Consider the following 72,089-nt stretch of genomic DNA (forward strand, 5'->3'; position numbering starts at 1 on the left):
ATTCCATATGACCAAAGATCTATATCAGCCACCATCCAAATTAGAACTAGGCTTAGGTACACATTCAACTGGTGGTGACTTGCTTCCTAATTATTTGAGAGATTAAGCAACTCTATGGAAGATTTTCTTTTTAAACAAAAGGTTTAGCAATTAACCTTTAAAATATTTTAATTCATCCAAGTGGTGCAGAAAGGTCAGAAAGAAAATGTGTGTCCATGCTGGGCTGTTTCAATATATTAGAAGATGACATAATTACATACAAAATTATCTCTGACTGATAACTGAGAACCACATACAGCATGAAAGGAAGGACAAGAAAATCCTAAGGTTTCCATGACTAAACCATGTTCATTAGCTAAAGAACTGCCTTAAAAATAAAGGACATTATTTCTAGTGCTAATAACTTTGTCTCCGGGGTAACATTTTTCCAAAAAGGGCAAAACATTTTTCCTGCAAACCTAGTGTTCGTCTGCCCATTAAAAAAACAAAGTTGCTTTTCTTTAATAAGTCTAACCTGCCTTTTAGAAAAAAAAATGTTCAGTTTCTCCAGGGTGCAATATCAAAGGGACTTTTCTACAGTTATAGATAAATAAGAAATGACCTAGGCTGCTCTGAGGTTGAAAAACTCATTTATTGTCTTAAACAATTGCTACAAAGCCCACATATACCTCACCTTTCCATAGAAAGTAGAAATGTACTAATCAAAATTCAAATTAGCATTAGTATAAACTACAGCTTTAACTGATACAATTAGTCTTCTAATTATTTAGGATTTTAACTCTTTAGTTTAGGTAGCTTTCTTTATCCAAGTTGATAGACTTGCCCTTGTGTTGGGGGTTAGGAGGTAAAAATCTTATTTCATGGAGTTCTCCATGCTTTGATAATTAAATTGAAGAAAATATATACACATAATGTATATGTATATATACATGTGTATATATGTGTGTATATAGTCATGTATACATATTTATAACATAACATAAAATGAGACATAATTTTTGAGGCTCGAAAGTGCATACACAAATTGTATCCAGCCCAATGGATTGAACCTTGATTGATTCTAGATTGAACTACACCAGTTCTCTCAATTATATTTAATGACTCCCTTTCAACTGACTGCTTACCTGCTACTTACAAACATGATCATGTTTCTTAATTCTCAAAAATCATTGACTTTATAGAGCAACCCCCACCAATAATCATCCTTGCTTCCATTCTGTGGTTAAACTCCTTAAGAAAGCTATGTTCTTCTACTTCCTCTCCTCTCCTTTCATTCTCTTCTAAACATTTTGCACTATGACTTTCTCATTATTTAGCTGAAACTCCTTTATCTTTGATGAGATGTTACCTCCCTGTTACAAGTTTTTCTAAGAACAAAATTTAAAGTTCAAAGTTGCCCTTTCCCCCCAAGAATCCTGATACTTCAGGCAGCTACAAAGAAAGTCTTTCAATATATTTCATTTGCAGGTGCAAATTTTGTTCATAAACTTTCTTTCCTCATCTCTGATACTAATAGATTTGTCATAGAACCATTCATTTGAAGTGACATTTTCCTGCAACCCTTATTTAACTGGACCTTCTCCATTAACAATAGACCTATATCTACCTCTGCCTTTCATGGCTAAACTTCTTGAAAAAAGCCATGTACAATCAGTGTATCCATTTTATCTCCTTTTCTGCTCTCTTCTAAATCCTCTGCAATATAGCTGTCATCTCATAATTCAATTGAAAATGTTCCCTTCAAAGTCACCATTGATTTTTAAAATGATAAATCTAATGACCTTTTCTCAGTCCTCATCTTTCTTGACCTCTTGGCAGCCTTTGACACTACTGTTAATACATTTTTCCTAGCTATTCTCTCCTCTGTAGGTTTTTATGTTATGTTCTCTATTGGTTCCCTTCCTCTCTAATTTGACTACTCCTTACTACAGCACCCCAGCTGTCTCTCCAAGGTCTGCTGTGACTTTTCTGCTTGACGACCTCTTCAACTTCTATAGATTCAATCATAATTACTATATTTTATAAATATGTAAGCATTTCATGTATATAAATATTTATCTGTATAAATAAATCATTTTCTAGTATTTATTTACATATCTATTTATATACCATGGCCTCTCTCCTAATCTCTTATCTAGCATTGCCAACTGCTTATTGGATATTCAAAGCCTGATATTGCAAGACATAATAAAATAAAAAAGTCCAAAATTAAACATGTTTTCACTCAAATCTACTCCTCCTCCTCCTTACTTTCTTATTACTGCAATATCACCCTCTCAGTTATCCAGATCCTCAACCTAGGGATATCCTTAGTCCTCACTCTCACATGCTAATATGTTTGCTAAGTGCTACTGTTTCTAACTTTGAAGCATCTCTTACATACATCCTTACCTTTTTCCACTAACCCAATTGCCATTATGATACTGATTCCTGTTATGTCATGTTTAAGCTACTGCAATGGCCTGAATCAATTCTCTTCAACTCTAGTTTATTTCCTTTCAGCTTCCAACTCCCTGGTCTGATCTTGTCATTCCCTTCTCAAAAGGCCTTTACATATATGTAAATATGTAAATCTATAACTCAAAGTACCTCTACCCATTACATTTAAGAACAAATATAAAATCTGTTTGACTTTTGAAATTCTTCACAACTTGACTTCTTTTTAGCTTTCCAGTTTTCTTAAACACTTTACTCTTCTGCATATACTCTAAGACCTACAGACATTGATCTTGTTTTTTCTTAGTCAGGGCATTGCATCTCTCAACTTAATATCTTTGATCAGTTGTTCCTCATTACTGGAATACTTTCCCTTCTTGTCTCCACCTCCTGTTTTCCTTGATTTTCTCCAAGACTGGGCTATACTCTATTAATATACATGATTGGATAAAGAATGGTCCCTGCCCACTCTCCTTGCAAGTCCTGATGTGTTGTATAGGAAATGACGATTTTGGTGGGTGGAGGCAGAGAGAGAGTGAGGAAAACAAGTAGGGAGAGATTGGGCTGGGTTCGAGACTCCAAGCTGCTGGTTGTGTGGCTGCTGGTCGAGCTAGCTTCTTGACTCAGCTGCACACATTGCTATCGCCAATTCTCTTCCACCTCCGATCCTTCTTCACTGAGAATAAAGACTGACGATTTTCCCCTAATCTGAATTCTTGTCTCGTGCTGATCTTAAAATACACGATCTTAACACAAGTCCCACTATTTGAAAGTCTTTCTCAGTAGCTCCTTATTTTTTGGTGTATTCCCCTTAAGATTATCTTCAGTTTATGCAGTATGTTTATACATAACTCTTTGCATGAAAAAGAACTAAGGATACTTTAAATCAACACATATTATGTTCACTTCTTTTTTCTATTTTTTTTATCTCTCATGGTTTTTTCCCTTTTACTCTGATTTTTCTCTCCCAACATGTTTCATAAAGCAATGTGTGTTAAAAATAAATAACATTTTGAGTTCCACACTCTTTCCCTCCTTCTTTCCCCCCCTCCCTGAGATGGAAACAAATCTAATATATTTTATACATGTACAATCATGTTAAACATAATTGCACATTAATTATTTAGTGGAAGAAAATTAGAACAAAAAAAAAAAGTGAAAATAGCATACTTAGATCTGCATACAGACTCCATTTGTTCTTTCTCTGAAGGCTGATAGCATTTCTCAGAATGATTTCCTTGAAACTGGCTAGGATCACTGTATTGCTGAAAAAAGTGAAGTCATTCACAATTGTTCAGCCTACAGTACTGCTATAATAATGTTCTCCTGATTCCACTCACTTCACTCATCATCAATTCATATAAGTCTTGTGTAACACTGAGATTTCCTGGTTCCACAAAAACAGAGATAACTCTCCCTATCTCCCAACCCCTTCTTAGACATAAATTTACAATACCAGAAAGTGTTATGGAAAAGATCACTTTGTTTGCCTTCTACCTTTTTTAGCAACATGTGACTAACTTGTCCATTGAAGTTTGTGTTAAAATGGAATGTGTGATGTTCCTATTCCTCACCTGGTACTATGGATCCATTCCGAACCTGAACATTTAAAAACAATCCTTTTTACTAAAACGATATTCCAAAACTCTCAGACAAAAGCACCTCTCATAATTATTTTAAAGCAGTTCAGGATGATAAGAAGCACAAGTCAGAAGATTAAAAGCAATAAGCAAGAAGGTTTTCAAACATTTCATGAGTTCACTGCCTAAATCCAAAGGACTACTTTTATACTTTTTTCTCTCAAAGAATCCACAGCTGATGTCCATATCGTCTATTTTGGAGGCACTGCCTCAGGTTGGCATTACAATTTTCTTTGCTTACAAAAATATAAACTCATATTACTGAGTTGAGGTAAAAGATGTTAACTCAGACTTCCTATTTCCACTAATTTCATAATCTACAAAGAATCTAGTCCTTTGGATAATTTAAAATTGTATTGAATAAGGCCAGCACAACTGGTTATTTCAAATTTTTATTTGAATGTATTTATTTCAAATAAAAAGTCAGGTGGGGGGGGTAAAAATCTATTACATCATATTTGGTAACATATGGCCAAGTTAGAGCATGAATGATATTTCCATTTTGCATATTGTTTTGTTTCCATTATCTAGACACTACTTTTTTTCATTCTCTGATAAAAATCTATTGCTTTAAAATATTTGAGGAAAGCTAGCTTTTCATTTTCTTTAGAGCTAAGTTGTATTGTTTACACTTTTAGCTTCATGAATTACATCCTGGCTCTAACTCAGTCAGGGAACATTAACAGATTGTATGACCTTCAGTGAGAAAAAAAAAAAAAAAAGAATTTTCCAGTGATACAAATCTATTGAATGGCTGATATGCTGCCTTTCTCCACAATATAGTTGTAGTGGAAATCTTGCATCTGCTCCCAAGAAACTTAATGGTCCAATTTTAAATTATTAGAACTACATCCCAGTGAATTGAATGTAAACTTGGGCCCTTCTGAGGCAATCCTTGATAAATGAGAGACTGGAAATTTACCAAATAATTTTTCTTGAATGTTTCTTGTATTTGAAGTAGAGCATTATTAGCCTCCATTAAATTAAAAAGTCAACTGTCAAAAAGTTCCTGACTTTAATTTTAATTGAATAATTATTTGCAAAATTGCCAAGAATAAATATTTAACAAGGAAGATCAATGCTGAATAAGTCTGGGGAGTGGGAGTGGGAGGGGAAAAATCATTCCTAATAGCTACCAAAAAACTAAATATCTTTGTGCAACAATCATGCTTGCTCACTCAAAGATGCTTTCATGTGTAGAAATCTCTTCTTCATAGATAAGAAGGCAAAGAGGCAAAACAAACTGAATTGTACTCTTTTGGAAGTCTTTTTTATAAAAATGTTCTTGAATTGCATTTTTAAATTCAGTCAATATGTCAATTTATTTACAACTTTTCATGGTCCAATATATTGTAACTTATTGTTACATTCTTATTGTAACATTCAGGCTAAATGTAATATTCTGGCTAGCTTTCTGGAAGTTCTCCAAACTGGGCCTTGGTCTCAGCAGAATAATCACCATGAAAATCGTCAGGAAAAAAGTCCAAAGTCTTTATTGTCTCCTTCAGTCTCCCAGTCTGCACCAGCAGTCTCAGTCATTTGTCTACAGTCTCTCATCTCTTCCATTAAGCCAATCAGCAGTCTGCACATCTCAGTCTCTGCTCCCACTTTGATCTGATTCTGACCTCTTAAAAATACTCTATTACAATTAAATCAATTCATCACACTGAGTAATAAGTCAATCATTATATCACCAGGGAACCAATTAACTCATCAATTCTATTGAGGTAATATCTTATTGTAGGATTAAATTAATCATACTGAGTCTTAAGTATACCTTTTCAGAGTTCCTGCGCTCTACAACTTATAATTTCTATAGGAAGTCCATCTGCTTTTACCTAGGGAGTCAAAAATGGCTATACTTTGGAGGTGACTCCTATTTCAGCAAGAACTATCTAAAGTGCTTCTTAAAGAGGTGGAGGTAAACTTTGTTTTCATATTTTGATGCTATGGTCTTAGATCTGTTTCTCTGGCAATTTTGATTCCAATCCATTGCTTTTACTTCATCTGTGGCATTCATCCTTTTGTACTTTTGTTGTCTGGTAGTCTTGGTATGGTAGTAGTTATGTATGCTCCATAATTAGTAATTTATATATTAGAAATAGTTAAAATATTGGATAACAGTCATGTAATGTTGAGAAACCAAATAAATCTTGATAGTCTGGAATGCTGGATCCAATATAATAAAATGAAGTGTGATTGAGATAAAGGTAAAGTATTCCTATCATCCTACTCCTACATTATAGGACTAATCTGATTCCCCATTTTGAATAAAAAGGTGAGTAAGTATTTATAAAAGCTTGTTATGTGCTGGTTATCAGAGATGGGGGATAGAAATAGATTCTTGATGCATATACCAATGGAGTACTTGGGCTTTTCATTGTTTTCTTCTCTTTTTTCAACTGCTAAAAACTCTTTCTTTCTCCAAATCATCAGTAACTTTCCTATGCTCCAGTTTGTCAAAGATTAATACTTATGTTTCAGCAAAGACATCTGCCAGTTTTGTCTTTTCTCCAGGACTATTATGTGGAAAAAAAGATTAGACTTGGTCTGTTTTAACTTCAAGAAGAAAAACATTTCTTGGAGCAAAGAGTAGAAATTGGGGGAGGGGAAAGAAGACTTATTTTTCTTACAATTAGAACAGGAGTTTTTACTTTTATATGTCATGGACCCTTATAGGTAGAGAAGCCTATGGCCCCCTAATCAAATTAATGTTGTTAAATTATTTGAGAGAATGTTAAATTTCAATGAGAAATTTGTGAAAATAAAGATATAGATTTTTTCTTCCAGGTTTATGGACTCTCTTAAATTTATCCAGATATTTGGATGACAGGTTAAGAAAGGTATTATAAATAAAGCCTAGATATAGACACACATACACAAACACTCAATTGGGCATAGAAATCTATATTATATAATGAGAAAATAGAAGGGAAAGGGGAAAAAAATATAGGAAGAGGTGATAAAAGGGAGGTCAGAATAAGTATAGCAATGGGAAGAAGCAAAACAAAATTCTGAGTCAGGACATAATTTTTTTTAAAAGCAGGATAAATAGATTAAAATAGAAGGGAGGGAAATATACAATAATCATAGCTGAATGTGAATGGGGTGAACTCATTCATAGAATGGAAGTAAATAGCAGAATGTATCAGAAATCAGAAGTGAATAATATGTTGTTTACAAGAAGCACACTTAAAATAGAAAGACACACAAAATTAGTGAAGAGCTGTAGCAGAAACTGTTTTGTTTCAGCTTAAGTGGGGAAAAAAGCAAGTATGTAGTCATACTAGAGCTAAAACTATTTTATAAAGCAACAGTCATCCAAACTATTTGTTAACTACTAGGAAATCAAGTGATAGAGGGCAGAACCAAGATGGGAGAGAGTAAATAAGACTTAGCCTGAGACCTTCCTGACTTCCTTCAGAATCAACACTAGATAAAGCATCTGAATGGATTTTGGAGCCACAGAAGCCACAGATATTTGGAATGAGACAATTTGCAGCATAAGGTATCTTGGAGGGACTTCAAGAAATGTCTGGGTAGAGAGGTGGCAGAGAAGAGGGAACACAGCCCAGCACAGGTGCGGCATGGGGAGGCCCCATCAGGAGAGGCCCTATACAGGAAATATAGTGTGAAACTCTTTGCAAAAACACAGCAGCATTGGCTACACTTTCCTGGATCAGCAGAACTCACAGACTAGCTGTGAGATCTCTAGCACAACTATAGACAGGCGAATCGTGAGCCTCTGAATCCCAGAATAGCAAGTGAATTTGGCCAGGCCCACCCAGTGCAGGGGGGAAGCCTGAAGCAGTCACCAGCACCAGTGACAAGCTCCTCTTGCCTTGTAGAGGAAGCTCAGGATAATCTTGCCTGTGCCCAAGGGCAGACCTCAACCTTTAAAAATGAACAAAAAATCAAAAAGAGCTCTGGACAAAGATACCTATTGTGGAGACAGGGAAAAACAGGATTAAAACCCTGAGGACATTAAAAAACAAAGTACCTCTGCATGAAGCCACAAAGGGGGATATGAACTAGTCTTCAATTCAAAAGGCTCTCTTGAAAAATTTTTAAAAAGCATTTTAAAGGAGAGTTAGAAGAAAAATGAGGAAAGGAAATGAAGCTTTGCAGGAGAATTTGTAAAAGGAAACAAAGAAATTGACTGAAGAAAACAACTCCTTAAAAATACATTTAGCGAAATGGAAAAGAAAATACTGAAGAAAACAATTTCTTAAAACGTAGATTTAGCAAAATGGGCAAAGAAAACAACTCCTTGAAAAATAGAATTGGTGAAATGGAAAAAAATGCAATGAACAAAACAATTCCTTTAATGATACAATTGGCCAAATGCAAAAGAAGTTTAAAAAGTTAACTGAAGAAAGTAATTCACTGAAAATTAGAATTGGACAGATGGAAATAAATGACTCAATGAGACATCAAGAATCAGTCAAATAACCCCCTATGGGAAAAAATAAAAGAAAATGTAAGTTACCTCATTGAAAAAAAATCTGAGCTGGAAAATAGATCCAGAAAAAACAAATTAAAAATTACTAAACTATTTGAAAACCATTATCCAAAAAAAAAAATAAATAAATAAAAGATCCTGGACATCTTTCAAGAAATCATCAAGGAAAAATACTCATTTAAAGAATCCATCAGGGAAGTGGATATCTTCGGCAATGAGAAGACCCAATTCAGATCCAATTGGTCAGTGATGAACAGAACCAGCTACACCCAGAGAAAGAACACTGGGAAATGAATGTGGACTGTTTGCATTTTTGTTCTTCTTCCCAAGTTGTTTTTACCTTTCTAAATCCAATTTTTCTTGTGCTAATGGGAATTGTATAAATATGCACACATATATTGTATTTAAGATATACATTAGTCTTATAAATAAAAAGCTTTAATAAAAAAGATATATTTTTAACACGTTTAACATGTATGAGACTGCCTGCCATCTAGGGGAGGGGATGGAGGGAAGAAAAAGAAAAGAAGTGATTGCAAGGGACAATGTTGACAAATTATATATGCATATGTTCTGTCAATAATAAGATATAATAAAAGAAAAGAAAAGAAAGAATCCATTGATCACCCCCTAAAAAAGACTACAAAATGAAAACCCAAGAATATTGTAGCTAAATCAAGAATTATCAGATCAAGATCAAGATCAAGCAGCCAGAAAGAAACAATTCAAATTTGAAAGAGCCACAATCAGGATTACCCAGCACCTAGCAGCTTCCACTTTAATCTTAAAATATGAAATCCCAGAGGGCAAAGGAGCATGGACTGCAGCCAAGAAGCAACTATTTAGCAAAACTAAGCATTATATTTCAGGGGGGGGAAATGGACATTCAATGAAATAGGGGATTTTGAATTATTTCTGATGAAAAATTCAGAGTTGAACAGAAAATTACATCTTCAAATACAGAGCTCAAGAGAAGCATAAGAAGGTTAAAAAAAAAAAGGAAGGAAAAAAACTGTTTTTTAAAAGGTCAAAATGTTTATATCCTATATAGGAAGATGATATATGTAATTCTTGAGAAGTGTATCTTTCTTAGACGTATACTTAGAGGATGTAGGTATAAATTGACTTTAATGATGATTTAAAAAATAAATTAGGGATAGCTAGGTGGTGCAGTGGATAGAGCACCAGCCCTGAAGTCAGGAGGACCTGAGTTCAAATCTGGTCTCAGATACTTAACACTTCCTAGCTGTGTGACCCTGGGCAAGTCACTTAATATTAGAACATTAAATATTATTAGAATAAATAAATAAATATTAGAAATAGAAAAGGAATTGTACTGGAAGAAAAAGAAAGGGGAAATAAAACAGAATAAATTACATTACATGAAGAGGAAAAAAGAGAGCTCTTACAATTGAGGGAAAGAAAGGAGTGCAATGAGAATTGTTTGAACCTTAATTTTATTGTATTCAACTCAAAGAAGGAATATTATATCTATTTAGTTTGGTATAGAAACTTGTCTCACCCTATAGGGAAGCAGGAGGAGAAAAGGGAAAGAAAAGAGGGAGGCTGATTGAAAGGAAATGAGAAATAGCAGGGGAAAGAGATAAAAAAAGGGGCAAGGGCCTGAAAAAGTGAGGGCAGATTGAGGGAGATGGTGGTCAGAAGCAAAATACTTGTGAGGAGGAAAAAGGAGAAAGGAAAGAGAAAGGTATAACTTGGGGAAAATAGGATGGTGGGAAATATAAAGTTAGTAATTTTAAATACTAATGGGAATGGGAATGGGATGACTTCTCCCATAAAACAGAAGTTTTATGGATAGAAAGATACCTGGATAGAAAGCTAGAATCTTACAATATGTCATTTATAAGAAACACTTTTGAAGCAGAAAGATACATAGAGAATAAAAGTAAAAGGCTGGAGTAGAATTTATTATATTTCAACTGAAGTAACAAAAAAAAAAAAAAAAAGCAGGAATAGTGAACTTGATCTCAGATCAAGCAAAAGCAAAAGTAGATCTAATTAAAGAGATTAATTAAAGGAAACTCAGCTTGAAAAAGGAAATATACAATGAAATAATATTAATACTAAACATATATGCACCAAGTCATATAGCATCCAAATTCCTAGAGAAGTTAAGAGAGCTGCAAGAAGAAATGGACATCAAAACTATACTTGTCTTCTCTCTATCAGAACTAGATAAATTGGACCACAAAATAAACAAGAAAGAACTTAAAGAGATAAACAGAAGTTTAGAAAACTTAGGTATGATAGAACTTTGGAAAAAATTGAATGGGAACAGAAAGTAATATACTTTTTTTCTGAGCAATACATGGAACCTATACACACACACACAAAAAAAAAAAAATACCTTGTATTAGAGTATTAAAACCTCACAATTGAATGCAAAAATAGTTTTAAATGCATACCTTTCAGATATTGATGTAATAAAAATTACATGTAATAAAGAACTGTGGAAAAATAGATGAAAAATTAATTGGAAACTAAATGATCAAAGCCTAAAGAATGAGTGGGTGAAACAACAAACCATAGAAATAATCAATGACTTCATCCAAGAGAATAACAAGAATGAGACAACATACCAGAATTTATGGGATATAATCAAGGAAGTGCTTAGGGGGTATTTTCAATCTCAAGATGCTTACATGAATAAACTAGAGAAAGAGAAGATCAATGAATTGGGCATGCAACTAAAAAAGCTAGAAAAAGAACAAATTAAAACCCCCCAATTAAATGTCAAATTTGAAATTCTGAAAATAAAAGGAGAGATTAATATAATTGAAAGTAAGAAAACTAATTGAACTAATAAACAAAATTGAGGCTTGGTTTTATGAGAAAAAAAAACCAAAATAGACAAACTTTTAGTTAATTTGGTTAGAAAAAGGAAAGAAGAAAACCAAGTTACCAGGATCAAAAATGAAAAGATATATTTGCCACCAATGAAGAGGAAATTAAAACAACAGTTAGGAGCTATTTTGCCCAACTTTATGCCAAAAAATCTGACAACCTAAGCAAAAAAAAAAAAACTAAGTAAAAATATAGATTGCCTAGATTAACAGATGAGAAAATAGAAAAAGAAAATGAACAAGCTATTAATAAACTTTCTAAGAAAAAATCTCCAGCGCTAGATGGATTTGTAAATGAATTCTACCAAACATTTAAAGAACAATTAATTCTAATACTGTATAAGCTATTTGAAAAAAATAAAGAAGGAGTCTGACCAAATTCCTTTTGCAACACAGATATGGTGCTGATATAAACCAGGAAAGGCCTAAACAGAAAAAGAAAATTATAGCTCAATTTCCCTAATGCATGCTGATACAGAAATCTTAAATAAAATATCAGCAAGATTACAGTAACATATTCCCAGAATAATACTCTGTGACCAAAAAGGATTTATACTAGGAATGGAGGACTGGTTCAATATCAGGAAAACCATTAGCTTACTTGACCATATTAATAACCAAACTTATAGAAATGCAATAGATTCAGCAAAAACATTTGATAAAATCCACCATCCATTTCGGTGGTGTTCTCTCTCTCTCTTTTTTTTTTTTTTTTTTTTTTTTTAATAATATAAGATCATTCTCTGGAAGCAGGTTTCTTGGGGAGATTTTCTGGAGGCAGCCTTAGTTTCAGTTACAAGTAATAATCACTCCAAATGCAGCCAGGTGCTAAAAGTTCAGATCTTTTATTGCTTCCTCCAAAATAGCCCGGTTAGTTTTCTTGGTGACCTATCTCTTTGCTTGGTTCCAAGAGCTCCCTCCTAATGTCTCCAAATCCAAAGGTTTGTCCTTCAGCTTCCAGCCAGCACAAAGGTGGAAAATGAAATGAATCTCTCATCTCCTTGCCTGGGGCTGGGCAGCTCTCTGGAGAGCCTTTCAGACCAGCCTTGGTCTCAGTGGGGGAAATGCAGGCCAGCCACCACGGTGGTGTGAGATGAAGTGAATGAATCTGACTCCACCTCTGAGAGTGGGCTTGTGGGCTTCCTCCCAGAGTCCTCCTGTGTCTGTCCCAGAGTGCCTCTGTGTCTGTCCCAGAGTGCTCCTCTCTGACTCTTGGCAATGTTCTGAACTAACTAACTTGAAGCTAAGAGCTTCTTTATATAAGATCTCCCAAAAGTTGACTCCTCCTCTGAGGGAGGGATTAAAGGAAGTGTGAATTCACAAAGTTACAAAGTTAACTTTGTGAATCTCCCATACTTGTGAACTCCAATGAGTACTTAAATACATTAGTGAGTTAAAGAATTTGCTAAGTACCATGCTAAATTAGGCAACTGACATCACTTTGTAAGGATTCCAACACATTTCTATTAACAACTTTAAAGAGCCTAGAAATAAATGGAGTATTCCTTAAAATGTTAAATAACATCTAACTAAAACCATCAGCACCAAATGTAATGGAAATAAACTAGCAGCATTCCAAAAGATCAGGGTTGAAACAAGGCTGCCCATTATCACCATTACTATGTAATATTGTATTAGATATGTTCACTTTAGCAATAAGAGAAGAAAAAGAAATTGGAAACAAAATTATTACTCTTTGCAGATGATATAATGGCATACTTAGAGAATCCTAGAGATTCAAGTAAAAAGCTACTAGAAACATTTAACAACTTTATCAAAGTTGCCGGATAGAAAATAAACCCACATAAATCATTAGTATGTTACTAAAAATGTCCAGAAGCAAGATATAAAAAGATAAATCTTATTTAAAATAACTGAAGATAATATGAAACATGGGGGAGTCTACCTATTAAGACCAGGCCAAGAATTATATGAACATGATTATAAAACACTTTTCACACAAATAAATCTAAACAATTGGAAGAATATCAAGTGTTCATTACTAGGCTGAGCTAATATGTTAAAAATGACCATTCTACCTACATTAATCTATTTATTCAGTCATACCCATCAAAATGTTCAGAAATTACTTTATAAATATAGAAAAATATAATAACAAATTTGATCTCAAAGTATAAAAGATCAAGAATATCAAGGGAATTAATGAAAAAAAGTGCAAATGAAGATGGCTAAACTGTACCAGACTAAAACTATATTATAAAGCAGTGATCAACAAAATCATTTGATAATGGCTAAGAAATGGAGTAGTGGATCAGTGAAATAGATTAGGTTTACAAGACAGAATAGTCAATGACTATACTAATCTAATGTTTGAGAAATCCAAACTCTCCCGTTTCTGGGATAAGTTCTTACTATTTGAGAAAAATTGCTGGAAAAATTGGAAAATTGTGTGGCAGAAATTAGGCATTGACCAACATCTAACACCCGATACCAAGATAAGATTGAAATGAATTCATGATAAAGCATTATACTATTAACAAATTAAAAGAACAAGAGATGGTCTAACTCAGATCTGCAAAGGAGGAAAAAATGTTTGACCAAAGAAGAACTATAGGATATTATAAAACGTACGATGGATAATTTTGATTATATTGAATCTAAAAGGTTTTGTACAAACAAATCCAATGCAGCCAGCCTAAGGAAGATTGCAAAAAAATGGAGGAAAATTTAAATCTAAGGTTTCTTACAAAGGCCTCATTTCTATATATAGATAATTGACTCAAATTTATAAGAATATAAGCCATTCTTCAATTGATAACTAGTTAAAGATTATGAACAATTTTCAGATGATGAAGTTAAATTCATTTCTAATCATATGAAAAAATGTTCTAAATTGCTATTGATTAGAGAAATGCAAATTAAGACAATTCTAAGGTACTACTTTCTTTACATCTTTACATCTCTCAGATTGGCTAAGATGCCAGGAAAAAATAAAGACAAATGTTGGAGGGAATGTGGGAAAACTGGGATACTAATACATTGCTGGTGGAGTTGTGAACTGATCCAATGATTCTGAAGAGCAATTTGGAACTATGGCCAAAAAGCTATAAACTGTGCATATCCTTTGATCCAACAGTGTGCCTACTGGATCTATATTCCAAAGAGATCATAAAGGAAAAAGATCCACATGTGAAGAAATGTAGCAGCCCTTTTTGTAGTGGCAAGGAACTGGAAACTGAGTGATGCCTATCAATTGGGGAATGGCTGAATAAATTATGTTATATGGATTTAATAGAATATTATTGTTCTATAAGAAATAATCAATAGGCTGATTTCAGAAAGGCTTGTAAAGACTTATATGAACTGATGTTAAGTGAAGGGACTAGAATCAAGAGAACATTGTACACAGCAACAACAAAATTATGTGATAACCAACTGTGATGGACTTGTCTCTTTTCAGCAATGAAGTGATCCAAGCCTATTTCAATGGAGAGACCCACTTACATTCAGCAAGAGAACTATGGGGATTGAATATGGATCACAACAGAATTTTCAACTTTGTTGTTCTTTTGCCACTTGTTTTTTTCCCCTCATTTTCCCCTTTTGATCTGATTTTTCTTGTGCAGCATGCTAAATGCGGAAATATTTTAGAAGAATTGCACAAATTTAACCTCTATTGGATTGTTTGCTGTCTAAGGGATGAGGGAGAGAGGAAGGGAATGAGAAAAATTTAGAACACAAGATTTTGCCAGAGGGAATGTTAAAAAAATATCTTTGTAGGTATTTTGAAAAATAAAAAGCTATTATTATTTTTAAAAAGAAATCAAGTGGTAGATCAATGGAATATATTGGCTATATAAGATGTAGGAATAAATAACTATAATAATCTACTGTTTGGTAAACCCAAAGGCTTCAGCTTCTGGGATAAGTATCACAAATTTAAAAAAAAATGCTTGAAAAACTAGAAAATAATACAGCAGAAAGTAGGCATGGACAAACATCTCACATCACATACCAAGAAAAAGTCAAAATGTGAATGTGATTTATCCATAAAGAGCAATGCCATAAGCAAATTAAGAGAACAAAGGATAGTTTAACCTATAGGGTCTATAGAAAAGAGAAGAATTTATGACTAAACAAAAGATAGAGACCATTATGAAATAGATAACTTTAATTACATTAAATTAAAATTTTTTACAGAAACAAAACCTATGTGACCAAGATTAGAAAAAAGTAGATAGCTGAAAATCAATTTTTACAGTAAGCATTTCTGATAAAGACCTCATTTTAAATATAAAGAAAATGAGTCAAATGTATAAGAATACAAATCATTCCCCAATAAATAAATGGTCAAAACATATGAACAGCCAGTGTTTAAATGAAGAAATTAAAGCTATCTATAGTCATATGAAAAATTGCTCTAAATTACTTTTGATTAAAGAAATGCAAAAACACCCAGGTATCACCTCACAGAGATCAAAAAATGACAAATGTTGGAGAATATGTGGGATATTTGGAATACTAATGCATTATTAGTGAGGCTGTAAACTAATCCAAATTCTAGAGAGTGATTTAGAGCATACCCAAAGGGCCATAAAGCTGCATATCCTGTGATCCAGCAATACCACTACTAGGTCTATAAATCAGAGATCATATAAAGTGAAAAAAGCACTTACATGTACACAAATATTCATACCAATTCTTTTTGTAGTGGCCATAACTGGAAATTGAAAAGACTAGCAATTGGGAAATATCTGAACAATTTATATCATATGAATGTAATGAAATATTATTGTGCTATAAGAAATGATGAGCAGAATGGTTTAAGAAAGTTCTGGAAAGACTTACATGAACTGGTGCTGAGGGAACTGAATAGACTAAAAAAAAGATTGCATATAGTAATAGCAACATTTTGAGTTGTGATTGATTTAGCTCTTCTGAGCACTACAATAATCCAAGACAATTCCAAAAGGCTCATGATTAAAAATGCTATCAACATCCAGCAAAAGAACTATGGAGTCGGAATGCAGATTGAATGTACCATTTTACTTTTTTTGTTGGTTTTTTTTTAGCTTTTCCCTTTTGTTCTGCTTCTTTTTAACAATATAACTTATGTAGAAATATGTTTAACATGATTGCACGAGTAAAACCTATCTCAGGTTGTTTTCTGTCTTGGGGGATGGAAAGAAGGATGTAAAATTTTTTAAAAATCTTGACTAATGAAAATCGAAAACTATATTTACATGTTTTGGAAAAAATAAAATGCAATTTTATTGCAGGCATAGCAATCAGGATCTTAACCAAAACAAAAGCAAAATAAACCTAATTAAATAAGTTAGTCAGGGAAACTATATTTTGCTTAAAAAATCCCATAGACAATGAAATAATTTCAAATGTTTTTACAATTAGTTTCTCTGATAAAGTCCTCATTTCTCTGATATGTGGGGGACTAAGTCAAATTTGGAAAAATAAGAACCATCTCCCAATTGGTAAATGATAAAATGATATAAACAAACAATTTTCAGAAGAAATCCAAGTTATCTGTAGTCATATGACAAAATAATCAAAATATTTATTGATTAGAGAAATGAAAATTTAAAAAATTCTGAGGTTCTACCAAATCGCTCTTAGAAATGACAAATGCTAGAGAGGATGAAGAGATATGCTACACTAAGAAACTGTTGGAGTTTTGAACTGGTTGGAACTGTGTTCAAAGGACCATAAAGCTATGTATGCCCTTTGACCCAGAAAAACCACTACTAGATCTATGCTCTAGATAAGGAGTGGAAAATATCTGGCCCACAAGTCCATGAATAAGGTCCATGAAATCATTTGGTCTGGCCCTGCCAAGACAATCACAATGAACAACAATCTCCCACTACTTGAATTCTTTAAGTTGATAATTCTTTATGGTCCTCAAATGAGGTTTTAGATACCCAAATGGCCCATGGCAAAAAAAAAAAAAAATGTTTCCTACTTCTGATCTAAAGAGATCAAAGAAAAGGAAAAAGACTTATATGTATAAAAATATTTAAAGTAGCTTTTTTTTGTAGTAGAAAAGAATTGGAAATTGAGAGGATGTTCATCAATTGTGGAGTGGCTGAATGAATTTTGATGTATGACTGTGATAGAGTAGCATTGTGCTATAAGAAATTATGATGGGGACTGGTTCCAGGGGGAAAAAAACCTGGGAAGACATATATGAAGTGATGCAAAATGAAATAAGAATGAATAGACCATTGTGCATAGTCATGGCAACATGATAATAAGGATAAATTCTGAAAGACTTTGTTATTCTTTTCTTTCAATGATACAAGACAATTCCAAGGGATTCATGATAAAACAAAAGATGCCATCTACCTCCAGAGAAAAAATTGATGAACTATTAATGCAAATAGAAATACAATTTTCTTGCTTGCTTGCTTTATTTTTCTTTTTGCAATAAATCTAACATGGAAATAATTTGTATGAATTTACATGCACAATACTGATAGCTTCTCAGTGAACAAGAATCTGTAGAGAGGGAAAGAATTTAAAACTCAAATTTTAGGAAGAAAATATTTAAAATAATTTCTTTTTTAAAAAAAGGGGCAGAGCCAAGATGTCAGAGAGGACACACGCTTCATTCTAAGTTCCTTTTCTACACTCACTACTAATTACCAAAGTCAGCTTCTGAAATAGTGCTTGACTGGTAAAATCCATGAATATTGGGAGTACAACAAATTACCAACTGAAGATAATCCAGAAGATTGCCAGAAAAGGTTTGTCCTGATTGGTGGGAGGAGGCCAGTGCAGGCAGGGAGACAGAACACAGAGGCTAGCACACTGAGTGGACCAGGGGCAGGTGCGATTCTGCATGGAGAATTTGTAGGGAGGACTCTACCACAGCTAACCTGTGTCTTTGGTTGCAAAGCAGAAGATCAGCAGAGAAGTTACACAAATGCCAAAAGTAGAGTGTACTCCAAATAAACACCAGAATTTAACAGGACCTGGCCACACCCACCCAGCACTGGAAGTGATTCAGTAGGGACCACAGCACAGCTGTGCAACCACATTCTGCAGCACGGGGCTTTTGAGGTTCCTGGGGAAGTGGAACTTCCACAACACAGCCTCTCTGCCCAAGGCAGTGACATTTCTCCTGCAGGGCTCTTCACAGGACACTTCCCCAGTTTGGCTGCTCATTGCACCCTAGTTTCAGGACAGCTACTGTCCATCTATCTATCCCTGTTCTGTAGATGAAGTTGGTAACCTCCTTGCCTAAAGGCAAACCCTAAGGACTTTTTAAAAAATGAGTAAAAAAGCCAAGTGAATTCTAACTATTGATAGCTTCTATACAGAAAGAGAGCAGATTTCCAACCCTGAAGAGACTAATAGCAGAAAGTCTCCAGACAAAACCCCAAAGGGGGTTGTAACTTAGTCCCCATCACACAAGGCTCTCCTAGAAGAAATTATAAAATATCTTAAAAGAGAGCTAGAAGAAAAATGAGGAAAGGAAAGAGAAGTTATGCAAGAGAGTACTAAAAAGGCATATAACTCATTAAAAGAAAAATTTGATAAAGTGGAAAAAGCAAACAACTTCTGGAAATGTGAATTGGAAAAGGGGGAAAAAAAACTCCCAAGGAAAGAGAATTTATGAATTGGAAAAAGAAAACAACTCAGTAAAAAAAAAAATTAGTGAAATGGAAAAAAAAATTCCATAGAGCAAAACAATTCATTTAAAAACTCAATTGGACATATACAAAAAGTTTCTAAAAGCCAATAAAGAAAATAACTCATTAAAAATAAGAACTGAGTTACTACTGGGCTTATATCCCAAAGAGAAACTGAAGAAGGGAAAGGGACCTGTATGCACCAAAATGTTTGTGGCAGCCCTGTTTGTAGTGGCTAGAAACTGGAAAATGAATGGATGTCCATCAAATGGAGAATGGTTGGGTAAATTGTGGTATATGAATGTTATGGAATATTATTGTTCTGTAAGAAATGACCAGCAAGATGAATACAGAGAGTCTTGGAGAGACTTACATGAACTGATGCTAAGTGAAATGAGCAGAACCAGGAGATCATTATATACTTCAACAACAATACTGTATGAGTATGTATTCTGATGGAAGTGGATTTCTTTGACAAAGAGATCTGACTCAGTTTCAATTGATCAATGATGGACAGAAGCAGCTACACCCAAAGAAGGAACACTGGGAAATGAATGTAAACAGTTTGCATTTTTGTTTTTCTTCCCAGGTTATTTCTACCTTCTGTATCCAATTCTCCCTGTTCAACAAGAGAACTGTTTGGTTCTGCACACATATATTGTATCTAGGATATGCTGTGACATCTAACATGTATAGGACTGCTTGCTATCTGGGGGAGGGAGTAGAGAGAGGGAGGGGAAAAATAGGAACAGAAGTGAATGTAAGGGATAATGTAAAAAATTACCCTGGCATGGGTTCTGTCAATAAAAAGTTACTTTAAAAAAATCAGAACTGAATAAACAGAAATGAATGATTCTTTGAGACATAAAGAATCAGTCAAGCAAAACCAAAAAAAAAAAAAAGAAAAGAAAAAAGAAAAAGAAAAAGAAAGAAAAGAAAGAAAGAAAGAAACAATGTTAAATATCCATCTAAATATCTATGTTGGAAAAACAACAGACCTGGAAAATAGATCTAGGAGAGAGAATCTGAGGATTATTGTACTTCCTGAAAATTAGGATGAAAAAAGAGTCTAGACACTATTTTACAGGAAATCATCAAAGAGAACTGTCCAGATATAATAAAATCAGAAGGTAAAATAGGCATTGAAAGAATTCATTGAACACCTTCTGAAAGAGACACCAACACAAAAACTCCAAGGAATATTGTGGCTAAATTTTAGAAGTATCAGACTAAGGAAAAAATATTACAAACAGCCAGAAAATAAACAATTCAAATACCAAAGCGCCACAATAAGGATCTCTCAGAATCTAGCTGCTTCCACATTAAAGGATCGAAGGGCCTGGAATCTGATATTTTGAAAAGCAAAAAAACTTGGAATGCAGCCAAGAATAAACTACACAGCTAAGCTAAGCATTTTCTTCCAGGGAAGAAGATGGAAATTCAATGAAACAGGTGAATTCCATTTATTCCTAATGAAAAAACCAGAGCTAAACAACAACAACAAAAAAAAAAAAAAAAAAAAAAACCTGAATGCAAATGTAGGACTCAAGAGAAGCATAAAAGATAAAAAGAACTCTTGAGAACTGTATTTTTATTATGGGCATAAAGAGCATGTGTATAAATTGATTTTACTGTTATAATATAAAAAAGGGAAGTAGAAGTAGAAAGAGGATAGTAGCAGAAAAAAGAAAAGGGGGAGATAAAAAGAGGGAATGTACATTCCTACAAAGAGGCAAAGGAAACCTATCATAGCTGAGGGAATTAATGGAGAGGGAGAAACATTGTATGAATCTTACTCTTACCAGATTTTGCTCAAGGAAAAAATATTAGACATATTTAGGCTTACAGAGAAACTTCTCTCACTTCATTAAAAAATGGGAAAGGAAAAGGGAAAAGGAGAAGACTAATAAGGGAAAGTGATAAGAAAGGGGAAGGGATTCAAAGAGAGTGGGAAGGATTCTAAAGAGGAAGAGCTGCATGAGGCAAGTACTGCCCACAAGTTTAATGCTGGAGAGGAGGGTAAAGAAAAAGAAAAGTATAATCTGGGGATACTAAGATGGCAGGAAATACAGAATTAGTAGTTTTAATCATAAATGTGAATGGGATGAACTCTCCCATAAAGCACAGGTGGATAGCAGAATGGATCAAAAGCCAGAATCTTAAAATATGTTGTTAACAGGAAACACATCTAAAGCAGGGTGATATATACAGAGTTAAGGTAAAAGGCTGGAGCAGAATCTATTATGTTTCAGGTGATGTAAAAAAGGCAGGGGTAGCCATCATCATCTCAGATCAAGCAAAAGCAAAAATTGATCTAATTAAAAGAGCTAAGGAAGGAAACTATATCTTTCTAAAGGGTAGCATAAACAATGAAGCAATATCAATACTAAACATATATTCACCAAGTGCTATGGCATCTAACTTCCTAAAGGAGAAGTTAAGAGAGTTGCAAGAAGAAATAGATAGCAAAACTATAATAGTGGGAGATCTCAACCTTGTACTCTCAGAATTAGATAAATCAAATCACAAAACAAATAAGAAAGAAGTTAAAAAAGGTAAATAAAATATTACAAAAGTTAAGTATGATAGATCTTTGGAGAAAAGTGAATGGAGACAGAAAGGAATACACTTTCTTCTCAGCAGTTCCTGGGACCTATACAAAAAAAATTGACCATATATTAGGACACAAAGACCTCAAAATTAAATTCAGTAATAGTAAAAGCATCCTTTTTTGATCATGATGCAATAAAAACTACATTCAACCAAAAGATAGAGGTAAATAGACCAAAAAGTAATTGGAAACTAAATAATCTCATCTTAAAGAATGAATGGGTGAAACAGCAAATTATAGACACAATTAATAATTTCACCCAAGAGAATGACAACAACGAGACAACATACCAAAATTTGTGGAATGCAGCCAAAGCAGTAATAAGGGGAAATTTATATCTTTAGAGGCTTACTTGAAAAAAATAGAGAAAGAGAAGATCAATAAATTGGGCTTACAACTTTAAAAGCTAGAAAAAGAGCAAATTAAAAACCCCCAATCAAATCCTAAATTTGAAATTCTAAAATTAAAAGGAGAAATTGATAAAATTGCAAGTAAAAAAACTATTGAATTAATAAATAAAACTAAGAGTTGGTTTTACAAAAAAACCAACAAAATACATAAACCTAGGGTAAATGTGATTAGAAAAAGGAAAGCAGAAAATCAAATTGTTAGTCTTAAAAATGAAAAGGGAGAGCTTTCCCCCAAATGAAGAGGAAATTAGAGTAATAATTAGGAGATACTTTGCCCAACTTTATGCCAATAAATTTGATGACCTAAGTCAAATGGATGACTACCTTCAAAATATAGGCTTCCCAGATTAACAGAGGAGGAAATAAATTGCTTAAAGAGTCCCATTTTAGAAAAAGAAATAGAACAAGCTATTAATCAACTCCCTAAGAAAAATCCCCAGGACCAGATGGATTTGCATATGAATTTTACCAAACATTTAAAGAACAATTAACTCCAATGTTACAGAAACTATTTGAAAAAAATAGGGAATTAAGGATGCCTACCAAATTCCTTTTATGACACAGACATGGTACTGATACCTAAACCAGGTAGGTTGAAAATAGAGAAAGAAAATTATAAACCAATTTTCCTAATGAATATTGATGCTAAAATATTACAGAAAATATTAGCAAAAAGACTACAGAGAATCATCCCCAGGATAATACACCATGACCAAGTAGGATTTATACCAGGAATGCAAGGCTCTTTCAATATTAGGAAAACTATTAGTATAATTGACCATATCAATAGCCAAATTAACAAAAACCATATGATCATCTTAATAGATGCAGAAAAAGCATTTGATATGATCCAACATCCATTCCTATTAAAAACACTTGAGAATATAGGAATGAATGGACTTTTCCTAAAAATAATCAGTAACATCAATTTAAAACCATTAAAACATAATCATATGTAATGGGGATAAACTGGAACCATTCCCAATAAGATCAGGAGTGGAACAAGTTGCCCCCATCACCATTACTATATTCAATATTGTATTAGAAATGCTAGCTTCAGCAATAAGAGTTGAGAAAGAGATTAAAGGAATTAGAGTAGGTAATGAGAAACCAAATTATCACTCTTTGCAGGTGATATGATGGTATACTTAGAGAATCCCAGAGATTCTACTAAAAAGCTATTAGAAATGATATACAACTTTAGCCAAGTTGCAGAATACATAATAAACCCATATAAATCATCAGCATTCTTATATATCACTAACAAAATCCAACAGTTAGAGATACAAAGAGAAATTCCATTTAAAGTAACTGCTGATATTATAAAATATTTCGAAATCTATCTGCGAAGGGAAAGTCAGAAACTATATGAACAAAACTATAAAACACTTTCCACACAAATAAAGTCAGATCTAACCAATTGGAAAAATATTAAGTGCTCTTGGATAGGTTGAGCAAATATAATAAAGATGACAACACTACCTAAACTAATCTATTGATTAATGTGTACCAAACACATTCCCAAAAAACTATTTTAATGACCTAAAAAAAATAACAACAAAATTCATCTGGAAGAGCAACAGGTTAAAACTTTTAAGGGAACTAATGAAAGAAAAATCAAATGAAGGTGACCTAGCTGTATGAGATCTAAAACTATATTATAAAGCAGGGGTCAACAAAACCATTCAGTACTGGCTAAGAAATAGACTAGTTGATCAATGGAATAGGTACCCAGACAAAATAGTCAATTAACATTAACAATCTAGTGTTTGACAAACCCCAAAGACCTCAGCTTTGGGGATAACAATTCACTATTTGACAAAAACTGCTGGGGAAATTAGAAACTAATAATTAGGTAGAAACTAGGCATTGACCCACACTTCACACCATATATCAACATAAGGTCAAAATGAGTTCATTATCTAGACATAAAGAATAAGATTATAAATAAATTAGAAGAACATAGGATAGTTTTCCTCTCAGGACTGTGGAAGAGGAAGGAATTTGTAACCAAAGAACTAGAGTGCATTATTGATCACAAAATAGAAAATTTTGATTATATCAAATTAAAAAGCTTTTATACAAATAAACCTAATGCAGACAAGATTAGAAGGGAAACACTAAACTGGGAAAACATTTTTACAGTCAAAGGTTCTGATAAAGGCTTCATTTCCACAATATATAGAGAATTGACTCTAATTTATAAGAAATCAAGCCATTCTCCAATTGATAAATGGTCAAAGGATATGAACAATTTTCAGCTGAAGAAATTGAAACCATTATTAGATATATGAAAAGATGCTCCAAGTCATTATTAATCAGAGAAATGCAAATTAAGAAAACTCTGAGATATACTACACACCTCTCATATTGGCTCAGATGATAGGAAAAGATAATGCTGAATGTTAGAGGGAATGTGGGAAAACTGGGACACTGATACATTTTTGGTGGAATTGTGAATACATCCAGCCATTCTGGGAGCAATTTGGAACTGTGCTCAAAACGTTATCAAACTGTGCGTACTAGCAGTGTTACTACTGGGGTTATATCACAAAGAGATCTTAAATAAGGGAAAGGGACCTGTATGTTCAAAAATGTTTGTGGCAGCCCTTTTTGTAGTGGCTAGAAATTGGAAATTGAATGGATGCCCATCAATTGGAGAATGGCTGAATAAATTGTGATATATGAATATTATGGAATATTATTATTCTTTAAGAAATTACCAGCATGAAGATTTCAGAAAAGCCTGTAGAGACTTACATGAACTGATGCTGAGTGAAATGAGCAGGAGCAGGAGATCATTATATACTTCAACAACAATACTATATAATGATCAATTCTGATGAACGTGGCTCTCTTCATCAATAAGATGAACCAAATCAGTTCCATTTGTTCAATAATGAATAGAACCAGCTATACCCAGTGAAAGAACTCTGGGAAATGAGTGTGAATCACTACATAGAATTTCCAATCCCTCTGTTTTTATCTTCTTGCATTTTTGATTTCCTTCTCAGATTAATTTTACCTTATTTCAAAGTCCAATTCTTCTTGTGCAGCAAAATAACTGTATGGATTTGTATACATATATTGTATTTAACATGTATTGGTCTACCTGCAATCTGGGGGAGAGGGTGGGAGGAAAAAGGGGGAAAGTTGGAACAGAAAGTTTTGCAAGGATCAATGCTGAAAAATTACCCATGCCTATATCTTGTAAGTAAAAAGCTATAAAAAAAAAAAAGATTCAGAGAGATTTTATGCCAGCTGCAATTACATAGGTTAAAATGAAGGTTTTGAATCAAAATCTTTTCCAAGTTCTATATTGTCTCTCTTTTAATTGTACTTTGTTTATGCAAGAAAGTAGACATTCATGTATGTATATATATGCATAAAACGTGTGTATACATGTGTCCATATAATATATTGCATTAAATAGTAATTTAAAGAGAAAAAAAAAGGAATGTCACCTATGTCCTGGGAACCTCAGAATATCATTCCAAGCCTGGTTTATTGTATCATTAGGTAAAATCATTTTCTTTCAGTGCCCCAAAGTTTCAAATGAGGTTGTGATAATTGACAATCTGTCCTCTATAGTGATATATGCTGAATTTCAGTGGAAAATCAAGTTCATGGATTTTATTGTGTGTTCTGTTTGTTGTTGGGTTTTTTAGTCCTATAAACTTCTTGGTGATCCTACTATCAATTTCATGTAACAAAGCTAAAATCAACAGTACCTAGAAGCCAACTGAATTTTAAGGTGTGAGAGAAAAAGCAAAAGAAAATATGACTTCTCAGGGATTGAATCTGGGTGACCATGAAAATTGCACTTGCTCAAAAGAGAGAGTTTTAGTGAAAAAGCAGTTTTGAATGAGTTGATGAAAGACTTCCATTTTGGATATGTTGAATTTGAAGTGTGTGTAGAAAATATATTTAAATGTCAGGCTATTGAAGACGAGGAAGTATAATGTAGGACAGAGATTAAAGCCTTAATATATTAATTTGAATGACATCTACAAAGGAATATTTTAATAATTGAAGTCATGGGAACAAAAGACAAAAAGAGTTCCCAGAGTAATTCTCATATCTAGGATAAAAGAAGCATAAAAATTGAGCAAAGTACAAGGAGTTTTCAGATATGAAGAGAACTTGAAGAAGAAAATGCCATGGAAAGCAAAGGAGAATTTATTTGACAGTCAGAAAATGGAAAAAAAAATAGTAATAATAAAGGAAAATAAAGATTGAGAAAAGGCTAGTAGATCAGTGGCAATCTTTGAAAGCAATTTTATTTGTTTTTTTTGTTTGTTTGTTTGTTTGTTTGTTTGTTTGTTTTTTTATTTAATAGCCTTTTATTTACAGGATATATGCATGGGTAACTTTACAGCATTAACAATTGCCAAATCTCTTGTTCCAATTTTTCACCTCTTACCCCCCCACCCTCCCCTAGATGGCAGGATGACCAGTAGATGTTAAATATATTAAAATATAAATTAGATACACAATAAGTATACATGACCAAAACGTTATTTTGCTGTACAAAAAGAATCAGACTCTGAAATATTGTACAATTAGCTTGTGAAGGAAATCAAAAATGCAGGTGTGCATAAATATAGGGATTGGGAATTCAATGTAATGGTTTTTAGTCATCTCCCAGAGTTCTTTTTCTGGGCATAGCTGGTTCAGTTCATTACTGCTCCATTGGAAATGATTTGGTTGATCTTGTTGCTGAGGATGGCCTGGTCCATCAGAACTGGTCATCATATAGTATTGTTGTTGAAGTATATAATGATCTCCAGGTCCTGCTCATTTCACTCAGCATCAGTTCATGTAAGTCTCTCCAGGCCTTTCTGAAATCTCAAATCAATTTGACAAGAATTTATCAAATGTTTACTGTATGGAAGACATAGTGCCAGATATTAAGGATAAAAAAGAAATAAATAAGGAGAATGAACTTATTCTTCTGGAGAAAACAACATATACAGAAGTTAATGTGTGTGTATGTGTGTGTGTAATTTTGGAATATGAGAAACCACTAACTGGTGAAAGCATTAGGAAAGGCTTCATATTGGAGATATCATTCAAATGGAGTTTTGAAATGATCTAGCCATTACAAGTGAAAGTATTTAAAGAATGAATTTGATATCTTTCTTCTTTATTACTTCTGTACTTCTGAGTTCATATAGCAATTTTTAATACCACAATCCTGAAAAAGTATGATTCCTTAAAATTCTCATCCAATAGTTTGACAATGTCCTAAAATATTTATTTTACCCAATATCTCTTTGTAACTTTGAAGTCTTTGTCTTTTTGCTATATTTCTATGAAAAAATATCTTGACTTCCTCAGAAATTATCTCTATTGTATAATAATTTAGATTTTCTTCAACATATTATACATTTCCACTAATATTTAAAATTGATATTTCATAATCTATGTTATCTTTAAGCATAATCTAATTGTCTCTTGCTATTTACCACAAAAAAATCTTGTCTGAAATCACAATTGACTTTCTTGTTTGTACTCTGTGATGCATAATTAATTAGAATCCAATTCGTCTTCTCTGAAATTTCAGATTTTAATTTCCACTTTCTAATCACTACAACAAAGGCTGCCACAAACATTTTTATACATGTCAGTCCCTTTCCCTTCTTTAAAATCTCTTTGGGTTATAAACCTAGAACACTGCTGGATCAAAGGATATGCACAGTTTGATAACTTTTTTGAGTATAATTCCAAATTGCTCTCCAGAATGGTTAGATTTGTTCAAAGTTCCACCAATAATGTATCAGTGTCCCAGTTTTCCCACACCCCTTCCAACATTCGTTATTATCTTTTCCTGTCATCTTAGCCAATCTGAGAAGTGTATAGTAGTATCTCAGGGTTATCTGCTCAATAATGATTTGGAGCACCTCTTCATATGACTAGAAATAGTTTCAATTAGTTCACCTGAAAATTGTCTTTTCATATGCTTTCAGCATTTATCAATCGGAGAATGGCTTGATTTCTTATAATTTGAGTCAATTCTCTATATATTTTGGAAATGAGGCCTGTATCATAATTTTTGAATGTAAAAATGTTTTCCCAGTTTATTGCTTCCCTTCTAATCTTTTTTGCATTAGTTTTGTTTGTACAAAAACTTTTTAACTTAATATAATTGATATTTTCTATTTTATAATCATATCTCTAGTTCTTCTTTGGTCACAGATTCCTTCTTCCTCCACATATCTGAGAGGTGAACTATTCTATGTTTATTTATAATCTCATTCTTTATGTCTAGATAATGAACCCATTTTGAACTTATGTTGATATATGGTGTGAAGTGTGGGTCAATGCCTAGTTTCTGCCATATTAGTTTCCAATTTTCCCAGCAGTTTTTGTTAAATAGTGAATTGTTATCCCCAAAACTGAGGTCTTTTGGGTTTGTCAAACACTAAATCACTATAGTTATTGACTATTTTGTCCTGTGAACCTAACCTATTCCACTGATCAACTTGTCTATTTCTTAGCCAGTACCAAATGATTTTGATGACTCCTGCTTTATAATATAGTTTTAGATCTGGTACAACCAGGCTATCTTCGTTTGTTTGTTTGTTTGTTTTCATTAGTTCTTTTCAAATTCTTGACCTTTTGTTCTTCCAGATGAATTTTGTTGTTATTTTTCTAGATCAGTAAGTTTTTTGGGAGTTTGATTGGTATAGCACTAAATAACTAGATTAATTTAGGTAGTATTGTCATCTTTATTATATTTGCTCAACCTATCCAAGAGTATTTACTATTTTTCCAATTGGTTAGATCTAACTTTATTTGTGTGGAAAGTGTTTTATAGTTTTGCTCATATAGTTCCTGACTTTTCCTTGATAGATTCCCAAATATTTTATACTATTGACAGTTATTTTAAATGTAATTTATCTTTGTATCTCTAACTGTTGGATTTTGTTAGTGCTGTATCAAAATGCTGAGTATTTGTGTGGACTTATTTTGTATCCTGCAACTTTGCTAAAATTATGAATTATTTCTAATAGCTTTTTAATAGATTCTCTGGGGTTCTCTGACTATACCATCATATCATCTGCAAAGAGTAATAATTTGGTTTCCTCATTACCTACTCTAATTCCTTTAATCTCTTTTTCTTCTCTTATTGCCAAAGCTATCATTTCTAATGCAATGTTGAATAGCAATGGTGATAGTGGGCAACCTTGTTTCACTCCTGATTTTATTGGGAATGGTTTTAGCTTATCCCCATTACATATGATGCTTATTGATGGTTTTAAATAGATGCTACTGACTATTTTAAGGAAAAGTCCATTTATTCATATGCTCTCTAGTGTTTTTAATAGGAATTAAAGATGGATTTTATCAAATGCTTTTTCTGCAACTATGGAGATGACCATATAAGTTTTGTTAATTTGGTTGTTGATATAGTCAATTATGCTCAATAGTTTTCTTAATATTGAACCAGCTCTTCATTACTGGTATAAACCCTACTTGACCATGGTGTATTATATCCTGGGGATGTTTTTCTGTAATCTCTTTGCTAACATTTTATTTGATTTTTGCATCGAGATTGAACCAGCCCTTCATTACTGTCCACATCCTCTTCAACTTTTTCTGTCATATTAATGAATCTGATGAACATAAGGAGGTACCTCAGTTGCTTCAATCTGCATTTCTCAATTAGTAAGTATTTAGAATGTTTTCATGACTATTAATTGTTTTTACTCTATTCTTTGGAAAACTACTTGTTCATATTCTTTAATCATCTATCAATCAAGTCATAGATATTGTATTTTGATATAATTTTTCCTTTTTAAAGTTATTTCATTTTATGAATTAGAAATAATTTTGTAAGAAGGGATTAAACAATTTAGCAGATTCTCAAAAGTTTTCATAGCACAAATAGTTCAAGAATTCCAATTCTATTAGTTCCAATTATTCAATCATTTTATAATGTTATAATATAATAATAAAATAAAAATAATGAGTAACTTAATATTATGAATTTACTCATTGTTTTTCTTTTCAAAACTTTCTTATTTTCAAAACATATGCACAGATAATTTTTCAACATTGACCCTTTCATAATCTTGTGTATCAGATTTCCCCTCCTTCACTCCACCCCTCCCCTAGATGGCAAGCAATCCAATATATGTTATACATGTTAAAATATATGTTAAATCCAATAAGTGTAAACATATTTATATAATTCTTTTACTACTCAAGAAAAATCAGATCAAAAAGGAAACTAAATGAGTGAGAAAACAAAACGCAAGTGAACAACAAAAAGAGTGAAAATGTTATATTGTGATCCACATTCAGATTGAATATAATTAGAAATCATTTCTGCTTTGGCCAGAAATACTTAGGATCTTCCCCTGTCAGATTGATTGATTTAGAATTTTTGGGGGGCAGTGGAAGAGGGATCTAGATGAAAGAGGAGATTCTTTGCTTCAATTGCTATCTAACTTTAAACACTGAATGGGTGTATCCTCAGTCAAACTGAGATTCATTGAAGATCTTATCCCTAAAAAGGCCAAGGTCTCCCATTTCTAGACATCTTGATCTATTTCTTACCATTGGACCTAGATGGCTCTGTAGGGGAAAGTGAGGCAGGTGACCTTCCACAGCTTTCTATCATCTAAATCTAATCCATCTGCATACCATGGCATAACCTCCCTGATGCCATGGTCTTCTTTAAGAATAAAGGACAAACAACAACAACAATAATTCAATAGTATCTGGAGTCAGCAACCATGAAAAAGCATAATTCATATCTCAGGTAAATTCAGGAGAGGGGTATAATTTTGCTATTTTTTGATTTTTCTGAAGGATCACTTGAAATCTCTTTTTAAATCCTTTTTTATTGTTATTCTTTTATTAAATTTGACACATTTCTATTTTTGAGATAGTCAAGAAGCAAAAATCTTGACCGAGTCTTCCATCTATAATCTTATTGGAACTCCTTTTAACCCTAATATTTTCTTCAGATAAGGAAGCTGGAATCTAGACAATTTAAATGGCTTGTGCATGGTCACAGTGAGTAAGTGACAGAGCCTGGGTTTGAACCTAGGTTCAAATTACCAAGCTCCCTTTGCACTTCCTTTTCATACAGTACATGAAAAGCTTTAATTATACTTCTTAAATCACAATTGCTATTGTAAGGCAGGAGAAACTGAGGCAAGATAGGGATTACAGGCTTTTCAATATTTTATTAGAGGGAGAGTTTAGACTGTATAAGCCAGTTTAGCCAGCCAGGAGGATGGGACTGTTGTCTCAAAGTATCCAACCAATGAGTGAGGGATTCCAGAGATGCTTATAGGACTCCAGTAATCAAGGAAATAAAGGCAAAGGGGGATGGGGGGAGGAAGAGAGCACTGGTGAGCAGGAAGTTCCAGGAAAGGACCATAAATTCAATTCTAGCAGGTTGGGGGTAAGGAGCAAGGATCATGAATTCTGAAAAGTTGTAAAGAGGCTAAGAGCCACTAAGTCTGGTTCAGAGAGTCCCATATAGATATTTGAGATGACCCATCTGGGATTTTATGATTCTTTGGAATGATAGTGGCCAGGGCTCCCAGTCCTAATTATCTCAATCCTAATGGCCAGGAAGGGGGGTTGCTACTGGGGAGACTGAGGCAGAATAATTCAGGGAAACTGAGGCATAATATTATGAGGAACAAATGCAAATACTATATATAAAAGAAATCTGTATATATGAATTAAAAGTTATATGAAAAATATCAGTTCCTCCTTTGAATTTATACCACACACATTGTCAATATCAAACAGCATAGCATTCAATTACCCAATTATTCTCTAGCTGTTTCATGTATATTGTGTTTCCTCAATTAGTAAATAAACTCTTAGCAGAGAACAGCATGCTGTAATGCAAAGAGCACTGAACTAAGAAGAAGAAGAATTGGTTATAGTAATTTTTATTGTTCATTCATTTTTCAATTGTGTCCAATTCTTGTGAATCCATTTGGAATTTTCCTGGCAAATACTGGATTGCTCTGCCATTTCCTTTTCCAGTGCTTTTATAGATGAAGAAATTTAGGCAAATGAGGTTGAGTGACTTGAACAGGATCACATATCTATTAAGTGTCTGAGAACAGATTTGAAATCATGAAGATGACTTCATGACTGCCATGACTCATGACTTTTAGATTCAGCCTTTCATCTACTATGACAGCTAGATGCTCTATTCAGTTTTAGTTCTGCTGTGACAAGTCAATTCATTTCTCTGAATTTCCTCCTATCCTCCTCTTCTTTCTCCTCCTCCTCTTCTTCTTCCCCTCCTATTCCTTCTCCTCCTCTTTTTCTTCCTCCTCTTCTTCCTCCTCTTCCTTCTCTTCTTCTTCCTTCCTTCCTCTATCTTCTTTCCCTTCTCTTCCTCCTCCTCCTCTCCTTCCTCTTCCTTTTCCTTTCTCTCTTCTTTTTTCTTCTTCTTCCTCCTCCTGGTCTTCCTTTCCTTCATCTTCTTCTACTTCTTTTATTCTTCTTCCTCTTTGCATTCTTCTTGTTGTTCTTCTTCCTCTTCCTCTTTTTCCCTCCTTTTCTTCTTCCTTCTCTTCTTCTACTTCTTTTATTGTTCCTCTTCCTCCTCTTCCTTCTCTTCTTCTTCCTCCCCACCTCCTTCTTTTCTTCTTCCTCTTCCTCCTCTCTTTCTTCTTCTTTTAGTTCTTTTCCTCCTCTTTGTCTCCTCTTCCCCTTCATCTTCCTCCTCCTCTTCTGCCTTTTATTTTTTCTATTCTACCTGTCTTGTATGTTCCCAGGGTTTCTGAGACAATCTGACAGAATAATATACAACAAAACACTTGTAAGAATGCTTTAGAAGGTGAAATGTTTTTGTATTCTGTGTATTCTATCATAGAACTGAGCACAAAAGAAGAGTTTAATACTGTAATGGGCTGAAACTGAGCAGATGCACCGAGATCCAAGCACTTAAGGCTAATTACCAATTGGACAATACTCTATTAGAATATGCTTGGAGAAAGAATGGCCCTGCCCACTACTCTAAAGGTTTGATCTGTTGTAGAGGAGATTGGGTGGAGGATTTGATGGGTGGAGTAGAAAACCAGAGTCACTCCTGGCAGATTCCTGTTGGGATTCCTCTCACCTCGTATTGACATTCCATTCAAGTCCAAAAAAAATAAAGATCAAGGACTTTTGCTGATCCTGATTCCAGCTGATTCTAAAGTATCCAGGGTGCTAATACGGTCTTCACATAATTCTTTGATTCATTTAAAACCTATCTCTGACAATATTGCTTAGGTTTTTGCTTCTGTTTATCTTTATTCAGAGTTTCTACTGTGACTGCTAGGTTTCTCACATGAATATTTCTTCTTAATATACTTTGCCCCATAACCAGATTTCTTCCTTGATAGAATGGAAACTCCTTGGGAGTAAAATCTGTAGATTATCTATATTTGCATCCCCTGGACCAAAAAAAGTGCTTGAAAAGGATTGTTTGATTTATTGATTGAATCTAATAATGCTTTTTTTTTTCCCTAAGAAATTATGCCCTTGTAGATTTGGATCTCATTGCACAAACTACAATGCTAAATTTGCCATCTTGTCTTAGAATTTCAAGCTAATCTTGCTTATAAGTATGATGTTTTTTTCCCTTTGAATAAAGTAAATTTGCTTAAGATATGCAAGCACACTCTTTCTTAGAGTATAAGCAAGCACACACCTTTGAATACAGATTTAAAAAGATTTAAATTAATTTTAATAGTGTGACTTGTTCATTATAATCTCCATAAAGAACTCTATTTACAGAATTTATTTTTACATTTACAGAAATTATTTGAGAATGTACTGAATTCTATGCCAAATTAAATCTCTTTAGATTACACAGAAACAATTTCTATACCCCCATATCAATTTTTTTGTCTTCCCTAAGAATGATGGAAATCAACAGTCAAAGAGGTTTATTCAATTAAATTACATTCAGTAAATATTTGTTAAGAATATTGAGAGAGTAGGACTCTCTCAACTGTGTACATAGGGAAAAAAGCTACATAACAAAATGTTTATTTCATTTTACATAAATGCATAATTAAAAAACTGAACAGAAGATACCTTCCAAATGTAGGTTTTCATACAAAGAGTCTAATTAAACTCTTCATTGATCTTAAGTACCAAACTTAAAGAAAGTTCCTAATGAAAATTCTGTCTGTGGATTTTAAGATGAGAAATTTCTAAGAGACTTTTCAGGAAACAACAATATAATATAGCATCATAAAAAAAATAAAAAAAACTTGATATTGAAGTTCTTCAAGATTGATGGTGAAACATGATACCTATCTCCAAATAGAGAGGTAATAAACTCAGAGTACAAAATGAGTTTTTTTTTTTTTTAATTTTATAATGGATTTTGTTTTTCTTGTTTTCTCAATGGGGAGGATACAGAAGAGAATTCCAAGTTGAAAATAAAATAAACTTGAATTTCAAAATAAAAGCATTGTAGCTGAGGAAAAAAATATAACAATTCTGCTACTAATTGGTTCTGTATGACCCTGAACAAGTCTTATAAATGACCCCATTTGGGTTTTTGTTTTGGTAAAGATACTGAAGTGTTTCCCTTTTTTATATCCATATCATTTTACAGTGTGGAAACTGGAGAAAGTAAAGTTAAATGACTTGCCTAGAATCACAGTACTAGTAAGTGAGCTCAGATTTTCCTCACTCCAGTCCCTATGATGTGTCCACTGCATCCTTAAATCTATAGTAATAAGGATAAAATAATTACAATTGATAAGAACTTTACTTTCCCTTATTGACTATGCAAACACTACCTGTTTAAGGTACTCCCTAGATGATATAGAGGTACAAAACCACAATAAATTTAATCTAGGGCAATAGTGATAAAAAATAATTCATATTTCAACTACCCCTTCTCAAGGTATTTTAATATGGAGGAAGCTCTGAGAAGGAATTGGGTGCAATGTCCCCAAGAGACTCTACATGATGGTTCAGCGGAAAGAATAATAAAGACAAGTTTAACATCCCTACAATTTAAAACAATCTTGTTTAGATTTCCTTCTCTCCCTTTACAAAGTTAATCTTCAGAAAGTCCATGCTGAAATGATTCCTGGCAGTGACTTTTTGTTTTCCTAATGTTCAGTTATTTGGCCTAAATATGCATACCACTTTCTACCTCTCTTCTTCCTTGAACTGGCAAGCAGAATTAATTTTAAATGTGTCATAAGGGTTTTAATTGACCAGTTCCATTCACACCTAATTACAAAAATGCATTTCCCATTTTACTTTGGTTCTATAACAGTCACCTTATTTCCAAGCTTCAGCAGCCTCTCAATGAATGTTTCAGGGAAAAAGTGCCTTCAAATGTTCAGCAACATTCTCACCCCCATTTGTCACATATTTTTTTTTCAACCAAATCCCTTCAAAGCTCCATGATTTTGTGGTTCTTTGCTTTTAATGAATTTAAAGATGAGCATTCACTACTGGCTGTTTTTATTTTTTTTTTTCCTTTTAAATGTGACTGGTAAATATTTCTATTTTAATTACTTTATTGTTTAGCTCGTCATGATCAAATAAATGAAATGTTAATATTTTGAAATGTAAAAAGATTCAAAATAGTTTAATTTGTTCATGGGGCTACAGAATTAACTAAAGATTTTGATTTTTTAAATCATGTTTGTGACCAAGTTAGTACCTTCAATCAGGTTGAATGTAAAGTTAGTTCAATTTGTTCTATAAGAAAATTTAAAATACTAACATTTTTAAATATTGAAATCTTCATTTTCTACAACCACAATAATCATGGATAGCTGAAGTAAAACACTTGGTAGCCACATTAAAATACCCATATTCCACATTCCATTATGGTCCTGTTAATGTCTCAAATTCCTTCTATTATATAATTACTGCGAATTAAATCCAATGTGTAGTTCCAACTGTGTGATATGGCAAATCCTAGCTCAAAATGATTTCTCAGAGGTTTCTCAAAGTGAAGAATAGAAGCTTTATTCAGGCATCTCATGAGAACCAGACATCCTTTTTCACTGGAGTTCTCCAGTAAAAAGAAGGTCACCTCTTCAGAAGTCAGGGGAGATTATATATAGTCACAAGCCATAAGAAATCATGACAACTCCTCTTCCCCTTGTCCAATCAATTTTCAATTAATGCCTGGAAGAAACATGAAATTATTAAATTTTGACCTGAATTTTATGATGGTCAGTTTCAAAAGTTTTACAATTGTTTTACTTTATCCAATATGAGCATCTTATCTCTCAGATTCCCCAGGTTAACTGAATCCAAGTTATAAATTCAATCTACCTTAGTTAATGATTTTATAAGAAACCATATAATCCCCTCACAAAAAGATTTTTTTAAGAGGTAAGCAATCCATTAAACTAGGATAACCAAGGAAACTTGGTTTACCTCAGGCTTCCTCAACAAATAGAGATCACCCAGTTTACAGATCCTTTAGAATGTCTCCAGTTCATTAATTAGTTAGCTTCTTCTAAGAAGTTAAATAAAGGTCTAGGAGATCAGATATTTCTACTAGAGGGGCAAGTCTTTTGTTCTCCTTCCCAGTCTTAATGATTAACAGAATCTTGAAATTGGATCTGGAATTGATGAGGTTTAGGTTTTGGTGTTCCCTTCAGAATTATCAAATGACTATTCTTGGGAAGTCCTCAGTTTCCCATTACACTCACAACCTACCTTTCATCATTTTAGGTTCTTGATTTTGATCATTCAGTTTTACTCCCTTAGATGCAAGCTACTGTCCCTTTCAAAATGTTCATCTGTTCTCAGACCAGCCCTATTGGACCCATTTCATACCTTTTCTAGCCTAATTTACTCTACCTGGAGGACCATGATTTATTCTTATCAAACTCCCAACCATCTTCAAGGCCTACCCAAAATGCTAATTTCCACTTTTTCAATGTAACTAAAATTTGGTTTTTCTTGAAGATTTCATAGTCCTCACAAACCACTTTATTGTAAACTACTGTCTTTTTTTTTTTTTAACTCATTTGTCCTCACTTTTTCCCCCTCTGTTCCTTCCATGTTATTTTTTAGCTCTGATCTCTCAGTTTTCTTTCTTCCTACTAAATGCACATATTCTGATTATATTGTCCTCTTTCAATACATCTTGCTATTACCTCCTGGGCCCTAGGTCATTTTTTTTAATTAGTTAATTTTTTTAAAATGTAGAGGAATGGTTTCATTACTTACTTTACCATGTGTCTTCTTCCCCATGGATTTCAGAATTCATGTTGATAACACACTTCTATTGTGGATATATTTTAGCATCGTCCTTTGTTACAATGTTGATGTATCTATGAAGCCTACAAGTTCTCTGATAAGGACTTTGTTCTGGTGTTGATGATTTTTCTCTCATAAAAAATAAATTTTGTATTTTTTGAACTGCAATATTGACACTACATTAACAATTACTAATTAATTCCTACCCAATCCATATACCTGAGCTTTACATTCTTTCTTTGACTTTTAAAAGGAAAAGAGAAATGAAGGGCTACAGAAAGAGACTTGAGATGTGAGAAAGAAATGTGAGAGAAGGCAGTCATGGCAATTCAGTTGCCTAGAAGAAAGTATATGAATCCATAAAACTGCTCCCCATGTCTCCCCGCCTCCATCCCTCTGTCCTTCCCGCCTCTCTGTCTCTCTTTATCTTTTTTTTCTCATTCTCTGTCTCTTTTTCTGACTCCAGTTTTTACTCTCTCTCTCTATCTCTCCCTTTCCTTTCCTTTCCTTTCCTTTCCTTTCCTTTCCTTTCCTTTCCTTTCCTTTCCTTTCCTTTCCTTTCCTTTCCTTTCCTTTCCTTTCCTTTCCTTTCCTTTTCCCTTCCCTTCCCTTCCTTTTCCCTTCCCTTCACTTCCTTTCTCTTCCTTTCCCTTCCTTTCCCTTCTCTTCCTTTCCCTTCCCTTCTCTTCCTTTCCCTTCCCTTCTCTTCTTTTCCCTTCCCTTCCTTTTCCTTCCCTTCCCTTTCCCCTTTCCTTTCTTTTCCTTCCCTTTCCTTCCCTTCCGTTCCCTTCCCTTCCCTTCCCTTCCCTTTCCTTTCCTTTCCTTTCCTTTCTCTGTCTATCTCTGTGTGTGTGTTAATTATAGGTCATGGTGGACCCATTTGGTTATGAAACCTGCTCCATATGACAATTCAAAAAATGTAGCAAAAAGAACCAGTAAAATAATATATGTGAGTATTACAAGTGGGGGAAAAAAGATATGATGCTATGAAATTTTGATGAATAAATTTGATTCCAAATGCAAGATATGAGAAGATACCTCTCTCCTCTTTTTTTCAGATATTTTAGACCATAGATGTAAAACAGTGCATGTAATGTCAAACTTGGTTGATTTTTTTAATATCTTGCAAGATTGTCATTTTTCTATTTTTTAATCAGTTATTGATAAAAGGAAAATAAGCAGGCCTTTATAGATATATTTATATTACCAATTGCTTATCATAAAGCTGTATTCTATTATATTTATGCACCACAATTTGTTTAGCTATTTTTCACAGAGTATGGCTTTCTAGGGAGGGGAAGAAAAGATGAATTAATGCAATATTTGTAAAAAAAAAAAATGGTGACCAATAATTTTAATAGTAAAAAAGATTAGATTTTGAGATAGGTAATAGTTTTGTTTCCAATTTGTCAAGTATAATCGAACCTGATCTCTCATTTCTTGAGTTCAGTTTATTAATCTTTTTTAGTAATTTACTAAATAAATAGTTTGCCTGTTTAAATGAATGATGTGTCAATTATTTTTCATCCACTTTATTTTTTCTCTCTCATGATTAAGACAATTGTTTTTGTATAATCATAGATTTCCTTGAAAATGTCAAGTACTATTCTAGGGCAAATATCCTTCATCATTTTTGCATTCCTAATAATGTATAGCACAATGCATTCTCTGCAATGCTATACTTACTTTAAAAAAAAATGTGCTATATTTGTTTCTGACTTGAAGTGAAAGGAATTTTTTTCTGCTTTAATTTTGTTTTTAATTTATGGAGTAAAACAAGCATTTTCATAACAGTATAATAAAAAGATAATCATACATGAAACTGTACATCTATGCACAACTTGCTATTCCTTTCAAATATACAAATTATCATGTGAATTTCTTTTTATTTCTTCCCTCTTCCAGCCCTACACTAGAGATGGCTACCATTACACAAATACATATGTATATGTAAAATTATTCTAAACATAGTTCTATTTATCAATTCTTTTTCTGGATGCAGATGGTGCTTTTCTTCATATGTTCCTTATGGTTTATTTGAATATTTATAACAGATTAACTAATTTGCTCAGGCATTCTTAAAGCAATAATATTGATGTTACTGGATACAATGTTCTTTTTGTTCTCCTAATTTTATACTTCATTATTTTATGTAAGTCTTTCTATGTTTTTAAAAAACTATTGACCTAATCATTTCTTATAGCATAGTCATATTCCATCACAATCAGATACCTCAACTTGTTCACCTGTGAAAAAAATTAAAAATATTAACCACCAAATTCTTAACATTAGTTGAAGCCTCAAGGTGTTTTTTAGATCAGAATATCATTCATTATACATGTAGCCCTATTATCAATCTGATAGCTCTCACATGATGACCCTGGCTCAAATTTAGAAGGCCTCACAGATTATCTCTTTCATGATCCACCAGAAATCCTGGAAAATCAGTATGTACTTTGTTTCGTTCCCCCAAAAGGGTTCTTTCTGTCTGCCCCCCAGCAAACCTTTAGACTAACAATATAGAGCATGTTTTATTTAACCTGATAAAAGAAAAATGGAGAATACCCTTTGTTCATTTCTAATCCTTCTAATCCTTTGCTTTTTTTTTTTTTTTTTTGATATTGTTGATATACTTTTTCTGTAATGACTCTACCTTCCCTTATTTCTCCTCCTGTAAAATACTTACTACTCAACCTCCCTGGGCAAATCTCTGTATCATGTCCACTAACTGTGAGTGATTCTCAAGGATCTTTCCTTGATCCTCCCTTTTCTGTATTCTCTTACTTGAGAATCTCATCAGCTTCCATGAGTTCAATTATCACAATAATTCAAAAATCTCCTAGATCTACTTATCCAGTACTATTCTCTCTCTCGAGTTCCAGTCTGACATCTTCAATTTCCTATTAGATATGTCAAATGGAATACCTTGTAGACATTTCAAACTCATGGTCAAAATTGAAATCATTATTTTCCACCCACATTTTTGACACATTAAGAACTTTTTTTATCATTACTGAAGACACCACTCTCCTTTTAATCATCAATTAGTTGTCAAACCTTGTAATTTTTTTCTCTTTATCTTATATATGCTCCCTTGTCTCCATTCATATAGATATCATCAAGCCCTAATCACCTCATGTCTGAATTATTATATTTACTTTGTAATTTGTCTCCCTGCCTCATCTCTCTTTACTCCATTTTATCTTCCACATAGCTACCAAAATGATTTTTCTAACTATGTCATAACCTCACTCAGTTACTTCCAATGTGTCCCTATTATTTCTACATCAAATATAAATTCTGGGATTAAAGCTCTTCCCAACCTGCTCCTTTTACATTTTACCATTCTTTTTATTATATTGCTTCTTTCTATGAACTCTGTACTCTAAGCATACAGGATTACTTGCAGTTCCTCATAAATGATATTCTTATCTCTTATGTCCAAGTTTTTGTACTTGCTCTGCTCCATGCTATGAATGCTTTTTTTCTACATATTGCTTAGTAGCATCAGCTCAAGTGACAGGAAACCTTCCCACTTCCCCACATATGCTAGTACCTTTCTCTCTAAAGTGAACTTTCATGTAATCTATATTTGTCTTAGATATGACAATTTATATATAAGCTCCCTGATGACAGAGACTGTTGTGTTGTTGTTGTTGTTTTTAACTTTTCTTTGTTTCTTCAATACTCAATACATTATAATAGACTTTTAATAAACCTCTGCTGATTAATTGACTGGTTGGTAACCAAGCTTCTTGACCTTCAGAAAAATTCCCTTTCCTTTGCTGAGAGGATCAAATAATTCTCTTTTCTGGGGTTTTGGGGATTTCACCTTCCCATTCAAATCATATGAGTCATACTGCCAGTTGCAGAATCAATCCGGAAGTGATCCCTTGTATGTGTAATTCCTTGCTCTTCCAATCTTTCTAGTACCCACAAATTTAAAGATCATGAATTTACCACTCTTCATCATGGTCCTGTGTTTGTTCTTTTATGCACATGGATTATTATTGAACTGATGTCTTTGTAAAGGAAGGCTTCATATTTCCTCCTCTTCATAATAATGGTCAAAAAAAATGGTGCCAAATCCTTAGAAAACAGGACATGTGTAAGAGGGAGTAAAGAGAGATACAAAGGGCTTTCTCAGATCTGTGTCATCCCTGTTGCCTTGACAGAAGTTACTTGAATTACCCTACTAGAGTAGGACATTAGTCACTTGCATTCCCCTACTAGAGTAGGAACATTGTGGGGAAGGAATCCAAGCATCTAAATATTGTACTTCCTTTAACAAATAATGCTGTGGTCTGTATGAATTCAAGCACCTAATAAAATATATTGAATTTAATTAAATGAATTACTGTTTTCAATCATTTGCAGGACTAACCCATGACAGTGATTAGACTGTTTTACTTGGCCCTGGAGGACAGAACTAGAAATAAAGATTGTAAGCTATATGTTTATGGATGGATGTTTATGGAATATAAGGGAAAATTTTCCACACAATTAAAGCTGTCTAAAAGTGAAGTGAGTTGTTGTGGGAATGGATTTCCAGTGACTAGAGATTTTCAAATAGAGGCTAAGTAATCACTGGGGGATTCTGATTCTTATATGGTTTGGAAGATATGTCCTCCGAAGCTGAGGTTTTGTACTCCCAGGAGAATCTGGATCAACTGAATTAATGGTATGTTTTCCTTAGGCTTGATTTTCCTTTAATTGATTGTCACTATTTTTTTGGAACTGGCTGTAATTTTCTTTCTTTCTTCTTAATGTTTTGGAAATGTGCCTGTTCCCCAAATTGGTACTGTCCTTGGCTGCTCTACCTCTCTGCTTGGCATGAAGAAAATGTGTTTAACTGAATTAATTTCTGGGTATTCTCAGCCATATTGTGGTAACTATGGCTAAATTTTCTAAGAGTTGTAAATAAAATAATGTCTTTACTTTTATACATTTCTCATTCTGAGAAGAGACCCATAGATTTAAACAAACTGTCAAAAAGGTTCATGACAGACAAAAAAAAAAAAAAAAAAAAAAAAGGTTTAATAGCCTTTATCTAGAAGAACTACAAAATCAACATTCATATAACAAAAGAAACCATATTTTGATCTAGGAAATGACAGATTATTTAGAAATTTGAACAAATTTAGAAATGAGGAGAAAAGGAAGGAAGAAAAGAAGGAAGGATAGAAGGAAGAAAGAAACTAGTCACCATCACCTAAATTCAGTGATGAAATTTATATATATGGATGTTATATATATATTACACACACACACACACACACACACACATATATATATATCCTCCCATGAAACATGAATACTACTATAGTCCTGGCCTCATTTACTAAAGAATTGACAGCAGATGCATATACATACACATTTATAAACACATATGTAGAAGCAAAAGAAAAGAAATACCTGCAGGCCCAGAGTCACACAACTACCATCTGAGACAAAAAATTCAAGTCTTTAGACTCTAAGGTCAAAACTCTTTACATAGTACCTTCTGCTTCTCCTAAATTGAAGTGGGATTATAAAATTATAGGACAAATTGTATATGTGGCTTATCATATCTTAGGTTCTTTTAAATTGAAAAAGCCACAACTTCATTTTTATTATTCTCATAAATTTATCTAATTCTCTTAACAAATTTATCACAAGACATCAATTTAAATTATGTTCTTATTTTAAGTTCTTACACTTAGAATTATCTTCATATTGTGACATTTCCATGAAATATTAATCCCTTTTGAACATCAGATATTCTTATTTGAAAATGCAACTTTGATTTGTCTATTTTCATATTATTCCTTTTCCAAATCAATATTTCAAAATAAACAAAACAAAACAAAAAACACACAGAGCAACTAAGTTAAATGGAGATATACATTTATTAATGGTACTATTTTAAAAAGAAAAAGAAAGAAATTAAATCTTAACAAATAGTCTTAAAACTTTAATTAGATCACAGCTTCTTAACAACATAGATGTAGAACAGTAGCAGTCCTAAATTAATTGTCCTATTTTGAAGACAAATTTGAAATAAAAGAGAAATTAAAATGCAGTTTGTAATGCAGTTTTCTGTAGTGTTCTGGTTGGTTTTCTGGAGGTCTCTGGACCAGCCTTCATTTCAGCTGAGTAATCACCATGAAAATAGCCAGAGATAAAGTCCAAAAATCTTTATTGTCTCTTTCACAGTCTTGTCTCCTTGCCTGGAGCCCAGGCTAGCTTTCTGGAGGTCCTCTGTGGGAGAGGCAGAAGGACCACCACAACAGTCTCTGTCTTGAAATCTCCCTGAGTCCTCCAGCCTCCAGTCCTCTGTCTTCCCTGAGTCTGTTCCAGTCCTTTCTGGGTCTGACTCTGACCTCTTAAATACGCTATTACAATTAAGCCCATTCATCAGATTGAGTATAAGCCACTCATTATATCAGTAGGGAACCATTATTTGTTGTAAGATTAATTCAATCATACTGAATTAGAGAACTATTAATCACCATGCTAAACTAGATAACCATTATGTTATCAATTCCGCTGAGTTAACACTTTGTTTAAATCAGTCATACAGAGTTTCAGCCCTTATAGTTTACAATTCAATCCAAGGCATGTCTGCTCAAGAAAAATAGATAATACAGTTTGTTTCCAAAATAATTTTTTTGTTGGTTCTGTGTTGCTATTATGACAATATCCTAGCATTCCTCAATTAGGCCAAAATCCATAGCTCTGAAAATCTCTGACCTTCTTCTAATAGCAATCAACATTCCCATGAGCCTAGGGCCACCTATAAACATCAGGCAGCAGGAAACAGAAAAAAGAGAAATCCTGACTCTATCCTTCAGAGTTTCTAGTTCTTGTGTCTTTTGTAAATTTGATAAGTATGCAAATCTAATTCTTCATTCAACTCCCTGATAAAACATCAGAGCCAATGAAAGATCCTGAGAGCTATCCAGTGGCAATATGCCTCCAGTTCAACATCAGTTACTCATTTAGTATATATGAAATATGTACTATATTATGTAAGGTAATAAGCCATTATTTGGGATGATTCATTTAAAGCAGCTTTCAATCCATTTGAATTTGCACCCAGACCTTTGCATTTTCCACATAAAAATAGCAAGACAAAATTTGCTAAATGATTTGATAAAATAAAAAGACTATATTTATGATTTATAATTGCAATGTCATAGTAAACTAAGTCTCATGACTGTTTCACATAAATCCCTTCATGCATTTGAAAATGATGACTATGTCCCTAATAAATCTTCTTTTACACATGCTAAACATTTCTAATTTCTTCAATCAATTCCCATACATTATGGTTTGACGTGCTTCCACTCTCCTGGTGATAATTCTCATGACTTTAGGTTGCAATGTCCCTTTTGTAATGTGGTACTTGTGACTCATTCTGATGTTCCAGATATTCTCTAATTGATCTCCTTGCCTCAAGTCTGTCCCCACTCCAATCTCTTCTCTAATGAGCTGCCTTCTAAAGTTCAAGTCTAAGCATGTTACCTCTTTCTTCAATTAATTCCAATAGTTCCAATTATTTCCAGTATCTAATTGACCTTAGTTGATCCTTAATGAATAGTCAATAAATATTTATTACCATATGTCAGGTGTTGTGTTAAGCACTTGAGATAATAGTAAGAAAAAAAGAACGACAATTCTTACTTCAATAAGCCTACAATTAATCAGGGGAAACTATACAAAAAGAAACTGGAAAAGGGAAGGCAACAGGGGGTACCTGGCACAGAGCTTGATATTTGTAGAGTCAAAATTCAACAGAGCCACTGCTGAAAAAATGAAGGATTACCTTGAAAATTCTGAGCCTCATAAAAAGGAAGGCTTTGATAGGGAGAGTTTATCATGTTGCCCTCCAGTCTTCCAGTCAGAAAGGAGAGGCAAGTAAGGTTGCTTAGGAGATACTGAATATCAAGAACTGAGTCAATATACAGGATTATAAGATTTTAGCTGATGAGCTTGTCCTGGGAAATATATGATGTTCATAGAGTTGACATTAATCAAAGTCTTGAAGGAAAACGAAGGATTGTCCTTATACTTAATAGTACATTTCCTGACTCTACATGTTGCACACTCCCCGTCACAGACCTAAAAATCCTCCTTTATTATCTTTGACTCCAGTATTCATTGGCTTCCTTCAAAACTCCAAATCCCATCTGTGTAAAACCATGTGATTCTCATTGGCCACCAATGGGTTCTAGGCCAAATCCCATTTGGTCATTGTCTGTGTCCTAATTGACCCAGGTTGAATGTAAATACCAGTCATTTCTGCTTTGGCCTAAGGGTCTTCTCCTCTCAGATTCATTCATTCATTTATTTATTTAGATTTTTTTGGACTAGGTGAAAGAGGAGATTTTTTGTCTTTATTGCCACCTTGTCTTAATAATTGAGTGGGTACAAACCCAGTCAAATTGAGACTTGTGGAAGACCTTAGTTTAAAAGGCCAAGGTCTTCCATTTTTTTCTAGGGCTATATCCAGGTGTCTTGATCTATATCTGGCCATTGACCCCAGATGGCTCTGCAAGAGAAAGTGAGGCAGGTGACCTTCCACAGCCCTCCCTCACTTAAATCCAATTCACTTGCATGTCATGGTATCCCCTCCCTAATCTCATGGTCCTCCTCCAGAAGAAAGGACAAACAGCAAACAACAATCCCCAAATTCTCATGCCTTCTTTTTTTAAGATTACCTTTCATTTAGACTGTATATATTTTGCATTTACCTATTTATTTATGTTTGTTCCTCACATAATAATATGAACTCCTAAATGAGGATTTTGTGGGGATGTTTTTGCTTGTCTTTGTATCCCTAATGCTTAGAACAGTACCTGGTACATAAGTACCTAATAAACGTTCCTTGACTTGATGAATGAATGGCTAGATTTACAATACCGTCTGCTCCATCCCTTGCTATGGACATTATACTCCTATTAAGGTACCCTAAGGTCACCACCCTTCAGCATTTCTCAGAGTTAATTCACTTCCAAGTGTCCATAACTCTTCTGCATATTTCTTTTTAATTCACCATTTTCTGTCCATTTCCATAGTCATTATCTAAATCAGGCTTTTACTCTTTTCGTGTCTATATTATAGCAACAACTTTCTATTGTGTGTGTGTGTGTGTGTGTGAGTGTGTGTGTGTGTGTGTGTGTGTGTGTAGTTATGTCTACATAAAAGACCAAAAACACCTTGAAATGGAATACAATATGGAATTGGTATCACAATATTAATAAATAACACCAAAATTTTCAAACTGTTAAGTTAAACTTTGAGTGAATAAAGTGATTCTATCTTCTACTTTTGTTCACCAAAAACAGAAGTTTGAACCATATACAACTATATGAATAAAACAATGCATTTATTTTGCTATCTGTTACACCATTATAGCTAGAACTTCTTTCCAGTACTCTACAATTCACCCAAGGTTATGATTCATGAACTCATTACTAAAGAAGCCATTTTTACTAATAATAAGTCTTTTCACAAAAAGATTCTTTGCCCCATGAATATATTTTAGTTTAATTTTATATTTATTGATTCAAAAATGTGCTTTCTAAAGAACATTTTTTAAATTGACTAACTGCTTGGTTCAATGACTCCATGTATTTATTCTCATAGATGACTATTGAGGTTTGAAGGAAAGGTTCAATGACAAATGTTTCTTTCAGGTGCTAGGGATTAAACCATCTCCAGCCACAGGTGAGGATTCATTGAAAAGTGTCTAGTGAATAAACCTAACTTGATTCATTGTTGTTTTTTTCTTTCCTGTTCAAAAGAATACATTTGCTTTCAAGGAGCTTATAACAATCTGTGAAACACACCTAACTAGTTTCTAGGAACAAATATCATTCAAGCCCTATCTGAGAATAATGTATATCACTACATTGAGTCAGTGAGAAAGAAAACCTTTATTAAGGGATAGGATAATAGAAGTCTTTGAAAAATAAGATGAAAGGCTATTTTTAGATCACATGTGTCATAGATTTCAACTTTCTTGACTATTATTTCCTTCTTTCTATTTCAAAGTGTTCCTCTGATAGTTTGAGTATGAATGCTTCAAAAAATTCTTAATCAGGTCAAAATAAAATGTTCATTTTTTTACTATAGTTTCATTATAGGCAATTCAAAAGAAAAACTAAAGGTTTCTGCACATTTTTAGAGATGGCAAAAGTATTCTATTTCTAATGTAATATGATCCTATGACAATGAGAAAGATGTTTTTGAGCAATCCTAATATATATATGAATATAAAGTATTAAAGCTTAAAACTGCATTAAGATTTCTAGATATTTTATATTACTGTTTAAAAATACATCCTGGCTTCTCTTTCTTCCAGAGAAGGCCAATTACCAAGTTTCTCAAGTGAACTACATTATAATTCTAGTTATCAACTTTAATTGTACTTGTTAGCATCTGTTAGTAAATGCCAGTTTGAATTTAATATCATAAGATTTAGGTATGAAAGTGACCAGAGACTATTTAAATCAGTTTCTGATTGTATTTCATTTTTGGTTGTGTTTTGAGAGGGGGAAGAGATGTGTTGCTTTATTTTTATAGATCAGGAAATTGAAGTTCAGGTATATAGCAACTTACTCAAGACTGCATAGAGTATTAGCATCAGAAGCAGGATTTGACCAAAGATGAACACCATCTTTGACATCATCCATGACAACAAAAGACCTCCCTATGTTTTAAGGGATATAATAATTTTTATTATATATATATATATTCATTACAAAGGACATCAGTAAAACATTTTTTTAAATATCCAGAAGAAAACCAAAAAAGTTCAAAGGGGTATACAAATGGCAATTTTGTTAGTACCTTATTAAACCTGATATACACTTATTTTTATATATAAACATATACAATTCTCTTGCTGCACAAGAAAAATCAGATCAAAAAGGGAAATAAATGAGTAAGAAAACAAAATACAAGTCACCACTAACAAAAAAGAGTGAGAATGTTATGTTGTGATCCCACAGTGCTCTTTCTGGCTGTAGATGGTTCTCTTCATCACAAAATCATTGGAATTGGCATCATTCATCTCATTATTGGAAAGAGTCACGTCTATCAGAAATGATCATCATATGATATTGATGTTGCCATGTATAATGATCTTCTGGTTCTGCTCATTTCACTCAGCATCAGTTCATGTAAGTCTCTCCAGGCTTCTCTGAAATCATCCTGCCGGTCATTTCTTACAGAACAATAATATTTCATAACATTCATATACCACAATTTATTCAGCCATTCTCCAACTAGTGGGCATCCACTCAGTTTCCAGTTTCTTGTCACTACGAAAAGGGCTGTCACAAACATTTTTGCACATGTGGGTCCCTTTCTTCCTTTAGGATCTCTTTGGGATATAGACCCAATAGAAGGTCAAAGGGTACACACAGTTTGAAAACTTTTTGAGCATAGTTCCAAATTGGTTTCCAAAATGGCTGCATTTGTTCACAATTCCACCAACAATGTATTAGTATCTCAGTTTTTCCAACATCCCCTCCAACATTCTTTTCCTTGTCTTTTCCTGTCATCTTAGTCGATCTGAGAGGTATGTAGTGATATCTCAGAGTTGTCTTAATTTGCATCTCTCTGTTCAAAAGTGATTTAGAGCACCTTCTCATATGATTAGAAATAGTTTTAATTTCTTCATTTGAAAATTTTCTGTTTATATCCTTTGATCATTTATCAACTGGAGAATGGCTTGGATTCTTATAAATTTGAGTCAATTTTCTATATATTTTAGAAATGAGGCCTTTATCAGAACCCTTGAATGTAAAGATGATTTCCCAATTTATTGCTTCCCTTCTGATCTTGTCCACATTGGTTTTGTTTGTACAAAATCTTTTTAACTTGAGATAATCAAAATTATCTATCTGTTGTTCAATTATGAGTTCCAGTTCTTCTTTGGACACAAATTCCTTCCTTCTCCATAGATTTGAGAGGTAAACTATTCCTATGTTCTTCTAATTTCCATATAATATCACTCTTTATGTCTAAATCATGAATCCATTTAGATCTTATCTTGGTATGTGGCATTAAGTATGGGTAGAGCTCTAATTTCTTCCATACTAGTTTCCAATTTTCCTAGCAGTTTTTATCAAATAGTGAGTTCTTATCTCAAAAACTGAGGTCTTTGGGTTTATCAAATTCTAGATTGCTATAGTTATTGACTATTTTGTCTTGTGATCCTAACCTATTCTACCAATTGACTACTCTATTTCTTAGGCAGTAACCAAATGGTTTTGATGATCATTGCTTTATAATATAGTTTTAGGTCTGGCACAGCTAGACCACCTCTATTAGCATTTTTTTTTTCATTTATTCCCTTGAAATTCTTGATCTTTTGTTCTTCCAGATGAACTTTGTTACTATTTTTAATAGATCTGTAAAATAATTTCTTAGGAGTTTGGTATGGCACTAAATAAGTAGATTAATTTAAGTAGTATTGTCATTTTTATATTTGCTTGGCCTACCCATTGTAGAGGGCTGAAACTATTTGAGTCAATGCACTGAGGTCAGGACTGCCGAGCACTTGAAACTAACTACCAATTGGACAATATTCTATGGGCATATGCTTGGAAAATGGTCCTTTCCACTATCCTCTGCTGGCTCAATGAGTGGTGTATACAGAAGATTGTAGGAGGGACTAGGGGGTGGAGTAAGACTAGCCAAGATCACACTTTCATGGTAGATGAGGGAGAAGGCGGTCACAGAGATTCTGCTTCCATCCTGTTCAATCCTGCATCTAAAGACCAAGAATAAAGACTAAGGACTTTTGCTTATCCTGACTCCGGCTGATTCTGGGGTGTCCTGGGTGCTAGCGTGATCATCACAACCCATGATCATTTGATATTTTTCCAACTGATTAGATCTGCCTTTATTTGTGTGGAAAGTGTTTTGTAATTGTGTTCATATAGCTCCTGACTTTCCCTTGGCAGATAGATTCCCAAATATTTTATATTATCAACAGTTGTTTTGAATGCAATTTCTTTTTGTATCTCTTGCTGCTGGACTTTGTTGGTAATACATGAACTGCCAAGAAGAAAGTGTATTACTTTCTGTCTTCATTCAGTTTTCTCCAAACAGCTATCATACCTAACATTTCTAGTATTTTTGCCTCTTTATTTTTCTTTTTTATTTATTTTGTGGTTCAATTTATCTAGTTCTGTGAGAGCAAGGTTGAGATCTTCCACTATTAGAGTTTTGCTGTCTATTTCTTCTTGCAGTTCTCTTAACTTCTCCTTTAGGAATTTCCATGCTATACCACTTGGTGCATATATGTTTAGTATTGATATTGCTTCATCATTTTGCTTCATTATTTGTAGTACCCTTTAGCAAGATATAGTTTCCTTTCTTATCTCTTTTAATTAGATACATTTTTGCTTTTGCTTGATCTGAGATCAGGATTGTTACTTATGCCTGTTTTTTTTTTTAACTTCACCTGAAGCATAATAGATTCTGCTCCAACCTTTTACATTTACTTTAAATGTATCACTCTGCTTTAAATGTGTTTCTTTCAAACAACATATTGTAGGATTCTGGCTATCCACTTCCACTTTATGGGAGGGTTCACCCCATTCACATTTACAGTTAAGACTACTAATTCTGTATTTTCTGCCATTTTATTAATTCCAAATTATACTCTTTCCTTTTCTCTTTTCCCTCCTCCCCAGTATTTTATTTATGAGCACCACTTGCCTCAAGCAGCCCTTCCCCTTTAGAGTCCCTCCCCCTTTCTTATACCTTTTCCCTACTTTTTCTGTTTTCCCTTCCATTTAGCCTACTCCTTCCCTTTTCTCTTTTCCCCTCCCACTTTTCTATAAGGTGAAAGAAATTTTTCTGTGAAACCAAATATGTTTAATATTTTTTTCTTTGAGCCAAATCTCATGAGAGTAAGATTCACACAATGCTTATCCCCCTCCCTTCTTTCCCTCAGATACAGTAGGTTTCCTTTGCCTCTGTGTGAGATGTAAATTCCCTCTTTTTACCTCCACTTTTCCCTTTTTCTGCTACAATCTCTGGTCTTAACTCTGGTTTTTAACTCTGGTCTTTTCATCAGAAATAAATGGAATTCACCTGTTTCATTGAATGTCCATTTTCCTCCCTGAAAGAAAATGATCAGTTTAGCAGAGTAGTTTATTCTTGGCTACATTCCAAGTTCCTTTGCATTTTGGAATATCATATTCCAGGACCTCTGATCCTTTAAGGGGGAAGCTGCTAGGTTTTGGGTAATCCTTAGTGTAGCTCCTTGGGTTTGTTTGTTTGTTTGTTTTGGATGCTTGTAATATTTTTTCCTTGGTCTGATAGTTCTGAAATTTAGCCACGGTATTCCTTGGGGTTTTAATTTTGGGGTTTCTTTCAGGAAGTGTTCAATGAATTCTTTCAATGGCAATCTTACTTTCTGATTCTATGACATCAGGGCAGTTCTCTTTGATGATTTCCTGAAAAATAGTGTCTAGGCTCTTTTTTTCATCATGTTTTTCAAGAAGTCCAATAATCCTTAGATTATCTCTCCTAGATCTATTTTCCAGATCTGTTGTTTTCCCAAATAGGCATTTTACATGTTTACTATCTTTTTTCCTTTTTTGGGTTTTGCTTGACTGATTCTTGATGTCTCATTGAGTCATTCATTTCCATTTGTTCAGTTCTGAATTTTACTGAATTATTTTCTTCATTTACTTTTTTTATTCTTTTTGTATTTGTTTAATTGAATTTTTAAATGAGTTGTTTTGTTCTATGAAATCATTTACATTTCACAAATTATGTTTTTTAAGGAGTTATTTTCTTTTTCTGTTTCACAAATTATGTTTTTCTGGGAGTTGTTTTCTTTTTCCATTTTGTCAAATCTATTTTTAATGAGTTAAATGCTTTGTCCATTTTACTAAGTCTATTTTGTAGTGAATTTTCTTCAGATAATTTTTGTGTTTCCTTTTCCAACCCTCTTGCAAAATTTTCATTTCTTTTCCCCATTTTTCTTCCATCTCTCTTTTGAGATCCTTTTAATTTCTTCTAGTGTGATGGGGACCAATTTATATCACACTTGGGACTTCATCTACAGACAATCTTCTTTTAGTCTTCCCAGGATTGAAATCTGTTTTTCTCTTTCACCATAAAAACTATCTCTGGTCAGAGTTCTTTTTGCTTTATTACTCAATTAAAAAAAAAAAGTTGAGATTTGCTTTTAGGGCAAGGGAGGTTGTCTAAGGTACCTCTATAGGAGGCAGTGGCTGTGATGGATCTGTGTTGACTCACTCTCGGTGCTAAATGGGCATGGCCAGGTCCCATGAGATTCTGGTGTCTTGGGGTTCACTATTTACCTTTTGTGTTTATGTTGGATGTTTTATAACTTCTCTGCTGAATTACTGGATTGCAGCCAGGGCAGAGTAGCCAACACTGCTGTAGATTTCTCCCTGTAGATTCTCTTGCACACAGAGCTCTCACTGCCCTGGATCTACACTGCTACAGTTGTGTCTGTTCTCAGCCTGCTTGTACTTGGTCTGCCTTCCTCTGTGCCTGATTGAAACAGACCTTTGCTGGTGATTTTTGAAATTATCTTCTGCTGTTAATTTATTACACTCCCAATATTTGTGGATTCTGCCAGTCAAGAACTAATTCAAAGGCTGGATTTGGTAATTAGTCTGAGGGTCGTGGGAGAAGGTGTTCTCTCCACCATCTTCATCTTTTTTTTCTTTTGACTGAATATTAGGGTAAAGGACAGTAAAGAGATTCAAGGGAAACTATGAAGATGTAAACCTGGGTAACTAGAAGAATAGTGGTGCCCTCAATAGAAATAGGGAATGTTGAAAGATGGGTGGTGGGTGGAGGAGAAAATGAAGTTTGTTTTGGACATGTTCAATTTGATATGCTTATGGAATATCCAGTTTACAAATGTTAGCAGGTGATAATTTTGGAATTGGAGGGCAGGAAAGTATGTTGACTAGATATCTCTAGATCTGGGCCTCATTTATGTGAAAATGATAAAAATAACCTAAACAATATTTATAGCACTCCTATTTTCTCTTTCTTCATTTTTAAAAAGATTTTTTTTCATATCATTTTCATTTCCAAATACACTTTTTTTCCTTTGTGAATTCTTTGAGACATCCCTGTAACAAAACTTAGAGAAAAAGATAAACAGTTCAACAAAAGTTATTCACATATCAACTGAATCCACCAGTCTATACAATGTTGTATATCCATGATTCTTTAAACCTTGCATTTAAGGAAGGAAATATGTTTTCTTATCTCTTTGGAGGGTTCAAATTTGGTCATCCTAATTAAAAAGAATTCACTTTCAGAGGTTAAGAAGAGAATGATAAGAGAGAATATAAAGGCACCTTTTGTATTCATCTTTTCAAGGAATTTAGCTACAAAGGGTAGAAAATATTGAAAGATTAAAGTAGATATTGAAGGGTCAAGTAAGTGTTTTTCAGGCTCAGGGAGACTTGAATTAGTTTGTAAACAATATAATGAGCCAGTAAATGGAGAATTTGAAAATAAGTGAAAAGGTGGGGATGACAGAAAGAATAATTTGTTTGAGGAGATAGGATGTAAATGATCCCTCAGACAAATAGAGGGAAATTAGGTCACTTCATCATGCTAAAACAGTGAAGGAAGACAGTTGCATAAGGCATCTGAATGAAAAGGGATGAAGAAGAGGCTTCTAGTTTTTTGTTTTTTAATATCTCAAAAAATTGCTGCTATGAATAGTGTACATGAGATTTTTTTATCTGTCTTTGACCACTTTGGGTGATACGCCTAGAAGTGGGATCTCTAAATCAAAGGGGCATTTTTATGACTTCTTTTAGTGTAATTCCAAATTGCTTTTGAGAATGACTAGAACAGGTTACAGTCCAAATAACATTATATTGGGATCCACTTCTGTTTTTTATAACACAGTTTGGGAAGTCTTTCTTTGCTGCCCAACAATGGCTATGATCAGCAAATTTTGACTTTCCTGAATTTATGAGGTATAAAACAATGACCATTGGGAGATCTCAAAATGATTACTCCTGTCCTAAAATCAGAAGTTACATATAAAAATGATTTTTAAAATGTGATATGAGACTGTGAAGTAAGTACCTGTTTTTCACATGGAAACAACTACACAAGACTTGTGAGGGATAATGGGGTTACCTACTAGCCACTTTGGGAGGTGAGAGTGGAAGGAGGGCTATCAGTGTTACCTTGGCAACAATTGAAAGTAGAGAAAAGAGAAAAATTAACTAATAGTGGTAACTGTTTTTACCTCCTTTTATTCCTGCCTCACTATCCCCAATGTGGAGTGGGCTCCAGTTGCCTAGTTTCAACAGAAGCTTGAAGCTCAGAATGATCATTTTAATTGTTCACATCCAAAAGATAGTTTTGTGCCTCTATGAGCTACTTGTTCCCTGTTTAGCTATATTACCTGTTTACATGTGGTTTAACTCCAATGTTACGGCTCAAACTTTAATGTGTTTGCATGTGTGTATGTTAAAATTTATGAGAACATTAGGAAATTGAGAAATATGGTACTCCTAACAAATGTGAAATCACAAACAGTAGATGCAAGCTTCTCTAATTTTAATAAGCTTTGGGAGATGGCAGAATTTTATCTGTGTAGGAAACTTCAGGGAAGGTAATTCTTTCCATTGATGCAGATTGACGAATCCAACAATTAGAGGGCAGGTAGGTGGCACAGTGAATAGAGTGCTAGACCTAGAGTTGCAAAAACATTGTCCTGAGTTCAAACTTGGATTCAGACATTTCCTAGCATGTGACCCTGGGCAAGTCACAACCCATGTTTGCCTCAATCTCTTCATCTGTATAATTGCCTGGAGTAGGACATGGCAAACTACTCCCATATATTTGCCAAGAAAACCCCAAATGGGGTCACAAAGAGTTGAAAAACTCAGAAATAACTGACTGATAACAATTAAGTTTCTTAGTTGCTTGGGGGACAAGTAGGCCTGGCTTTATGAATGACTGAATATCTATTTTCAAAAGCTAAGATAGCATCTATGATAGTGGCAATGTACTTCCTATCACAGTCTGTGCCTGTTCATCCTATTTGTCGACATATATTTCCCATATGTATGAATTTGTATACATAGAGGTATATACATATGTATATTGTATATACATATGCATGTACATATATGCACACATACACACAAATATAATCACGCATATTTTACATTTATAAATGCTTTAATGTTTAAAAAGTACTTTTCCCCCACAACAACCCTATAAAGTAGTTAGTGAAAATATTTTCCCCCAGTTTACAAATGAAGGAACCATAGTTTAGAGAGAGCTTAAGTTGAGTTTCCCTAGTTCACACAGAATGAATTTTTATTGAAGCTCATGCACAAACAGAAACCAAGAGACAGAAAAAGAGAGGAACAGAAAGGGGAGGGAGGGAGGAAGAGAGAGAGAGAGAGAGAGAGAGAGAGAGAGAGAGAGAGAGAGAGAGAGAGAGAGAACAGGAGGAAGGAGGGAAAAAGGGAAAGAAGGAGAAAAGGGAGGAAAGGAGGAAAGGAGAGGCTTTAAAGGTGCACAGCTATTTTGAGATCGTCATTAAAGTCTTGGCACTGAAAGCCAAGTAGAGAGCAGAGCAATTATCCAGAGAACTAAATAAGTGTAGATTCCCTGCCAAGATAATTCAGGTATGTCCACTGTAGACAGCCCAGGAATATCTGATTTTAGCCAAATCATTCAAAATTGTCAGAGACACCTGCCTGAGTAAAGCAGCAACTAGGAAAAGTAATGGTAACTCTAGAAAAGAGGTATTTTTGTCCTTCCTGGTCAAGTAAATTTCAAAAATTTTAATAAATAAGTAAAAAAATCTCTGTTTAATTTATACATCAGTTGGATACAATTTCACCTAAATTCTGAATGCCCTGCTTTTATCTCTTGAAGATTACTATGGAAACAGCAGAGAATCACCATGCAGTGCTTGCTTTACCAGAGTTAAATGGATCTCCAATAAAAGATGTGAAATTACAACCAGAGAACCATAAAATATACATCATTAGGCCAGCAGAGTTCTCTGCTTCCCTTGAATTTATGCATGTTGTATGAGGCCTGAGAATAACTGGGTAAATGAAATTCATTCTCTCCACAGGGAGCTTCTGCATTTAGAATATATTTGTAACTAGATTCTCTGGTGAGAGATGAGTTTGTCTTTTGAGGAGCTTCAAATGAATTTACTTCTTGAGACTATATGGGTTTATGACACAGCTTTCTTCTGCTCTGTGACTCAGAAGCCTGTTTTGTAACACAGAAGAAGCTGGGCCTTGCTCTTCCGTGAATTAGCATCCTGCCAGTTTAATGTCATTAACTTCTATGTCCCAAGACTCTGATACTTTTCTGTCTTGGAATTAGAGCATCCTCAAATCTTATCTAGTAAAGCTGCCCATAGGATTATGGCAAGGAGGAATTTCTCCTGCCTCTGATTCTAGAAGGTTCATTGAAATAAATCAATCAAAAAAATTAGCATTTATCAAATATCTACAATGTGTCTGGAATTGTGCTAGCTATTGTGAATACTGAAATAAAAATGAAACTATAGCCTTAATTGTCTTCTGTTCTGCGAGAGATAAAATACATATATAAACCTATACATCTTAAAACCATTTGCAGAAGGCAAATACAAATGGACAAACTATTAATATGAAAATGTAACCTAAAACAGAATCCTCATTTGGGAAACAAGAGTACTCTCAAACAAAGAAAGCTTTCCTATTGAATTTCTCACCTTTGAAACATATCTGCATCTCCTAATTCCTCTAAGCATTCATCCATACAGAGAATCATTTGATACAATAAACAGTTATTAAGTATCTATTATATATCAGGCACTAGTACTGTAATATTCTAATATTATACATGGCTTGCTATATAGAACCATTAAAGTATAAGGAATCTTGGAATATAAATCAGGCACAGGTGGAGAGATTTCACAACGGTAGTAGTTACAGATTATAACTTTGTCCAACTTCAAAGGAGCCTGGAGTTTGGGAGAAACAAAGTCTTTTCTGGCTGCATCACTTAGGTCAGACCAAAGTTGCTCTTAGAATCATACCATTTTCAAGGTGGAAGAGGTCTTATTTTATAGAAGAGGGAAGAAGACAGATAGTTCTTGGAATAGAAGAGAAACTGAGGGCAGAGAATCTTGACTCATCTTTATTGTGGGTTCTTTCCCCACTTTTCCTCATTTCTCTTTCTACATGTTTCCTCATTCCTTTTCTAAATGTTCTACATGTTTCTAAAATTCTACATTTCCTCATTCCTTTTTCTAAATATTTCCCTTAGTATTATAGTGGATGATTTTTTCCTCTATGTTTTTCTTCACTAATCTTGCTTGATATGCAGCTTAGACAAGATTCTCCAAATTTTAACCTATTCCTATTGCTTGCCCAGCTTCTTCTTTATCCCATTTTTTATTTTATTGTTTCTCAGTTTTCAAAATTCATGCTCCATTGCTATCTACCTTACCCTTTTATATCAGCATCAGCTACATTCCCCATTGTTCTGTCTCCTATCAGTACATCTCTGACATTTCACACTATCATCCATCAAAAAAATCACATTTTCATTTAATTTATTTCACTCCATATGATGCCTGTCTATTAAAAATAGGGTATATATAATTCACACAGAGTTTGGTAGAACATACTGTTATCATGAAAGGTATTTTGTTCTAACTACATTGTATGTACCTCTATTCTTTTCAGATTTATTTCAATCATATTTATGTACATTCTTGTTAGTCTCTCCCTATTTGCAAGTGGGGATTGTTTTGTTTATTATTTGTGTCATCAGTACCTAGCACAGTGCTTGGCACAGAGTAAGCATTTAATAAATGTTTATTGATTAGATGATGTACTCCCAGACAGAAGAATCAAGGAAAGGAAACAAATTTGAGGGAGGGAATTAGGGTAAGCTAAATATGAATTTATATTCATATAATGATATAAAATAATAGAATTATTCATATTCATGTCATTTGACACTCACTATGATACCTTGAACAATATCATGAGAGATTTATACCAATATTGGTGCTTGAGCCCATATGAACACAAACCTATGTGGTAGTGATCAAAGAGCATTGAAATTGGTATCATAAGACTTACTTTTAAATCCTTTTTCAATAATACATTACTTCTTTGATCTTGAGAAAATCAGTTATACTACTCTACATCTCTATTTCTTTATCTGAAAAATAGTTATGCATATATGATGTCTGAGTTCCCCTACAGCTCTAAATTCTGTGACCCCATAGCGCTGCATACAACAAATACCTTTGTTAGTCATTCATCTGTTGTTGCCAGGACACCAGAGTTATTTCAAGTTGTACTGAATTTTGAATTGCTGGAAGCAAATGTAGCATCTTGTAATGTGAGGTTGCATTTGTATCCCTAGAAGAGGGTAGTATATTCTCTGGATTCTAGTTTGCCCTGGAGAGTTAGTGAATCATTAACATACACTAATTGAGACAAGTGAGGAAAGTTTAAAGTTGAAGCCTACAGCAGCATCAGTGAGGAGCAATAAATAGAGAGAATTTCAGTCTTTGAAGTATACTATCCCTTAGGTGGGTTGATTTAGTCAGAATTTATTAAAAGAATCATAAAAATTTATAGAAATTTTAATTTTCCTTGCTATTTATTTTATTCATTGATATTATACTAAAGGGATGGTGGAGAAAAAGAAACTGTTAGGCCAAGTAATTCCATGCGCTTTTTCTAAGCATTTATTAAATGCTTACTATATGCCATGTACTATACAAAGCATTGAGGATACCCAAAAAAAAAGGGGGAGGGACATTTCCTGCCTGCAAGGAGCTCACAATCTAGTGGGAAAACAACACAAAAATAAATTTATACAAATGAGTTATATGCATAGAAAATATTTAAGAACATTAGAATTAAGAGAGGTTAGGAAATGCTTCTTGTAAAAGACAGGATTTTAGTAAGGACTTGAAGGAAGCCAGGTAAGTCAGAATACAAAAACTAAGTGAGAGAATATTCCAGACATGGAAGCAGAGAAAATGGCCAGAGCTGAACAACAGAACTTGTTTTTGTAATAACCAGAAAGTCAGTGTCATTGAATGAAACAGTATGAGATGGGGAATAAAGTGTAAAAAGACTGAAAAGGTGGGAAGAGATAAGGAATGAAGATCTTTGAATACCAAATAGAGAATTTTGTTCTTGATCTTGGAGTTTATGGGGGGAGGGAATGAAAAAATCAGATTTTAATTTTAGGAAACTAATTTTAATGGCTAAAAAGACAGATTAGAGTAAAGAAAGATTTGTGACAGGCAGGTCCACCAGCAGATGATTGCAATATTCTAAGTATGAGGTGATGAGGGACTGCATCAATGTGGTGATGGTATCACAAGAGAAAAGAGGACATATTTGAGAGATTTTGCAAAAGTAAAATTGACATCCCTTAGTAATAGATTGGATATGAAGTGAGAGATAGTGAGGAGTTGAGAATAACAAGACTATTATGTCTGTTTCCCAAGATGATTGTGGGAAAAGGAAAAGAACCTATATGTTTTAAATTGTTTATAGCAGCTCACTTTATGGTGGCAAAGAGCTAGATACTAAAGGGATAGAGGTCAATTGAGGAATAGCTAATCCAAGTTGTGATGTATGATTGTGAAGGAATACTATTGTGCCACCGAGCTCAATGATTTTAGAAAAACAATGGCAACACCCATCCTTTCTCTGTTCTAGGATTTGATGAATATAATTGGACTAATCCCTTCACTTCATAGCCATATTCAACCTATCTTTTCTCTATAGAAAAGGCTAAACTGAGGGCAGCTAGATGGCACACTGGATAGATACCATCCCTGGAGTTGAGAACCTGATTTTAAATCTAGCTGCAGATACTTAACACTTCCTAGCTGGTGACTCTGGATAAGTCACTTAATCCCAATTGCCAAGGAAGAGAGAGGAAGAGAGAGAGAAAGAAAGAGAGAGAGAGAGAGAGAGAGAGAAAGAGAGAGAGAGAGAGAGGGAGGAAGGGAGAGAGAGAGAGGAAGGGAGGGAGGAAGAAAGGGAAAGGAAGAAGAAAAAGCTAAACAGATGGAATAAACAAACCTTGCAAAAGCATAGTAGAATCATTGAATTTCAGAGTTGAGAAGGAACTCAGCAATCATCATCCAAGACAAAAAACTGAAAAAGAATTCCCCAGTGTAACATATTAAAAAATGATCTTTCCAGTCTCTGACTGATGACCTCCCACAAAGAAAAATTGACTACAATAGTTCTAATAAGAAATTCCTAACAAAATGAAATTTGATCTTTTGCAACATCCACCTTTTTCTTCCCAGACTAATTACTTCATTATGCTTCTTCCAATCCAACATTTAACCTGCCCAACAACCCTCAGCCCTTCAAAGAGAGCTTTTCTCACTAAGTAGCAAATATGCAACATTCTTTTAGAATGAATCTTCCTCCCCTTCACTTCTTCCAAATAAATGGTCTCTACCTTGGCAAATGTATGTGATCTAAGCTTAATTATATTATGACAACCATTTTATTCTTCTCTAATTGATTACATATCCTACTTTACACAGAAATCATTTAAAACTTCTTTTCATCACCTCAAATCTCTCTCACCTCACTCTTCCTGACTCTGGTAACTAAGGACATTATAAGAGAACAAATTCACCAAATAAATAAATCAATAAATGAAAGAAGCAATTCACTCCCAGTTAAAAAGTTAAAAAGTTCCCAGTTAAAAAATTCTTTGAAATCACCTTCCACTCCCTCCTTTCTCCTCTAGTATTTAGTAATGAGGTGGTGGCCCTTGTGATGGCCACGATTAACACCTCTACTTTCGTCCTTCATCCCATGTGCTCCGTTCTTCAGTTGGTTGCCATTCAAATCACTTTTTTTTGTAACTACTGTTTCATTCTCTCCTGTCCTATTTCTTCCTTCCCAGCTGCTTACAAACCTGCCCAAAACTCTATTTCTTTAAAGAACTTTTGCTAGAAGCTATTATTCCTTTATGATATTATCCTGTTTCTCTTTCCCCTTCTCAATCAGGTTCCTGCAAAAGTCTGTCTGTACATATTGTCTCCACTTTCTTTCTTCTCACTCACTTCTCAACCTGTAGTAATCTGGTTTTTTATCTAATCATTAAATTTGTATTGTTCTTCCAAAGTTACCAATAATCTCTTAAATGGAAGATATGATTATCTATTGAAAATAATCATTATTCTTGACCCTTCCACTCAGTTTAATGCAGTTGACTACTCTCTCTTCTGGTCACTGCTTCTGAATCCCTTGCTGCTCCAATATCAATCCCATAATCAATATCAATTATTAAACTGTGGGTGTGAGTAAAGACTCAAATCTAAGCACTCTTTTCTTCACTTTTAATTGACAATTTCTTTAGATTTTATAGATTTAATTGTGTATGTGAGTGTGTGAGATAGAGAGACTGAGAGTGTTATGCCATAGTTCTCTTTAACTGTTCTGACTTGGTTTCCCTGAACTAGTTTCCTTTGTCTCACTTTCCTTAACTGTTCTGTCAAATCCCCTTAGTCGTAAAAACCCACTCTGGTCCATTAAGATTGGGAACCGTTTACTCTAAGGTTATAAATTGCTAGCAAGATAAACAAGAAGAGCAGACCTCCTGTCCTCAAGAATTTATAATATCCCTCAAGACCTCACTGACATCTTTATCTCTGGGTATTCAGACATCCTGTCTCTCGGCTTTTAGGATTTATGGTCTCCCCCCATCCTCTTGGTTCTTTGTTTCTAAAGAGTATTTAAGAAGCTGGTTGTCTCCTATTCATTGCTGGATTCCAGCCCTGGGACCAACATGGTTTCCTTGGTCCCAGTACATTTTTATCTCTATCTGACTGGATAATTTGAGATGAGAGTCCTGTCCAGTCAATTATACTCTCCAATTAATAAACTATTGAAAACTCTCTAATCTCTCTCCTGCCTCAGTTTCTCTGGCATTACAAGAGAAAGAGAGAGAAAATGTCATTACTTTCCCCCTTCCTAAATCATATTACTACCCTTAATTTCTCTATTTCTATTAATGGTACTCTCATTTTCCGAGTCACCCAAGTTCAAAACCTTGGAACCATCTCTGATGACTTCCTCTTTCATTTAATTTTGAAATTCTGTATATTCTATTTTGGAAATGGAACAAGAATTTATTCACTCCTTTCTAATCACATTGTTACTGGGACTCCCATTGACATGCCTAATCTATACTTCTAAATGGTTTCAATGATTCCCATATCTTTTTTTTTCTCCTGAAAAAGCAATATTTTTTTTAATTCTGAAAGAGTAATGTTGCTATGTCTGTTTATATAACTCTACTGCTCATAAACCTTCTATTCTTCCCCTTAGTTCTTGCCTGAAATATAATCTTAGTCTGGCATTCAAAGACCTCCAGAAGCTGGTTCCAAATTAATTTTTCATTATTATTGCTAACTACCATGAATCCTATATTCTGATGACACAGAATTATTTGTTTTTCCCTAATCTTTATCCTTTCCAATCTCTTACTTGCACATATACTATCCTTCATGCTTAGAATGATTTTACTCAAGATTTCTGCCTTCTGAAATCTTTTTTTTCCTGTAAGACCCATCTCAGATATGATCTTTTTTATATACTATGATATAGCCTTTATATACTATGATAATATGATACAAGAGAGTTTTTGTTTTTTAAAACTCTTAAGAAACAGATTTGCACCTATTATTATCACCAAGCGGGAAAATAGATTTAAGAGAAAGAAAACAAAATCTAGTTTGTTGTCAATAATCCCAGAGAAAATCATAAATGCATCTCCCTTTGAGGCAGTCTGAAGTCAGGTTATAAAAATAAAGACAGCTAAGTTCCTGCACCACTGTTTATAAACTGATCCTTATAATAACAGCTGATATTCATATACTAATTCAAGATTTACAAAATACTTTTATAACAATTGCCATGGGAGACAGCATAATATGAATTATTCCCATTTTATAGGTCAGGAAACAGATTTACTGGATTAAATTACTTGATTAGTGTCACAAAGCTAATAAATGCTAAATCTTGGCTGTAAACCAAGTTCACTTGACTCTAAGTCCAGCCTTAATTATAAATTCTTTGACAGGAGAGAAAAAATATCATTTTGTAAATTGAGATTTAGTACATTAAATTTATTAGGAAGTTAATAAGTGTTTGTCATTTATTGAATTTTAAAATTGGTTTCCCATTGACATCCTATTGAGTAAATTCTTTGAAATAACTGGAAAAGTGAAATGTGTGTTCAGAAATATGTCCAGAGTCTATGAATATCAATACTCATTATTAATAAAATAATAATTATTAATATGTAACTAGCCAATAAGTTCTTTTCTTTTATTAAAATTGATAGGCTTTACCCTACCACTTTTGTATCAGTACCCATAAATTAATGTGAAATGGTGAAACAAGCTTGACTAATAAGGATCCAGGATGTTTGTTAAAGCTAATAAAACTAGAGATTGAACATTATCCCAATCCCTTCCCAATCCTCTTACTAAACTGAAGAATTAGAGAGAAGTTTTCTATGTCCCTTACCATCATTCCTCACTACTACGTATTAGGCAATTTAGGAAATGCCCTCATTTGATTGATCCCTAGAACAAAACTATCTTCTCCTCTGGATGAAAGGGCAATTTCCTCTTAGTGCTAGCTAGCTCTTCAATTAAAACTCTTATATAAACTTATATAAAGTTTCATCCCTGAAGGGCTCTAAGCCTTCAACCAAAGTGTAAAAGCTATTGCATGGTTCCATTTCTGCATGCCAACACAGCTGTGTGCTGCTCTCAGGTTAGGACTAGGGAGAGTGAGATCCCACATTGAACTATCTATCCCCTGCTGGTATCTGTCCTCTTCCTTTGCTTACTCCTGGTGAGCAGTAACAAGGTTTTGTCCATTGCCAACCTTGTGGCAAACTCTTGCAGCACAACCTCAATCATGACTTCTACAGGTTATTGGGTTACCCACAATACCTGACTGAGGTTATGTAAACTTTGGGGAGCTGAACCTTGCCCAGTTCCATATATGAATCTTGATTTATTCATTCCAGAATGAATGCTTCCTCATTTTACAGAAGAAACTAAAATCCAAAGAGATCAAGGAAAATGTTCAAAATTATAATTCATCCATAAATCAATGAAAATTTAATAAGCACTAACCTTGTACTCTGCTAAGTGCTGAAGATACAAAAAAAAAGAGCAAAAAAAACCAGTTCTTATGTTCAAGGCACTTATGTTCTAATGGGGAATATAACATACAACTCTTGAATATATGTCCTTCTTGCCTCTAACATTGTTTTTTCATTTATTTTGTCAGTCTGTAACACAGATCCTGACCAATAAGAGGCATTTAACAGTTCTTATGGACAGATTGACAAAAATAAGAACATACAGGTTAAATACAGACTATATGAAAATTGTACTTAGAAGGGATGGCACTAGAAACATACAAATACTAAGAAGGAGATCCCAAATTCAAACACCGTTTCTCTGGGATCACATTTAAAGTTTGTCATTCGATTGTCTATCCAGTTACCAATAGTACTCCAAATGGTGATTTTACTCATAACCACCTTAATCCTTTGTTTCTTGCCATGTCACATTTTACATACCCTGGGTTCTCTTCCCCATTCCTTCAACTCACAAAACCAGAGAGTGGATTCAAATTCTGAATATTACATAATTTTATTGATATATTTTTATGAATGAATAAATATTTGCAAGATGCATTTGTCATTGTATATTTTAGATTATTTAATGTCACCCCAGTATGAGAATATTTGCTATAATGCAATATTTTATATTAACTTTCTAGAATTCTATCCAAACAATAAATTGGCATGGAAATTGCCACCATGATTCATCTTGTCAAAGAGAAAAGGAAAAAAACTCCTCTATTGATGTATTACTCACAGCAGCTTTGTTTATGTTATAAATTGAATTATAAGTTTCAAGGAAATAGACAAGTTTCTAGGATCTATATTTATTAAATATTTATTTTATTTATTATTTAGTACAAGTATTATTCATTATAAATCTAATTTATCAAGCAAGTTTGTAAAAAAAAGTTACAAAAGTTTAAAAAATAAAGTTATATTTTTTCAACTAGTGCCACACCAATAAAGCACCTGAGCACTTGGTAGGGATTGTTCTTTCATTCATTCAACAAATATTCATTAACCATCTACCCTGTCAAGAACATGGCTCAACAGTGGAATGCACAGATCAGCAAAATAATCCCTGCCTGAAAGGAATTTACCAGGTAAACATTTGATAGATTACTTAAAATCCTGCATTAAAAAGAATGGCCTTAGAGATTACCACCCCTATTTACAAATGAGGAAATTGAGGCTCAGAGAGGTAACTTGATTTCCTCAGAGTCACACAACTAATAAATAATGGAGACAAGAAATAGCCTTAGATTTTCTAACTAAAAATGCCTGGCAATCAACCTTCCTCCTTAATACCCAACACCCTATTGCTTCAGAATTTATGATACTGCTCTCCTTAACCTAGGGATATCTTTTTATTAATTAAATACTTTTTATGTTTTCTATAGTTTATTTATACATAGTTGTTGGCATGTTGTCTTTCCCTGACGGCAGAGACTGTATTTTGTCTTTCTTTATATCCCTAGGTATTACACAGTCCCTGGAACATACAAGGTGCATGTTAATTGACTGACTACTGACTACTTTCTTTTTCAGTCATTACTAGAATATTACATGTATTCCTTTCAGGACTTGTAGCAGCTCAATTTCAAATAATATCAACTATATTTGGTATGCTGGGAAGCTTCTGTGGCTGTTAGATAAGGAATGGGAAGAAAATGAATCTGAAACTGCAGCTACAAGCAACAACAAGCCTTGATAATCATGGCTGCAATATTTGGCCAAAGCCAAGGCACCACATAGTATTACTGCAGGGATTATCTTTGAATAGGAATCATATTAGAAGGGTTTTATTTTTTTTAAAGATGTAAATTACATCAAGAAACAGCCAAATTTAAACAAAATTAAACCAGTTGACATGGTCATGTCATCTGACAGCACATGCAATATTCCATATTCATTGTCTCATACCTTCCAAGGAAAGAAGTAAAGGTTCATCACATCTTTTATTTCTGTTTTTCTCATGCACTCTCTTTTCAGCACCACCACCAACTCCATTTAGTATCCACATACTATTCAGTTACACTAAGTATTTCAGTGAAATATGTCTATTCAGCCTGTTCCCTCAGCATGACTCATAGGTAATCACTAGCCCTTCGATATATGCCTCCAGTCTAGCAACTTGTCTTTCTTGGCAAGCCTATTGGAAGAGATAGATGCTCTTAAGGACAAATAAAAAACACACATAGGTCCTTTTGCTAGCTTTTATCAAAACTAAACCAAACTTTCATAATAATAATAGATCACATTATTCTAGCTCTTACAACTTTGAAATACACTTATTCATTAGTATAGCAAAATAAGTGTTAGATCTATATTTAGCAAGGAGTAGGGTGCAAATCTTGACCCTTGTGACTGTAAGTAAATCACTTAGATCTCTGTGACTAAGTTTTCTTACTGATAAAATGAAGAATTTAGACTAAATGATCTGTAAGGTTCCAGAAAGAACACGGATATTCTGGGACTTATTGCACCAATTTCTAGTTAAATTCAAATGAATTTAATTCATCCAATATATTTTAGATGAACTTTACCCCAAAGACAAAAATAAAACAGTCCCTGCCTTCAATTAGCTTACGTTTTACTTGGAATTGGGAAGGGGAGAAAGACTATAATACACATATTATAATAAGTGAATTATCAGTCACCTGGTGATACCTAAAATAAATGTTTTAAATTGTGGGGTAGGGACAGCTAGGTGGCACAGTGGATAGAGCACTAGCCCTGAAGTCAGGAGGACCTGAGTTCAAATTTGGCCTCAGACACTTAACACTCCTAGATGTGTGACTCTGGGCAAATTGCTTAATCCCAGCATCAGCAAAACAAACAAACAAACAAAACAAACAAAACAATTAAATTGTGCAGTAAATAATTGAAGAGGGGAGAATCAGAGCTTTATGTCTACTTCCCCATACCTGAGATATAAGACTTAAACAATTAACCTACTCTGCCATATTTTTCCATCTGACAGGGCCCTTCATAACCAAATGGATTACTTTAGAGAGGGGGACATATTTTTCACAAATTTATTTTTCTGGGTGCTAATTTAGTGAAAATTTCCATAATAGATTCTAGTTATGATAATAACTAATAATAATAATTCAAGTATACAATATCATACCATGCCATACCAAACTTTACTGTACCATAAAACGTGTTTTAATAATTCAGAAGCAGCTAGATATAGTATAATTTCATCAATTCAAATAAAAATTAGAACTACTAATTTATATACAAAGAATCCTGTGGGTACATATTAGAAAACCACATACTAGCATTCTCTGTGTTTTGTTGTACTAGTATTTATTTTGTTAAATATTTCCTAATTACATTTTGACATGGTTCAAACCTCACTCAGAAACATTACAGGCTGCTTGCATCCTACAAGCTATATATTTGACACCTGTGGTTTAGGGGATAGAATCCTGGACTTGGATCAGGAAGATCTGATTTCAAATAATGCTTCAGAATAATTATCTATATGATCCTGGATAAAACACTTAGCATTTCTCTATCCCAGTTTCCTTCTGTTTAAAACAAGAGGATTTAAATTGACAGCCTAAAAGATCTTTCTTCCTCTACATCTATATTCTATAAGTCATTAGGTTTCCTGAAGAATAGAATAAAAACCTCTCTGCTCTATAAACTCCATTGTCCCCTTATTACCTCTAAGATCAATATATACATATATGCATATATATATATATATATATATATATATATATAAACACTATATCTTGTCTTTTTTCTTTATCTTTGCTCAGGCTGTCCACCATACCTGAAATGCACTCCTTTCTCCTTTCTATCTTTTAGAGCTCTGAGTTTTCTTCAAAGAGCTAGGGAGAGAGATGTTTCCATGATTTTATTTATATAGGAAATTCTCTAGTGAAGAAATTCCTTTCTCTAAAACTTAGAGTTGTTTAGAGCACTGAGGGTTTGATTGACTTGACCAGAGTGCCATAGCCTGGATATTTCTGTGGTATGGTCAGATCTTCCTGGCTCCAAGGCCAGTTTTCAATCTCTATGTCATGAATTCTTCTTTTCTTTAAAACTCAGCTGAATTCCTTATCTCTCATATGATTTACTAACTTTATGACTTGGACAAGTCACTTGACTTTCCGGTACCTCAGGTTTCCCATCTTTGAAATAAAGAGCTTATACTAAATACTGCTTTTCCTTTTCAGAAATCACCTTGAATTTTTAAAATATATTTTATATATGCTCATGTTTTATATTTTGTTTCTCCCAATAGACTATAAATTCTTTAAAGGAAAAGACTGTTTCATTCATGTCTTTTTAATCCCAGTGCATAAAGGAATGCCTAGATTTACTTATTTCGATGTTTATTAGAGTTCCCTTCCATGTCATGGAGGTTAGGAACACAGTGTCCTTACAATCTGGAAAAGCTTTGTAACAAATTTTAGTTCTCCCTTCATACCAGAGAAGTCTGAAGTATTTTTTAATAAAACATGTTCATATTATAGAACATTATATGTATATTTTAGTTTCTAAACTTTTTCTGTGTCATCTGCTGGTATTTCCACATTGTATGTAGCTTTTGGGATACTCTTTACATTCCCCACATTCCCATTTAATTTCTTATGCAAAACCACAATATAGCAAAATCTCAATGGGAAAAGTCAGTGTGGAAAGGATAACTGTACCTACATGATTTTGAGAGTGAACTCCCTGTGTTTCTGTAGACAGAAAAGACAGATAATAACCTCCTCCTTCAATATGGTTTTAACAAGGGTAACCATGCCATCAGTGCCCAAGGAGAAACACAGCATTCAAAATTCTGTTCTAACACTTTCCTTCAGTGGAACCATGGCTTTATTGAAGACTGAAAAGAAGAAAAAGTGACATAGTATTATTGTGACTCTATGTAAGTTATTCAGAACATTAGGATTTCATTTCTTTATATATAACATAAGGAGGTTGAATTAGTTAACCTCCAAGGCTTTGCCTGCTGTAAAGTTATGACCCCATAATCTCTAAGAAGATGCAGATATAAAGACACCCTCTAATCTCCATGAAGAGAATCAGATTAAAGAATTGATATAGATTCTCCATAGTAGGCTCCTGTTTTAAAGGATGTTTATTATTTTCTTCTTCTATAGTTACTTGCCCCCTTGCCAATTCTGCAGCATTGCTATTAAGCCAAGGAAACTAAAAGGAATATCTTTCTCACTTTCAAGCAGACTATTTCATGATCTCAAAGCTTTCTTCCATTTTATAAAGCCATTCTATAGATCTTATAACAAACTAATATGAAAATGAGGAAAAATTTTAAGTAATATAAGGTTGAATTTTCACTACCTGTATTATAAAGAGAGGGATTCTGGGCCCAAAACAGAATTTAATGTTTTTACCTAAATTTATGCCTTAAAACATTAAAGGGCTAACATGATTGAATTTTACATCTGGTCCACAGGCATTATAATGCTTTGGGGATGAGAAGAAGATGAGAACAAGAAAGGAAAAACATAGAGAGTAGAAGAAGAAAAAAAGAAGAAGGGTTTGATATGGAAGAAACAATATAAAGGATATTTTGCAACTTTTTCACCTACTCAGAAATAAAATGAAATAAAAACACTCTAGTAAGTAGTCTACTGTAAGAATAAGCAAACTGCACCCTAGGACAAATCCTATTCTCTACTTATCTTCAAAATTTTTCATAGCCTTGCCACATTTAAATCCAATTTGCTTGCAAATCAAGACATTATCCTTTTGATATCATTGATTCTCTTCCAGAACAAAAGACAAACAATTTATGAGTAGAAGTAAATGCCTTACTGGGATCACAACTGGCCAATTCCAATTGGGCAAAACTCTCTTCCTTCCTTGCTTCCTCCTTTCCCTCTTTCCTTCCTTTCTTTCTCCTTCTTCTCTTTCCTTCTTCTCCTCTTTCCTTCCTTCCTTCCTTCCTTCCTTCCTTCCTCCTTCTTTCTTTCCTTTCTTCCTTCCTTCCTACCGGCCTACCTTCTTTCCTTCCTTTCTCCTTGTCAAAAGGTACTTTTGTTTACAAGAATAATTTATGGACAAAATGAAGAGGAAAAATAAACAGCAGGAGTGGTAAATATGAAATGGATTTAGGAGAATATATAATTAACAAGGAAAGGAATTTTAACAATTAACAATAGAAAAGACAAATTCCCCAGTGCAATTCACAATTAACCAGGAGAAAAAGGAATATACCATGTGGTGGGAATACACCATTGACTGATGGACTAAATCCACAGAGGAATTTAGCATACTAAAAAAGTTAGTTAGCTAAAACAAAGAGAAATGCACCATGAGTCATAGAGAAGAGGTAAGAAGAAATATTAACATGAGGTAGAACTCTATGGTGGGCCAAACCCAAATAGGCATTCAGCCAAGATAGCATAAGCCATCAGGAGATTTATAGGAGAAATTTAACCTTGGGGGATTGATATCATAATTTGGCTTTCTGATTAGATACAGTAGGGTAGAGTTCTTCAAGACGTCCACAAGTGTTGGATGGTAAGGCTGAGCTGATCCCCATCAGTGCCTTTCCCTGCTTGCCTCAGGGATTATTATAATCTTATCAGTACTTTGGGGTTTCTCTGCCAGCCTTGCCTAGTTACCCAGGATCTCATCATATGTGTGTGTGGGTGTGTGGGTGTGGGTGTGGGTGTGGGTGTATGTCTAGATAGACAGACAGATGGGTGGATAATAATCAATCAATAGACATGGAAAGATCTCATGATCTCTATGCCTCTCCTTCCATAGAGTGACTGGGAAGATATGTTCTGCTGTAGAAATTTGTCTGCCAGAAATTGTCTATTTCCTTTCATTTCCATCAACAAAAGCTTCCATGTATTCAAAGAAAATTCTCATAAAGATTTTAGGAATGAAAATAGACCTATAGGTCAGAAGTTGCTTATGCCTTTAAAAACTATCTTCTGCAATCTTTTCCATTTCTCTTAATTTTTCTCCTCTTTGTCTGAAAAGGCAATTTTCCAAGGGTCTTTAAAATTATCTCACCTCTAAAATATTTTTTCCTTTATGTCTTTGGATACTTTTTTCTCTAGAAAATAGCTATCTAATGGTAAGGGGACAGTGGATTCTATGTGTACATGTGAATACAGACTTCATCTTCTTTTCTTACTCCCAAATATGAAACTCTAATACATTTAGCATTAAAATAGTGCAATTGACATAGTCAAGTAATTTATCTTTCCAATAATTCAGAGTCAAAGAATAAGTAACCAAAAGTACAATAGAAAGAAAGGAAGAGCAGCTGGAACCCCCAAGGACAAACTTCAGGTGCAATTTACTTTTTGTATTAAACAAAACTTGAGGCTTTTCCCCAAGAAGCATTAAAACAGCATTACTTTGCTGGTAGGCTACATTATATAAAGTGTTTTCATTTGGCCAAGGACGAAAAAGTATACTTTCTGCTAATATTTGAAATGTCAGCAAAGAGTGATTTTGTCTATTCTCTATTAAATGAAGGTTTTCTTAATACCTTTTTATTCCTTCTGAGGTTTACAGATAATTTTGAAACAAAGGACCAAGTAGTTTCCCACTCTTCCTAAATGGAGAAAAAAATTCTAAATGGCAAAGCCTTTCCTTGAGCCCTCTA

The sequence above is a fragment of the Sarcophilus harrisii genome, chromosome 1 (genome assembly GCF_902635505.1).
Source record: "Sarcophilus harrisii chromosome 1, mSarHar1.11, whole genome shotgun sequence".
NCBI lineage: Eukaryota > Metazoa > Chordata > Mammalia > Dasyuromorphia > Dasyuridae > Sarcophilus > Sarcophilus harrisii.